Below are 72,089 nucleotides of genomic sequence, written 5' to 3'. Positions count from 1 at the left end.
TACAGGCTCGGTTACACTCAAAGTGGTCTTCGGATCCCTGGATAATTTCCGAAGCGAAGAGTTAATCTTCGACATAGTCCCATTCCACAGTGGCTATCACGCCCTGCTCGAACGAACCGCACTCGCAAAATTCAATGCGGTGCCGCACTACGCATATCTCAAGCTCAAGATGCCAGGCCCTCGTGGAGTCATCACGGTAAATGGAAACACCGAACGCTCTCTCCGAATGGAGGAGCACACAGTGGCCCTGGCGGCGGAAGTACAAAGCAGCCTCTCAAGGCAACTCTCCAATCCGGGTGTTAAACGTCCGGACAACGTCAAGCGCGCCTGAAGCAATCTACAACAGAGCTGGCTGGCACGATCCGAGCAAGCATAGCAGTGCGGCCCCAACCCCAGCCCTCGCCAGATGGTGCTATCGGTACCACGCGTACATAATTACGCTTTGCAAATACCATGGGCATAAGGGGAGGGGCACAACTACGGCACGCCCAGAATGCGGCTCAACCGCACTTAGGGGCTCCCTATTCCGCCGTTTTCTTTTTTTATTTTTATACTTTCAGGACCCAACTATTCGGAAGGCCTGTCCGGCAATACACTCGCCGAACACACGATGCAACAGCCAGGGCGAGAACAAGCCGCGTCGAATGTCCAGGTGGCCTCTATAACGAGTTAAATACCTGCTTTTACTTAAAGACCCGCAGCTTGCCCCTGGAGGGGGACATGTCAAATAATCCCATCTCTTGCTTATCGCACTATTTGTATCGTTCTGCTTTCATAGCAGCCCTTTTTTAATAAACAATACATAGCTCTTATCTATCATTGTATTCCTTTTATATATATATGTTCAGTCATGACATTATGCAACCGTACACTTTGGTACGACCAATACACCAGGGGCTTAAGCACCCCATAACATGGTGTGAGAAGACCGAACACTCTCACGAGTGCGGCACCCCGAACTTATAGCACTATATGCATCGGCTCCGAATCATGTCTTGGGTCAATAGTTGGGTTTGCCCGGCTCCCATGTTTTGGTACCTTACGTTCCGCAATGTTGGCTAAGGTAGCGCTGGGAGAACTACTGCAATTGTGCCCCAGTTGAGCTAGGTTAACACCTCAGTAGAGAAAGCTAAAACTGACCGTCATGATAGTGCGAGAGACCGGTCGCTGTTCGCGAGGTTTTCCGAGTCCTTAAAGACTTATGCCGCTTAGAGCGAGGAGCCGGACTTACCCGGCCTAGGCGTGGATAGCGCCCTGAACTCGGTCTTCCGAATACTAGGGGCTTCGTCGAAATTTAAAATTATAGAATTCTATGGCTAAGTGAGAGTGATAAAGCATTATAAGTCCGATGGCCTGGTTCGTTGTGCTGAGCGCCTCCCTAGATGGACCCAAGAATGGGAACAAGAGCGCTCAGGTATATCCCGAACACCCCAGCAATCGTGGCATGGGGGTAGAAGCCGACGACTTGCATCTCTCAGATTTGATAAACGGCCGCACAGAAGGTAATATTTTAAATTTACAAAGCGTTGCTTAACGCATATGAACTAAGTTTTCAGCGTACAGGATAACAAATGCGAGTCTACTCAAAATTTACATCTTTGGAGCATTCACCTGCTATACGGCGGGCACCCTTCAGGACGCTCTTATAATACATCTCGGGCGTGCGATGCTCCTTGCCCGGCGGTGGCGCGTCCGTCAAAAGCTTCTCCGCGTCCAGCTTGCCCCAGTGCATTTTAGCACGGGCGAGGGCCCGACGGGCACCTTCAATGGAGATGGAGCGCTTGATGACCTCAATCCACGGACATGCGTCCACCAGCCGCCGCACCAGACCGAAGTAGCTCCCATACATGGCTTCCCTAGGCCATAGCCGAACTATGAGGCCCTTCATGGCCTGTTCGGCCACCTTGTGGAGCTCGACCAGCTCCTTCAGCTGGTCGCTCAAGGGCACCGGATGTTCGGCTTCAGCATACTGAGACCAGAACACCTTTTCCGTTGAGCTCTCCTCCTCGGCTCGGTAGAACGCAGCAGCATCAGACACACTACGGGGCAGATCGGCGTACGCTCCTGGAGAGCTCTGGATCCGGGTAAGTAACAGATAATTTACTTTTATATTCTTCCTTTGCATAAAGAATGCCTTACCCGCCGCTATCTTCTTCATCGCCTCGATCTCCTGGAGGGCCTTCTGGGCTTCGGCCTTAGCGGTTTTGGCACTCTCAAGAGCCAAGGTGAGCTCGGACTCTCGAGTCTTCGAGTCACGCTCCAAACTCTCGTGTTTTTCCATGAGAGCCTGGAGCTCTTGCTGCACCTCCGCCACCCGCGCCTCCTGCTTCTCTCGCTCGGTGTGCTCCAAGGCCGCACTATTTTTGGCCTTGGAGACCGCCTCCTTCAGGGTCGCCACCTCAGCCGTGGCCCCTGCAACATTCACGTTGGTCCTGTCATTATTTGCAACCAAGTATTTCTATATACATTTACATGCGGTACTACGTACCCTCTTTGTCCTCGAGCTGCTTCTTGGCACGGCCGAGCTCGCTCTCGGACCGCTCGAGGCTTTCCTTCAATGCATTGACCTCCGCAGTCAGTGTGGCAGAGGTCAGCAGCGCAGTGTGCATTCCCATATTGACATATTTTAGTTAGACTCCTGCGTATATCTTTTTAGATCCTCAGCTCGGCTTTTCTTTCCGAATGCCGAACTGAGCATCAGGGGCTACTGTCTATGCGGTAACATTTTTATATGTTTCGAATACATACCTCAAAGCCTGTTAACAGACTTGTACAGGCTTCTGTCAGCCCGCTCTTGGCAGACTGAACCTTCTGAATCACCACACTCATAACAGTGCGGTGTTCCTCGTTGATGGAGGCGCCGTTAAGCACCTCCAGCAAATTGTCCGACGCCTCTGGATGGACGGAGGTCACTGGCGTCGTAGGCTTGCCCTTCTTATGAAGGCGCCGCCTGTCGGGATCTGGAACCGTTGATGGTTCTGGAGCAGTGTCCAGCCCGGGGCCGGACTTAGATCCCTCTGGGGCTTTACCCCCTTTGGGCCTGGAGTCTGGGAGGTCGCTTTGAGGCGCCTCCAGTACCACCTCCTCCTGGTTCGGTCCCTTTTGGGACTCCACCTCGGCGTCGTCCGCGGGGAGCGGGGAGGAGGCCGTCGGAAGTGAAGCGCTATTCACATCCGACGAATTCAGGGAGCCGCTCGACGAATTGCCGAGCTGAGCTCTGGGCGGACTGCATAATTAAGTTCGGCGTCAGAAGCAATCGAATAATAGAGGACGCCATTAGTCATTCGGGTAGCCGGACACTTACGATTTTGCCAGGGGCTTGACCCTGGATGGCCATTCCTCCCCGCCGTCTTCGGCATCGGAGGCGTAGTCCGGCAGAAGGGTCTTCCCCTTCTTGGACCCTCCAGCCTCCCCAGTTGGGGCGGCCTTTCTTTTCTTTCCTCCCCCCGTTGGAGGGGGAGAGGCTTCTTCTTCTTCCTCCTCCTCGTCTTCAGAGGCGGAGGGTGCGTCGGGGTTGTCGGGCGATGAATCCGACACCACCAGGCGCCGAGAGCTCTTTCGAGTCCCCATGGCCTTCTTCTTGGCCTTCTTCTCCGGCACCACATGAGGTGCCGAAACTAGCAACCCCGTCAATCGGGCGTCCGCTGGGTCTTCTGGTAGGGGATCCGGACAGATAACCTGCCCGGACTTCTTCAGCCAGTCCTGTCAAAGGTAGGGGACTTTAGATCCCGCATAGAGTCAGACTATGAAAGACAAGAGTCCCATAAAGGGTAGAATAGCTTACCTCGTTGGCCTGGCGCCGCGAGCTGAATCCGCGATCCTCGGTAGCAGATGCGGGGGCCTCGGCGCCCTTGAACAACACCTTCCAGGCATCTTCGTACGTGGTGTCGAAGAGCCCGCTCAAGGTTGGGTGCTGTGCCGGATCAAACTCCCACAATTTGAAGGCCCATTGTTGGCATGGGAGGACCCGGTGGATAAGCATAACCTGGACTACGTTGACGAGCTTGAGATTCTTGCTCACCAGCTTTTTGACGCAGGTTTGGAGTCCGGTCAGCTCTTCCAAATCTCCCCACGTTAGGCCCATCTCTTTCCAGGAGGTGAGTCGTGTGGGAAAGCCAGATCGAAATTCGGGGCCCGCTTCCCATTTGGGGTCGCGCGGCTCGGTGATGTAGAACCACCCCAATTGCCACCCTTTTATTGTCTCCACAAAGGAGCCCTCGAGCCATAGGACGTTGGCCATCCGACCCACCATGGCACCTCCGCACTCCGCTTGGCGGCCGCCCACTACTTTCGGCTTGACATTAAAAGTCTTCAGCCATAAGCCGAAGTGGGGCTGGATGCAGAGGAAGGCCTCGCACACGACGATGAACACCGAGATGTTGAGGATGAACTTCGGGGCTAGATCATGGAAGTCCAGGCCATAGTAGAACATGAGCCCCCGGACGATCGGGTGAAGAGGAAAACCCAGTCCGCGGAGGAAATGGGGAAGAAAAACAACCCTCTCATGGGGCCTGGGGGTGGGGATGAGTTGCCCCACCTTTGGAAGCCGGTGCACGATGTCGTCAGACAGGTATCCGGCCGTCCTCAGCTTTTTGATTTGCCCCTCCTCAGACAGGTATCTACCTCCCGCTCTGGACATGATTGGAGAAGGTTGAGGTGGGAAGTGCGGGCTTGGGCGTTGGAGCTCGAGCGCGCAGGGACGGATAAGCAAAGGAGGAAGAAGGCACGATGTCGTCAGACAGGTATCCGGCCGTCCTCAGCTTTTTGATTTACCCCTCCTCAGACAGGTATCTACCTCCCGCTCTGGACATGATTGGAGAAGGTTGAGGTGGGAAGTGCGGGCTTGGGCGTTGGAGCTCGAGCGCGCAGGGACGGATAAGCAAAGGAGGAAGAAGGCATGAATGGAAAGGGTAGATCCTTATCCCCTTATATGGGCGGCCGAAATTATGAGCCCCCACCAGCCTAATAAAACTCGCTTATCTCCTAAGCGCCGCGGTTAATGGCGCGGTTGGGTTACCCACGCACGTATTGATGAGAATCCCGGAATAAGGGGACACGATCTCTGCTTTGACAAGACGTGCCAAGGAAACCGCCTCGCTAAACACGCTGAGGTGGAATAGTGAAATGATTCGAATAAAGGCTTGGCCGTGGCGTGATGTCACGCTGCGAAATACGTCAGCAGATTAGATTTGTGTAGAAATTATTCTCTCTACGGCGGTATGTGGAACTTATTTTTGCAGAGCAGGACACTATCCTTGTGTTCAACATCTTCTATGAAGTATTCGGAGGAGGAACCCACCCTGCAATGCCGAAGACAACTTGCGCGCCGGACTCGTCGTCATTAAAGCCTGGTTCAGGGGCTACTGAGGGAGTCCTGGATTAGGGGGTGTCCGGATGGCCAGACTATGACCTTTGGCCGGACTCCCGGACTATGAAGATACAAGATTGAAGACTTCGTCCCGTGTCCGGATGGGACTTTCCTTGGCGTGGAAGGCAAGCTTGGCGATACGATATGAAGATCTCCTCCCATTGTAACCGACTCTGTGTAACCCTAGCCCTCTCCGGTGTCTATATAAACCGGAGAGTTTTAGTCCATAGGACGAACAACAATCATACCATAGGCTAGCTTCTAGGGTTTAGCCTCTCTGATCTCGTGGTAGATCAACTCTTGTACTACCTATACCGTCAATATTAATCAAGCAGGAGTAGGGTTTTACCTCCACCGAGAGGGTCCGAACCTGGGTAAAAACATCGTGTCCCTTGTCTCCTGTTACCATCCGCCTAGACGCACAGTTCGGGACCCCCTACCTGAGATCCGCCGGATTTGACACCGACATGCCCACTCTTAACCTTTCCTCTTGACACAGTACAGAAAAATTGACTTATCTCATGAAAGTGAGGTATGTAATCTATAAGCATTAACAGTGCAAAAAACTGAAGGTAGTAACAAGATTCATCGTTGGTATACTGGCTGTGTAACAACATTAGAATGCCTTAGCTGACAAATCTTTAATACATCCACAATCAACAGCTAACCCTAAAATAATCCAGTGACATTAAATGGCATTGCTTAAATTTATCGGTGGCATTAGACTGAGTGCGGCATTAGTTAAATGTGGCATCACTTTAGCAGTAGCATTGCTTGACTTGATTGCTGGCGTTATACTAACAGCAAAAAAGTGGCAATAAGAGCATGGGAGGCCCATTCGGACAGTGGGCGCACCAGTATGATGTACCTCCATGGACGCATAGAGTGGTGAGGGAGGTATGGTTTCCCAGAGCAAAAAATATCCAGGCAGCATATGTGGATTACGTCCCATTTTTTTTCTCTTTAGCCACCTTTTTCCTATGTAAGGACAACAAACATATCGACCTGGTCATTCTCTATTGCGTTGTCATGCCTTTCTACCCTTGTTCAACCAAGAGACACGAGACTCGTTCCTTAGCTACTGATTTTCCCCTTCTCAACCTAGATGCGGGTTCGATGCCTACTCTCTTCGACAGTATAGTCTCCCTTACTTTCCTTATTCAACACAGACATGGATTAGTCTATATGAAGTAGGGTTTCCTTTAATAGTGCAAATTAAGGTTTTTGTCTGCGTGACCAGCAGAGCAGAGGATAGCAAATTGGGAAGATGGTGGTGGAAAAAGATCCACATGCAGCAACGTGGCAGATGGGGCAATAGAACACATGTATGGTTCAAAAAGAGGTAGCATACCTGAGGTTCGGCCAGAAGTGGCTTCGCTCGTGGTCGTCGTCCTCCGCACACACTACGGCAACGAGCTTGGGGACGGAGGCCATCCCGCGTGGGCGCTAGGTTTGAGAGGACGGGCTTGTCGTCAGTGTGTGACCTCGCTCGCCGACGACGAGTGCGTCAACACTGCATGTCCTTTTTCTTCCCCGATGGATCTGTGACCACCGGCGAGGAGGGAGAGAGAGGCCGTCTTTTTTAGATCTGGAGAGAGGGTGATAGTGTGAGAAGCAAGTGGGCAGCCCTTAGCAAGAAAGCGCTGAAGCTCCAGCCTATATTTTTTTATACTACTAGTACTAGAGGTGGAGTAGTGGTAGAGTAGTTTATATTTTCTCTGCATACAATACCAGTTAGTCGTGCTTCAAAACTGAACGGCACACCGTTAAAAAAATAAAGTCAAGAAATAATGCGACACTTCGAGCCAACGCGGCCAGATCACATTTTGCACGAGAAATTACACACCATGTTTCGTTGACATGTGGTCCCATTCCAACATGTCAGTGAGACGACGGCGAGTCCTTTTGTATATTTCCGAACGGACCTGTAGGCCGGGGCGCCTCTTCGTGTACCGTGGCAAACTGGCAACCGTCCACCGACTCTTCGCCTTTCCCTCTCGATTTGGAACTGCTGTCGCACACTCTTCCTCCCTCCTCCATTTGCCTTCACCCTTCCTTCTGCCACTGTTTGATCGTCTTCTCCATGGAGGGAACAAACCATAAACGACCCTATTATTCTTGCCCCGATCTGAAAGATGACGTGGTGGAGGAACTCATTGATCGGTGCGACGTCATCACCTCGGCTAGCATGGAAGGTTCGTTCAAGACCATTCTCGACTCAGCTAATAACATCATTACAAGGAACCCAAGGGTCCAGGAGCGGTTTGATCTCCCTTATCTTCTTTGCTATAAGCTTGTTCGCATGGGCGCGGACGACGGAGGCCTCGCCTTGTGCAAGTTGATGTCGTTTGATAATGATACGTGTGATGTCAAGATGCCATCGCTTAAGCGTAAGACCTGGGCTGGCGCAAATGGAGATTGGGTTGTTTATATTGGGTACAATTGCGAGTGGGAACTTGTGAATGTGTACACTCGTCAGCGGATTCCACTTCCAAAAATCTCAGAGTGCCCTGAGGTTGAGCACATAGATGATCTATGTATGTTCAAATACGATCATGGTGGCTGTCGTCTACGGAAGATAGCAATTTGTCGAGTTCCCAACCGCTCTTGGAATTACGAGAACTATGAAGTTGTTGCTATCTTCGACAAGCTTGTTGCCATCGTTACTGATTCCATGGTTCGTCCACGGATATTGCTAAAAAATCAGTTTTTGTACACGGATGATGAGTACTGTGATGCAATTGAATACGAGGATCTTGTGTTTGCTGCCACCACTCGTGGCACTGTTTTTGCATGGGATCCTTGTAGTTTCGGTACGTTTATCTTCCACCGTAATTATAATAGTTTCATCCACATGCATGCGGGTTAGCAAGTTTCCCTTTACAAATTAACCTTATTGTGTTTCCAAGGTCATGTGAACATTCCACCGCCTATACTTGAAAATTTTTATAACCAAGGGGGAGATGACGATGGTGATGATCACAAGCATGAGGACGAGAAGAACTTATATACTCAGTGGCGCCTGGCAACTAATTCCTATGGATCACCTCTTCTTGTCTGTATATAGTGCACTGAGATTGTTACTATTGAGGGAGCACATGTTGTCTCCCATGGTCACCCTCTCCGGACCTATTCCAACACCCGTTGCAGGGTATTTGGGATGGATACTAGTGTGCTAGCGCCAACACCTTCACCCTGGTTCAGTGGTAGTCTTGGAGAAAACTCGCTCTTCCTTGGACCAAACTATCCAATGATGGTTAAAGGCAATCCAACTGCTGTTGACACAACGTTACTACCATTTATGAGAAGCAACTATATCTATACCTCGAACATTGCGGTGGTTCCCTACCCCGCTCCTGATATATGCCGCTTCAGCCTGGATGATCAGTCCTGCGTTGCTCTCGATATTGACAATAGCTGGCCCTTCCCAGAGCACCTATGGTTCAAAGCAAGCATTTCCAACGCCGAGGATTGGTTGAGTTGAAGTTCATTTCATTGCTTGTTATTTGTTATGTGATGAAAACTTCAGTATTTACAAGAATGGTTTGTTGGAAATAATCTATAATCCAACATGCACTACAAAAAAATACACTTCCGTGATGATACGTGTTTGTCACAATAGGTCGCGGTTTTTGTCATGCATGTACATCCATGACAAATTTATGACAGAATCAAGATAGTCATACCTGTGATGTCGTAGAAGTGTTCCATGACATTACCAAAATTATCATCATGGAAGTGTCCACTTCCATGACGATAAATCGTGCGTCACAGAAGTGCTTTCGTCAAGGGTGACCGACACATGGCATCCACCGTAATGGAACGCCGTTAAGCTATCGAGTCGGGCTTTGGATCCGATAACCCATTAACAGCCCTGACCAATGGGGATTTTCCATGTGTAAAATCATCATTGGCTGGAGGAAACAGGTGTCGGCTCACCGTTGGGACAGATGTCATCCACTCATTGGACAGAAGGCGCCTATGATACGTCGACATGTGGCACGGCCCAACAGAGGCCCATTCCTCTGAAAAGGCCGGCCCGTTTGACTTGGTCAAAAGGTGGCGGGCCGGCCCATGTAAAGCCTGTTAATGGCCTGTTTGCATATAGCCCATTTACAGCCCGCTAACCCAAGGCCCGTTACGCCCTATCCGAATTAGGCCCAGTAGCGTCATCTGGGCCACCCAATATGATTCCAGCCCGTTTTCACTTCTGGCCCATGTATGGCCCATGACGTCTTTCGGCCCATATGAGGCCCTATGTAACTCTTGGCCTAATAACGGCCCGTGGTGAAACTGGCCCATAATGAATAGTGTATTACTTTACACCCATTAACGGCCCGTGGTGAAACTGGCCCATAATGAACAGTGTATCACTTTATACCCATTAAGGGCCCGTTATTCCGTTGGGCCGTTTCCAGCCCATGTTATCTTTCGGCCTTCTCAGAGCCCATTTATTCTTGGGCTCATTTCCAGCATTCGTTTACTTACGGCCCGTTACTGTCATTTTCTGCTTATGGGCCAAATTCAGCCCGTGGTTACAGTCGGCCCGTTTGTGGTCCGTTAACACGTTGGGCCGTTTTCATAGCGTCATGAAATACGACCTATTAACGATGGCTCGTTATGGTCGGCCCATGAACAGACGATTCCAACTCTAGCTCATTTACGGCCATAATGTGGCCTGTTATTGGCCCATGTTTGGCCAATCGATCATACTGCCCGTATAAGGCCCATTGATGATACAACCCGTAGAAGGCCCATTGTTTCTGTGTCCCGTAGAAGGCCCATTTTTTCTTCGGCCCGTAGAAGGCCCACTGTTTATACGGCCCGTAGAAGGCCCACTGTTTCTATGGCCCGTAGGTCCAGTGTCACTATAGTAAATATTAGCCCATGGTTTTGTGGCCTAGTTTTAAAAAATAGGTTATTGCAGCCACTAGCAAACCGCAGAAAAAGAACTACACTGACTACAAGCAAACAAATAAACAAGACAACAAGGAAATAAATAAGCAAGCAACTTACACTAGGCTATCACGGCTATTACACATATTACATCCACTGGGCATCAAAGTTCGCCACCAGTGCAAATATAGGGAACACAGCAGCATATAAACGCCGCAGCAAAACAAGTCCAGAACTGAAACCACTTCAGAAGAGCTCAAGAAACAATATCCTGGGTACCCATAATGCTGGCAAGATGCTTAGCAAGCTTATTAACTTTCTTTTGTTTGGCGCTTAAGTCCTCCAGCGCTTGCTGTTGCACCAGAAAGTATGCATCTGAATTCTATAGGGACTTCCTCAGTCCTTCGGCTTCCTGTCGCATAACATCTGATCGATGTCTTTCAACTTGAAGTTGAGACTCAAGAAGCCGAACTGATTCAGGCAACGAGTTCGAAGAGCTGGTGCCAGCAGTGGTAGCCAGTAACTCGAACACTACATCAAGACAGGACTTTGGGGTTGTCTCAGTGTCCTCAATATAGTTTTTATCAGCTTTCTTGGAGACCAACAGGGATGTCTCACTATCTTGAACCTTATCTGCATTACTTCCTTTACCATTGCATAACAGGGTACTCTTCTCCAATATTTTATCCGCGTTCTAAAAGAGAAACAAACAAACACATCTCAGGTTTACAATGTAGTATATGAAACTCATTTTGGTAAACCAGTTCAGTAGTAAGGTGGACAGGATAACAACATGAAACAAACATATATCTATGTAGTATGGTCACTGTATGGTCTATATCATTCTAGTTTATGTTGCCAAATCAAGATAGATACAGTTCGAATCATATCTATTTAAGACAAAGCAGCATAGACAGAATATAAGTGTGGGAAACTACACAGCAATAACAACACTTGTAATGTGCATGGCATGAGAACATAACTGTTTATTCAATTGAAACTGAAATCAACATAGAGCAAGTTACAACAGCAAACAGCCAAACACGTTGAAGAAACAGGTTTAAAACATACCTGTTGCGCCATTGGAGTTTCAATTGCATCCTTCAAATTTGAAATTGGTTGGTATCAGTAAATACAGTGATGCAAGAGCAAAGTAGTATGAACCATAGCTACGGAACCTGACCTGAGAACAATTCTTCTTCTGCTTTAAGCGTTGACTTCGGGTTCGGAGTGGTGGTCCTCGTGATTTGGGCACTGCAGTTGCCTTACTAACTGCTCGTGTTTGGGTGCTCTGTGGTGGAGACGGTGCTGTGTCAACGGGAACTGGGTGTCTATCTGCTGGGGTTGGGGTTAGAAGGGGTGTAGCTGGTTCTCTGTCCAACTGGGTAGGGGTACAATCTGCATGAGTGTGGGTTATGTGTGGTGGGGCTGATTCTTGGGCAAGTACAACCGTGGTTCTATCTGCATCGACAGGTAGCACGATCTTTTCTGAAGACCGTGTTTTTACTCCCACAGATACTGCCATCACTCCCTCCAATTGAAATGGCTGATAAACAAGAAAAGTAATTGAATGTACAGACATTGTAAGATAGACAGGTGCAATGGATAGTAGGGAAGAAAACAGGGCATGAAATAATTCACATTTATGTTGTCTAAGCAAACAGAATAGCAGGACATAATTTCACATATATGATGGCTAATTAAACAGGATAGCATGACACAATTTCACATGTATGATGGCTAACTAAACAGGATAGAATGACATACTTCAAAATATGATGACTATGTAAACAGGATGACATGATATAACTATACGATGTGTCTATTAAAGTGGTTGGCATGCCATAAATCACAAACATGCCGTCGATGGAAACATGATGGCATGATATAATTCACGGATAGAATGACATAATTTAAAATATGATGACTATGTAAACAGGATGAGATGATATAACTATATTATGTCTTTAGAAAATGGGTTGGCATGCCATAATTCAGATACATGCTGTCTATGTAAACATCATGGCATGACATAATTCAAATATATGATTTATATACTAAGGAAGTGAGCAGAGGGCAATTGCATATATGATGTGTCAACTAAGGAGATGGCATTCAATATTGTGTATATGATGTAAAAACTAAGCATTGCAATACAACATATGCATTATATGAGTAATATAACCCTGCCAAGTTTGAGCATACACCTCAGGGGGATAATAGGACTGGTCATCTGCCTCTGAATCCTCCTCTGAAGAGCTATCTGTAACCAGCAAGATATCTGCTTCAGCAGGTAGCATTGTCTGCTCTGAAGACCTTGTTTTCACTCCAGATTTCTCCATCACCAATTCAAATGGCTGATGCACAGGAAGAGCAGTTGAATATACAAACATTGTCGACAAAAGCAATGAGAAATACAAAAAAAGGACGGCATGATATAATTCACATATATGACGCTTGCCTAAACAGCATGGCATTGCATAATTCACATACATAATGCCTTGCAACAAGATAACATTGCATAATTCACATATATAATGTCTTGCAACAAGATGGCATTGCATAATTCACATATATGGTAATTAGACACTAAACAGGTGGCATTCACACAAAGCATGTCTAAACTAAGCAAATGACATAGCAATGCAAGATACCATACGCACGATATGAGTAACATAACCCTGCCAAGTTAGGGCATGCACCTCAGGGGGGAAATATGACTGGTCATCTGTCTCTGAATCCTCCTCTGAGGAGCTATCGGTAACCAGCAAGACATGCGCTTCGTCAGATAGCATTGTCTGCTCTGAAGACCTTGTTTCCACTCCAGATTTTTCCATGACCGTGCCGAATGGCTGATGCACAGGAAGAGTAATTGAATGTACTAAAATTGTTGACAAATTTAACACATAATAAAAAAATGATGGCATGATATAATTCACATATAAGATGACTGGCTAACCAGGGTGGCATTGCAAAATTCACATATATGATGCCTGGCTAGACAAGATGGCATTGCATGATTCACATATACGATAAAGAAACTAAACAGATGGCATTGACACAAAGCATGTCTAAACTAAGCAGATGACATCTTTAATGTATACAGTAAGCAATGCAAGGCACCATATGCATGATATTACCAACATCAGCATGCCAAGTTAGAGCGAAGACCTCATGGGGTAAATAGGAGTGGTCTTCTCCTTCTGAATCCCCCTCAGAACAGTTATCTTCCTCTTGATTACGATCCGAAATGGGTGGAGGGGGGGCTGCCTTTGCGCCCACCATGGAACGACGTCTGCATGAAATTTTATTGCCACGCAAGGCTCGTCTCTTTTGCTCTACATGATCAGTTCCATTGTGTACAATAACTGGCATGCATAGGAATAAAACATAGTGAGATTATGTAAGGAGTGCATGCACAAATCCAGAGTGATGGTAGCAAACTGTGGATAGACCCAAAACCAATGATAGCAGGCAGATAATAGCTTTAGTTAAAAAATACAGATAATGGCTCCTTTAATGTTTGTTTGCACCCAACATGAAACTCATAGTAGACACCGGAGATTAACCAGATAGTAGACAGATAGTACTGATTGCTGCCCCAATATGTACCCCACAACCATTTAAAAACTCAAGTTTCAGCATTAGTTTGGACCTGACTCGGAGTCTAATAGGTGAACACGACGATAATGTAGCATGTCATCATATTAAGCGACGCATAACGTAAGCAGACACGGAAGAGTGCGACCTCTCTTGCGGACCCGTGTAGTCCTCAAGGTCATCTGCTCAGTTGATGATGGTAATGCAGTTGTCGTGGCTGCCGGCGGCGGGGAAGAAGATCTGAGGCGGCGAAAGACAGTCTGGAGAGCGGATCCCTGCTGTGGTGAACCCTTCCGTCGTTGGAGCAGCTGAGCTGGGGTGGAACACAGCGCCGCAGGAGCAGGACAAACCACACAAGGTTTTCTTTGACACATATCTGTAACAGAAGTAATTGAGTAAGGGCTTGTTTGAATTTGAGGATTCTAACAATGCAGGGATAGGAAATAGACAGGAATAGGATAGGAATGCACGTGCAAAACAGAGAATTTAAAAACACAGGATTTCTGCCAATCTGGGTGTTTGATTCACAACAATTGGAAGATCACAGGATGCAAAAAAGCATGGTGAGATTAAGTCAAACCACAAGAAAATGTACGGTTATAATGCTATTATGCTACTATCTCTTAGTCTTGTGCTTGATGAATAGGAATATGAAAAGGAGGAGAAGTGGAAATTAGAATTCCTACGGTTTTTCTTTCAAGGAGACACTAAAGGAACAAATCCTACAGTTTTCCTTTGCTCCATTCCTTTGCACCAAATTCATGAAAAGTAGTACCATAGGAAACTTTCCAATTCCTATGTTTTTCATTCACTTTTCCTTTCAAGCACTGGCGATTCTAGTAGGCAGGCTTGAGCAAGGAAAATCCTACACTAAAAAAATGTTTTTGTGCTACTTCTATTACTTTGGACCCAGGCCACTGCCATACTAGCTCAACTCCCAGGCCCATCGACAAATGCACAGCTCAAACGCGCAGAGATAAATAATGATGGTGTTCAAGAGAGTCCATCACGGATAGCTAAGTTGCCTAGTACCTCACTGCTTGTCATATAGTAGGATAAAATAATCGTATTTCCCGTTACTACGAGTGCTTAGTGGACAATATATATAACATGTAGAGTAAAAAAGAGATGCAACAAGTGTACAACCTCTTTGGCGAAGCCATGTCGATCTCAGCGTGATTGGGTTGGCCGGTGAGGATGCTCTGGCTGACTTTACTATTGAAGGAGGGGAAGAAGATCTTAGGCGTTTGGAGATGGAGCCCGAGGTACTGCTCTGCTGTGATGGAGGGTTTCGTCATTGGAGCAGCTCTGGTGAGTTGTACGACGCCGAGGCTGAAGCAGGACAAGAGAGACAACGAACAACGTTAACCTGAGTGGAATTCTAATAGCATCTCCAATACATGACGTAAAATACATAACCACAAAGTGCTAGATGTAAAATACATCAGTCGCTCATCTCTGTACTTAACTGTCAAAACTGAACTTAACTGTCGAAACTGAACTCAACTGTCGAAACTGAATTTTGCTATCGAAACTGAATTTTGCTGTCGAAACTGAACGCACTAGCAAGGTGATGCTACACGTCGGTCGACTGACTTTTTCATCTCTGGTTAGTCAATTTTGCATCTGTTGGATACGAAATCAAGGGCATGCGGTTCATCTTCAACCTCCACCCCCCTGAGCTGCCAGCCACCACCGGCCAAACAGCAACCCCCGCCGCCCGCGGCCGGCGGTGTGCCGCCCGGCCTGCCCCGAAAACACTCCCCAACGCCAGTCCGCCGCCGCCCCGGCCATCCCTCTAGCCCCCCCCCCCGTGCCGAGCTTTTTCTTTGGCGATCCCCATGCCACCGCCCCGCCAACACCCCGCCATAGCCGGCGACCACTGCCCCCATCCTGAACCCTAAGATAGATAGTGCGGTACCTCTCCGATGAGCCCCCCTCCCTGCTGCGGCTGATTCTTCCTTCACCCCGGCGAGCCCACCCCTTGAAAATCGACTGACCCAAAAGTTGATTCAGTCGACTGAAGTGTAGCCAAATCAGAGCAGCATCGCAAGCAAGAGCAAGAGCGAGAGCAGCAGCGCGAGCAAGAGCAATAGCAAGAGCAGACTAGGCAGGGGACCGAGAGCAATAGCAGAGCAGCAGCGCGAGCGAGAGCTAAAGCAGCAGCAGCTCCTACTGATGTGGATGTCGCCGCCGAGGGAGCGACACCGTGGAGAAAGTGGCCGGCGATGCCGCTGTGGATGGAGCCGCGCCGTGTCGGCTCGGGACCAAGCGCTGACAACACCGTGAGATCGAATGAAGATGAAAATGCGGCGATTAGTGTACAACCTCTTTGGTGGCGCCGATTAGGCCGTAGCTTCATCCAAGGAAACGGTGATGATGATGCTCTTCCGGTGGTGCAGGTGAAGACGGCGGTGTGGGAATGGAGGTGGCGCGAAAGACGAGGGGAACATCGGGGCAGCTCCTTGGAGGTGGAGGACGGGGTGGCTGAACCGGCGGGACGATGAGATCGACGACGGATCCTCATCCGGTACGGTGGATGAGGGACGTCGAGGTGTTGCTGTGGAACAGGCTCCAGCTGGGTGGCGGACGGAGCAGGGTGTGGGGTTTCATCGCGGGTTTTCGCGGCCTTGGTGTACGAATGGGTGGGCGGATGGGATGGCAGTGGGGAACCATGGCTTAGAGACGCGCTTGTCCGAAATGTGGGGTAAGTTACGAAAGTACCCCCCACCGATTTGAGGCGGTTCTTTCGGTTCAGGGGTACCACGGGCATTTCACGTGTCGGGATTTCACAGGAGGTGGGAGTTTTCGCGCGCATTGTAATTTCGGAATAGCAAGGTGAGGGTTGAGATGGAGGGAGTTGTCGGAGCACAACGAGACAAAGATATATCTTAAATATTTCGGGCTAACAAGGCGCGGGTTGAAGAGGCGGGAGTTTCGCAGCACGATAGACAGAGACGCTAGCTTCAATTTTCGGCATAACAAGGCGCGGCTTGAAATTTCGGAAGAACAAGCTTAACGTGTACCCAAAAAAAGACAATTTGCACCTCAACACGCACAACACACACACAAACACCATTTAGACTAGAGTAAGGTACACGTGCATTGCACGCATGAGATTTGGCAACCAAATTATGAATAAATACCACATTATAGCATGCAAGCTTTGAGTCATATATGCATGATGTAGATGTTCGTTTAATTCTTATAGTTCATTTCATTCAAAATCATCTAGTTTTTATAAGAAAGCTAATCTATTTTAAGATTCATGGAATTGTGCGTTGTAAGACATAAAGTAAAAACAAATAATGGCAAATCATGTAGAAAAACATTTGGGCAATTCTGATACGGAAGATTCTAGAACAAATAAGAAGTGCTTGTGTTTTGATGTTTGTGCATTATGCTTAAGTTCAACCATGGAGTCTTCTAGATTATACATGTGGCGAAATCTGGTGGAATCTAGATGATATCCAACGACAAATAGTGCTCAAATTTGCCATCTTTGGACCATCGGATTCGCCTCATCCAACGACCATCTTTCAAAGTTAAAGTTACCCGCACACAATATAAAAATATATATAATATATATAATATATATATAGGGGTATAGATATAGATATGTGATGCGAAAGCCGCCCATCATATCCAATTAGGGGTATAGATATAGATATGTGATGCGAAAGCCGCCCATCATCTCCAATTAGAATAGTGTGTCCATGCACGGATGCGACATGGGCAAATTATGTCTGCCATCGGTATCTCAAATTCAAATCAGTCTGACCTTGTTCAATGTGTATACATTACAACATGCTCGTTTCCAAACCACACAACGCAGATCTCCGTTATATTCATGCATGCATGGGTTTCAAACATCCGGATCTCTTATTCAAATATTTGAATTCAACTTTACGTTGATTATGACCTCACCTATTCTTTTACACCCACACAGTAGTCTTCTCTTTATAATTGTACCACTAACTTTCTCTCATGCATGCATGCACATACACTACCAGTCGGCATTATCTATCGCACGCATGCAATCTTTTTCTTCAGGTCGGTCTCCCATGAAGGCACACACCCACACACACACCCCTCTCCATCATACCGGGCATTCTTTATCTCTCACACGTGCATGCGCAACGATCGATGTTCCTCTATGTATGTGTGTATATAGCTAGGTCTTTCATAGTTTTCCACACAAACCGATCAATTGATATATCCAGTGAGGTCTCACCCTCTTTCCCACGTCCACATCGATCAATCTATACCTCTCTATATAGGATTAACATAAATAGCTAATACACCCACATTAATTATATATCCAACGTCCCCCTCTCATCATCCATGCCTTCCGCTTCATCTCTCAGACGCGTGCACAATGGCGAAGACAGGGGGCAGTAAGGGCCCTGCCCCCCCTAACATCACTATATATCGAGGCTAATATGAATGTGATCATTAGACAATTGCTGCTAAAAAAGGTTTAATTTCATGAATTGACCCTCCTCGTAAAGGATTAGCAATGCTTGGCCCCCTAGCTCATTTATTTTTCATGGCTCCGCCACTGCGTGCAACAGCGCACGTGTTCGCCCCCTCTCTCTAAATATCGATCTCGCACTTGTGCATTCCTTCATAGTCTCCCTCCACTCGGCCCCTCGCACCATCTTCTAGCCCCCCACCGGATTTTGCCACATGTACAATCTAGCAGACTCCATGGTTGAACTTAAGCATAATGCACAAACCTCAAAACAACAGTGGTTCTCTTTTGTTCTAGAATCTTCCGTATCATAACTGCCCAAACTTTTTTTCTAGTTGAATTGCCATTATTTGTTTTTACTTTATGCTTTACAACGCACAATTCCATGAATCATAAAATAGATTAAGGGCTTCTTTGATTCAAAGGATTCTCAAAGGAATTTTGGAGGATTCTAATCATTAGGAATTTTTCCTATCTTGGTTGTTTGATTCGTAGGATTGTAAACCATAGGAATTTTTCCATATGATTCATTTGCACTAGATTTCATAGGAAACATCCCATCCACTCAAACCTCTTTGAAAGAATTCTGCGTTTTTTCTATGCACAATCAAACACTCGTACAATCCTGTAGGATTCAAGACGACATTCCACTATAATCCCATGTTTTTCCTATTCACGCGTTCTTAGCTTTTTTATAAAAACTAATTGATTTTGAATGAGATGAACTATAAGAATTAAACGAAGGGCTACATCACGCATATATGACTCAGAGCTTACATGCTATAGTGTGGTATTTATTCATAATTTGGTTGCAAAATCTGATGCGTGCAATGCACGTGTACCTTACTAGTACTTCGAGTATGTGCAAAACACGTAAATTAGAATACCAATGGCACGCTACACAGTGTCTCTCTTACAGTTCATGAAGCCACGTGGCACATGTGGAGGCGTTGTCGCGACCTCCTTGCGTGGATTGATCACAGTGACGTGCTGCTGGTTCCAGAAGAATGTACTCGTCCTCCCTGAGCCATACTGGCGGTACATGCACGAAGCGAAGATGTGCACGCACGCCACGCACGCACTCATTCCCTCGCACGCACACGCGGGTACACGGGCGGACGCAATTTTGTACCAAGATCCACCCCATGTGATAATTTGACGCGTGTAAAGTCGTTCACTTCATTGATGGTCAATTAATACAGCGCATGCAAATTGAGTGGACGTGAGGGCGGAAGAAAGACATTATTACTCCACTGCGCGCATGCGAGTAGTTAAATCGTGGGTTGCTAGTAGTACTTCCATTGGTCTCCTTCGTATTTTGTGCCAATTTTTGACAGTAACATAATATTTACGCATTTGAGCAGTGTAGTACTTGAAATTTATGTTCCGCTAAACTCATCGGGAGCCGTTTCGGGCCTCGAAACCAAAACCATCAATTAATCTTTACCTTGTTCCCATCACATTCGAAAGCCTGCTCACACCTACTAGTACGTACCAAACCTGAACGTGTTCCCACTATGCAGGTATTAGTACTACTAGTGCTAGTACTTAGGTTATAAAAAGGGGAACTACCTAACCGAAAATTACTCTACCTTTCCTCCTCATAAGTGCTTCTTCTTCGTCCGTCGTTGCCATGGCCGGTGAGCAGAGCTCTAGGTCGAGAACTACTCGTAACAAGGGAGCGGCAACCAAGGCTGCGGAAAAAAAGAGAGGGCTCGCCGCCACGCAGAGACCTCGAAAGATCTCTCACGGGCAGGCGATGGCTCCCAGGAGCGCCCTAGCCGCGGAGGCGAACATGCCGAGCCGGCGGAGCTGGAGTCGTTATCCCTCGACGGCATGCCCGATCAGCTCAATAAGCACCTCAATAAGCAGAAGGAGTTCATCCAAGGCTTGACGGAGTTGCTGAAGGAGAGCCTCGACGACATGCCCGCTGAGCTCAATCAGCAGGGGGAGTTGACCGCCGGCTTGGTGATGCTGCTGAAGAAGAGCATTGCCTCGGAGAAGAAGGCGACCGGCGAAATCCTGCGACTTCAGGAGGACAAGGCGAAGCTCTGCCACGAGATCGACCTGTTGAAGGAGAAGAACGCCGGCTGGAAGAAGCTGCATGAGAATAGTAGTTCCTCGATGAAGATGCTGCAGGCCCTCGTCATGGAACAGAAGGAGGAGTTGGCGAAGCTCCGCATCGAGCACCCGGCTGCTGTCAAGGTACGTAATGCGGCCGTGGAACAGATGATGAAGGCTCGCGTCGAGAAATCCCGCGTCATGGACAGAATGAAGAAGATGGCGGAGGAGACGCGCAAGGAGATGGAGGTCGTGGAGGCGATGAAGAAGCAGTTACGACTCCGCGGCGAATTAGATCATTTGGGGTGATAATCTTCCTTCTTCTTTTGCTGCTGTGTTTCATCTTTTGCTTCGGGTGTTTCGCCGCACGTGTCACGTTCTCTGCGAGGCATGAATAGAACAATGGTTTTTGTTTTTTGAGGGAATGAATAGAACAATGCTAACAATGAGATGACTAGCAAATTAGATCATTTTTTATCGCCATATGGCACTGGGCTGCCGTGTTTCGTGCTCCTCCGTCGCAGTACTACTCCAGTGGAAAACTTGAGTATACCGCACGGTTCTTTGCTCCTCCTCGATCAGGTCGTCGGCGCATTTATACGAGCAGTCAAATCACAAGGCCCCGCCTTCCAGCAGTAATGAGCCGTCAAATCACAAAGGCCCTCGCCTCTCGTGAAACCGACCAAGCTAGACTGCCCCGCCCTCTAGCCTTTTAAAAAATGTATACTTTTGTACAACAGTAGTATCGATGGATTGCGCCATGGAGCAAAACTTGAAATTAAAAAAAAGGTGGTACATATAGAGAGCGCTCGTCGCCAAATTATGCATATAGTACTATTAAAAAGGCTAGTCACAATAATGGTGTCCAGCACAACCCACCCCTCAAATAAAACTAAGCACCCTGGAATTCTTTGACAAAACTAAGCACCCTGAAATTCTTTGACAACTAAACTGCTGGCTATATGATGTTGGCCATATATATTGTACGTATATAATGTGAAGAAACGAGTGGTAGTACTATACCAACTAAAAGATGAAATGTAAGAAATACTAGTATGTACTTACTGAAGAGTTAAAGTAACAAGAAGAAACATAACATAGTTCTGCTGGGGGCTCAGCACAACACACCCCTCAAATTAAATTAAGCACACCTGAAATTAAACTTTGCAACTATTCCGGTAGACACTGCATTAGAACCACCATGAGCAACGACACTGCCACCTTACTCGGAGTCCTCGTCCACGTCCTCGACTTCGTCCTTGTCCCTCTTCCTCTTGGCCGATACTTCTTTGCTTGAACCGCCAACTTGGCTGTTGCTCTTCATCCAACCCTTGTAGATATTGAAACAAAGGTAGCCATCCATTGCAGCGTACTGGATGTGGTCTATATCTAGTACATTCCGCTGCCATGCATGACGATGAAACGTGTATGGAGGTTTCTCCAGTTTACCGTACGAAGGATGAACCATGGCTCCTGCCAGGGTCAGCATTGAAGGCTGACGAGAGGACACCAGCCGATTCTTTTGGAGGTCGAAGGTGTTGCCTACAACGAGGCCTATCCGACGCAGGACTTCTTTGTCGTTACCAAAGTCTACAGTAACGAATTTGACTAGGTTGCTCTCGAGGAAGTCCTTAAAATCCTGGCACTCAACGTCGGCATGGCATATGTGGTAGACCAAGCATAAGTCATGCACGCAAACCTGGATCACGGCGGGCTTCTTCCTCTCTTCGTCCTTTAGATCCTTCTCTCGTCCCACGACTGTGGTGTACTCAACATCTAGCCCAGCGACCCACTCATCATCTGAGTCTTCGAACATGCGTCTGAAGCGAGAAAGGCATCCTTTCACCGTCGCGGAAGAACGGGTGTAGATGACGTCGAACTCATCGCCGGTGATGGTTCTAACCTTGTACTCACCGCCGATCGGGGAGATTTGGGACGCCATGGATTTGGGAGGAGGGTTAGGATTAGTGGAACTGCCGTAATGTGAATGGACGGGACGACTAGGAGCGAACCGCCGTAGTATTAAAGGACGTGCGGGGACGAGTAGGAGCGAACTGCCAGCGTGCGAACGGCAGGGTAGTGGCTTTCCATTCTCCCATGATACGGGCTTCCGAGAGCCCTTGGATCGGAGATCGAACGGTTGCATGGCGTGATTCTAGACCTATGGGTGAATATCCTATCCTGGAGGGTTATTCTGCAAATTTTCAGCAACTTAGCATGCGACCGTTTGATCTCAGATCCAAGGGCTGCCAGCAGCCCGTATCATGGTCGCGCCTACCACGACCGTCGCGTCGCTCGCGCGGTCGCGCCCTTGGAGATTTAACACGGTGCGTTAGGCTATCTGATGTTGGCATGTCATACATAGTCATCACTTAGTCACTCATACTACAACAAGGTTGGCTATAAGGTTGGCTATAAGTGTATTTTTTACTCCTCTCTATCTCTTTCTTCGTACTCCCTCCGTCCCATAATATAAGAACGTTTTTGACACTAGTGTAGTGCCAAAAACGTTCTTATATTATGGGACACAGGGAGTACTAGTATTTATTGCATTTGCCAAGGAGTGACCTCTTCCAATGAAATGGTGTTGCTAAGTTTGCTTCATTTAATTAGCTATAGACTCAAAATTGTCTTTTCACCTAGGTACACGCGCTTAGCACCGTTTCTTCCTTGGGTCACCAAACTAGTCTCTCTCTTCTTGATTAACTTGCCACATCAGACTTTATGCCTATGTGGCAAGCTTAAGCACCTGTAGGAGCAAGTAAGGTGCCCGTCCGTTGCACGGAAGAGTGAAATGCATTGATCGGGGTGTTGTTTATTTTGACAAAGGATGTGGGGGTCATCTCATGTGTAACAGGTATCGATAGGTTTCTTCGGATATTATTTCATCTCTAGAGCTCAGAAACATCCGGGTGAAATAGATAAAAAAGTATCTTTTGCAAACAAAAGCGTTCAACTGTTCAACCTGCATCCAAAACTTGTGAAGAAATAACTCTTATTGTGCTTTGCAGGAAATGGTTCATCATAAGTCTTTCACCGGTACTGTAGTAAAAATTCATACATGGAAGATTCTAGACTAAACCATAAATGGATACACTTTTATTCATGCGCGATACTCCAATAGAGCAAGATCATGCATGGAAGTCTCCACATGCTTAGACAGCGGATTACATTGAGCGAAGACTAATGATCAACATTTAACTTAGTAATGCATATGTCCAGGTGAACCTCCTTGGAGTCCCCATGCACATTGTTGGGGGTCAAATAATACCATGCGTCTTCCATGTCCACATCGGCGGGAAGGTCCCAGCTCGGCAGAGTCCAAGTCAGCTTGACGTAGCCAGTGTCGCCGCCCACGGACCTCCGAGGGGTAGTAATAGTGAGCACGCACCCGTACATCGGCCTCGTGTCAGTGTCAGCGTTAGCGGCGTCGCCCCTGACGCACACTACAGAGATGTGGCGGCGGCCTGCGCGGGCCTCGCCGGTGGCCACGATCAAGAGGAAGACGCTGCCGTCCTCCTCCGAGACTAGCAGGCGGCGCTGATCCTCCAGTGACTCCGGCACGGTGAACGGGTAGCACGTCTCGTACTTGATGTTCTTCGCCAAGGGCCAGTAGTGATCGCCGCACGCCTGCGTCAGGTGATGCACGATGTCCGCCGGCGAGCCCCAAAACGGCACCGGGCACTCATAGCAGTAGACGAAGGGCTCCTTGGAGGCATCGACCAGGCCGTCCATGAAACGGGAGTGGCTGTAGGGGACGTTCCGCCAGTTGAATATATGAGCAAGTTACTACGAGATTTACTACAAAATAAATCATGACGGCTATAACAGAGATTAAACTAATCATGCGGACTAGCATAGTAGATGAACAGATCGAGTCTAGGACACAGACTAGAAACATGAATTCTACCACGATTTCAAACAGGAAGGACAGAAACACATACGGTGCAACGGGAGCAGCACCATTGGCGTTGAGGTTGTCGCCCATGTCGTTGAGGAAGAGGTTGCCGAGGTCGGGGAAGAAGTCGTCGTCGGTGAAGTCGTGGCTGCTAGCAGTCGCGAGAGTGCGCTCCCCAAATGTCAACAGCGCCCGCCGAATGGAGCGCAGGAGGGAGTGGCTGTAGGGGACGTTGCGGCCGCCGAATGGAGCGCAGGAGTAGCCCACGAAGCAGTAGACGGTGCTCCTCCCTAGTCTCTATTCTTATCTCTATCTCTACTACTCTTCTTTGTTTTTATAATATACTAGTTGTAGTTGTCAAATCGAATAGTACTGCATCGTCCACTGCACGCCCGGCTGAACACGCCTCCTCGCCTCCATTAAACCCGCATGCAAACCGAGAAACCTACTCCGGCCCGCGGGAGGAAATTTGCCGGTTGCCGCGGGAGGGTTATTCTGCAAATTTTCAGCAACTTAGCATGCGACCGTTTGATCTCAGATCCAAGGGCTGCCAGCACCCCGTATCATGGTCGCACCTACCACGACCGTCGCGTCGCACGCGCGGTCGCGCCCTTGGAGATTTAACATGGTGCGTTAGGCTATCTGATGTTGGCATGTCATACATAGTCATCACTTAGTCACTCATACTACAACAAGGTTAGCTATAAGGTTAGTCATCACTTAGGAGAAAATTTTACTACTCCCTCCGTTTACTCCTCGTCCCTACTACGTACGTACTTTGGTTAGTACTCCCTCCATTTACTTATACAAGGCCACTATAAAAAATACATTTTGCATCTATACAAGGCCACAAATAGTAATCGAGCCTTTCCAGTTTATGGCTCAATTTCAAAATCTCTCCAACCAAGGTAGACGGTGAGTGGTCGAATTAATTTCGTAGTTTGCACAGTACGCTCGTTTTTCTCAAGAAGTTATGTTTACCGAGGCATTAATTAGAACGAATGCATGAATGACCACTAAATTTCCATGAACTTGTACATGCATTGGTTAGTTTCCTCTTGACACTGCTTGCGTCGGGTGATCTAACGCACCTCGAAATCCAACATGTAATGGTACTACTACTAGTATAGTAGAATTGAGACTTATCAAACGGAAAAACGAATGTTTTTTAGATGAGCCCTATAAACCCTAGTGGGTACGTACTCCGTAAAAACAGATTTTTCCAAAACTAAGTCGCTCCCTTTCATGAATTCTGTAGTATACTCCTCCGTCGACGCTCCCTTTCATGAATTCTGTACTTCCTGTCGCCGACATGTGGGACATATAGCAACCGGGTCGACGTGTCAAGCACCAAATAACAGTGCAGAACAGCAGGGGGACGCACCCCACTCGTACCGGCCCAGTAGTAGTAATGAGCAATGAGACGTCAAATCACAATGCCGCACCTTCCCAGACGGACGAAGCAACCATTATTTCACACTTCGGTTCGACATCATCTCAAACCACGTACTAGTATTGCTTCTGCCTCAAGAGGGACACGCGCATCGCCTTGGTACATCATGACACGTGGGACCGCATGACAGGCCATGCTCCCCCGCCGATCGCTTGGTAAAATCACCTCATTTTTACTATACTTCCTCCGGATCGGTTTACTACATGGCATGCACGTCGTTCTAGGTTGAGAATTTAACTGGCTATATATATATGTGATGAACAGTACGCTAGCCTTTTAAAAAATGTATACTTTTGTATAGTAGTACTATCGATGGATTGCGCCATGGAGCAAAAATTGAAATTTTTAAAAAAGGTGGTACATATAGAGAGCGCTCGTCGCCAAATATGCATATAGTACTATTAAAAAAGCTAGTACGTGCTTAATTGGGGTGCTAAATTCTATTAAAGAAATACTAGTACTAGTATGTACATACTGAAGAGTTAAAGTAACGAGAAGAAACATAACATAGTTCTGCTGGGGGCTCAGCACAACACACCCCTCAAATTAAACTAAGCACACCTGAAATTAAACTATGCAACTAATCCGGTAGACACTGCATTAGAAGTTTAGAACCGCCATGAGCAACGACACTGCCACCTTACTCGGAGTCCTCGTCCACGTCCTCGACTTCGTCCTTGTCCCTCTTCCTCTTGGCCGATACTTCTTTGCTTGAACCGCCAACTTGGCTGTTGCTCTTCATCCAACCCTTGTAGATATTGAAACAAAGGTAGCCATCCATTGCAGCGTAGTGGATGTGGTCTATATCTAGTACATTCCGCTGCCATGCATGACGATGAAACGTGTAATGAGGTTTCTCCAGTTTACGGTACGAAGGATGAACCATGGCTCCTGCCAGGGTCAGCATTGAGGGCTGACGAGAGGGCACCAGCCGATTCTTCTGGAGGTCGAAGGGGTTGCCTACAACGAGGCCTATCCGACGCAGGACTTCTTTGTCGTTCTTAAAGTCTACAGTAACGAATTTGACTGTTTTGTCCTCGAGGAAGTTCTTAAAATCCTGGCACTCAACGTCGGCATGGCATATGTGGTAGACCAAGCAAACGTTATGTACGCAAACCTGGATCACGGCGGGCTTCTTCCTCTCTTCGTCCTTTAGATCCTTCTCTCGTCCCACGACTGTGGTGTACTCAACATCTAGCCCAGCGACCCACTCATCATGTGAGTTTTCGAACATGCGTCTGAAGCGAGAAAGGCATCCTTTCACCGTCGCGGAAGTACGGGTGTAGATGACGTCGAACTCATCGCCGGTGATGGTTCTAACCTTGTACTCACCGCCGATCGGGGAGATTTGGGACGCCATGGATTTGGGAGGAGGGTTAGGATTAGTGGAACTGTCGTACTGTGAATGGACGGGACGACTAGGAGCGAACCGCCGTAGTATTAAAGGACGTGCGGGGACGAGTAGGAGCGAACTGCCAGCGTGCGAACGGCAGGGTAGTGGCTTTCCATTCTCCCATGATACGGGCTTCCGAGAGCCCTTGGATCTGAGATCGAACGGTTGCATGGCGTGATTCTAGACCTATGGGTGAATATCCTATCCCGGAGGGTTATTCTTAACATTTTCAGCAACTTAGCATGCGACCGTTTGATCTCAGATCCAAGGGCTACTAGCAGCCCGTATCATGGTCGCGCCTACCACGACCGTCGCGTCGCTCGCGCGGTCGCGCCCTTGGAGATTTAACACGGTGCGTTAGGCTATCTGATGTTGGCATGTCATACATAGTCATCACTTAATACTCATACTACAACAAGGTTGGCTATAAGGTTGGCTATAAGTGTATTTTTTTACTCCTCTCTATCGCTTTCTTCGTACCCCCTCCGTCCCATAATATAATAACGTTTTTGACACTAGCTAGTGTAGTGTCAAAAACGTTCTTATATAATGGGACACATGGAGTACTAGTATTTATTGCATTTGCCAAGGAGTGACCTCTTTCAATGAAATGGTGTTGCTAAGTTTGCTTCATTTAATTAGCTATAGACTCAAAATTGTCTTTTCACCTAGGTACACGCGCTTAGCACCGTTTCTTCCTTGGGTCACCAAACTAGTCTCTCTCTTCTTGATTAACTTGCCACATCAGACTTTATGCCTATGTGGCAAGCTTAAGCACCTGTAGGAGCAAGTAAGTACAATAGTGCGCTTTACATGGCATTTTTGCATATGTGGAGGAAAGAGAGGCAAGGAAAAAGTGGAGAAGTGGGCTCTCATGCAAGAGCCAGCCTAACTACTACATGGTGGAGCATTGGGAGAGGCACCTGTATGTAGGTGGTCAGGAATCGGGAGACTCACGCCGGTCGTAGCGCCGCAGTTAAAATGATAATGGCAAGTCAAATCACGGGGCCCCACCTGTCCAGCAGTAACTCGCTGTCAAATCACACAGCCCTACGTTTGCAGCAGCCTACTCCCTCGTCTTCTCACAACTTTGTCAAACCGACTAGGCGGAACTGTCCCGCCGCCTACCGGGCAGGAAAAGCCCCGTCCTCGACTTTTAAATAGTACACAATATACTAATTTTGTATCCATGGATTGCGCCCGCGCCATGGAGCAAAGCGTCTAGAAAACGGCGGTACACATGTACGGAGTATACAGCACGCCCGTCGCGTTCGCGTCGCACCCCAGACGGTCGGTCGGTCTGGCACGCTGCTCTCCGAATGGAACGCGCGTCATATTGCGTTCGCACACACATGTGGGACGGCAATTGAGAACCGACCATAGGCACACTCCCCGGCCCCGCAAGTCGGGTGACTTAATAGAAGAGGGAGACGAGCGATAGTACTAGAGAAGTGTTGTACTACGTTGGTGCCTGGACGATCCCTGCAAGACACGGAAGATCAGTTCGTCCATGCATGTGACCAGACTCCAGCAGACACGCCTGGATTGGCTATCGTCTACATATCGTGCAGGCTGTGTTGTACATGGCTGTAGTTGTGGTGAGAAATCTAAAAAAAGGTTTCTTGTCATCTCGCAAAATTATGTGTCATGTGCTTCGGATCACTGCGAGGGTTAAACAGCGACAACTGAGTTGGGCTAGTCATTGGGGGCACATGCACGAACAGTGACTACTCGGCTGCCATCTAGGTCAAGCCGGCTATGTTAATTAGGACATCTATCGACGGACCCCTTTTCTACGAGTTTATCTTTAATTTGAGCTTTGTTCCTCGTCTAGTTTGTCCGTCGGGATTCATGTTGTCTCCTTTGGGCAGTGAGGTTATGATTTCTTGTCATGTGGCATTTTTTCGTGTTATATGTTATAATCCGGCGCTTCAGATCAAAATGACGACAACTGCGCCTCCGGGCCACGTGCATGAAGACTTCTCGACAGTCATTGACGAGGTCAAGCCGGCTCCGGTAGACAAAAGAAAACTAAGTACTACTCCACTATATAGGCAGGAGCCTCCGCGCTTGCTTGCTAGTGTTGCTCTCTTCACACTGTCTCGGCCTCTCCAGATCTAAACACGACAGCGGTGGCCACTCTCTCTCTCTCTCTGCTCACCGCTGGTCACAGATCCAGCCGGATCCTCTCCGCCGGGGAAGGTGAGAAGGTGCAACGTTCACGCGGTCGTCCTCGGCGACGGCTCTTACCCACTGCTGGGCGCGTCCCGATCAGCCTGCCTTGCCGTTCTCTCCCAAGCACCGCTGGCGAGGGAGGGCCTCCGACCCCTTCTTCCTCGCTGCCGTAGTGTGGGCAGATCCGGCCTCCCGCCGCCCACCTAGCGACATCCCGGCGACCATCAGGTATAACTTCCTTCGAAACCGGCCTTGCTCTACTTCCCGAGCTCCTAACATCGCTGCATTTGTAACTTTTACTATTTCTCAGGCCCCCTCGTAGATAGGATCGATCGGCTGTTCGAAAACCACCTAATTTTTTTACGTTTAAGAGGTAAAACTAGTTCATGCACTCGAATCTAGTACTACTTGGTTCAAACAAGGAAGAAAGGGGGTGGGGGTGGGGGAGGATTTGTTACCTGAATCTAGGACTTGGTCGAAAGAGGAAATAATGGGGGCGAAAAGTAGCAGAGACTGGCTATCCAACTGGTCTCTAGGTCTAATAGGGAAATAAAGGGAAACGCAGTACAAACTCAATATAAACCCGATCTATTGGTTGAAAAAGGAAAGAAAGTGGGGACTGGGGGACAAGTCAACAGAGTAAGTCCAGCACTAGATTTGCTAGCCTCACACAGTATAAGGTGGCTATACCGAACAAAAATGGGACCAACCCAGATATCCTGTTCTGATGTTTGTTGCCCCGAGCCACTCTTATGTAATGCCACTGGTAAAATGTAGCAGTCACACTGTTAAAAGTAAGGACACGTTAAACCAATGTTGTTTTCAATGTAATGCCTCCAGTAATATGAATCAATGGCACTTCTTTACATGTCCTGCTAAAATTTCCCATTAAGATAAGTTGGTTCTTTTCATTAGAAATGCAACTGTCCTGGTCCGCCTACTCTCCCGTGCCCAAAGTAATGTCGTATTTAACGGTTGTCATAGTTAATCCTAATGCCCACACTAATATCTAGCAATGCCACTGCTTTAGAAATTGCTACTGTCCTTGTAGGATTGCCATTCAGATAAGGAACATGCTTCTTTTCATTTGATGCATGTGTCATCACTTGTTAGTCACCCTCCTTTCCACCTTTTTTGTGCAAACAGAGATATACATTTCACGCTCGATCTTAAATGAACTGCACAAATGATATCCAAATTGTAGTTGAGCATTCCAGGAGCTTCACAACCAACCTTGATGTTGCTCAATTTTATTGCAACTAATGAAGAAGAAGCTCTGTGGGTTTCGTTTTCTTATGGAAATGGAACCGGGTCTGGAGCCCTTTTCTTAAATTTTTTTGAAGAAGAAGCTACTAGCTCACGGGACATTGCTTCATTTTAGGTGAAATGCACCAAAAGGTCCCATGAATTGAATCATCCATGTTGGTGACTGAAAGAGCTAGCTTCAGCATCCCAGTCTAAGCACCCCCGGCCGCCATCCTTGCGACGCACGGTACACCTCATTTGCCACCTGCTCGACCCTAGTGTCACTGATAAAATGAAGTAATAATACAGTTAAAATAGAGCGAGTGTCATCTCTATCATTTCATTTCCAATGTAGATAAAGAAAGTGCTTCTCTTTGTTAAAGTATGTTTCATCAACTAGTACCATTGTTAATGTTTAAGCGTTTGTGCAAACTGGGGTGCTTAATTTTAGTTGATATGTACAAAAATAGAGATTTGAATGTCTCAAGGCGCCTCCTTGTACTACTGCTGTACACTGATGTTCATCACCGGCAGAAGGTGTATCTGGGAGACTTGGGACGATGTCCAGTACGAGGCGTACCGTATGAGGCGTCTTAGGGCCCATCTCGCCCTCGCAGCATGCCATACTACGATACTATCGCAATATTTTCTTCTATTTATTTTGTGTGTTTCATCAACTAGTTCCACTATAATGTAATCACGCTTTTTCATTATCTGTGCCAACAGGGTTATTCAGCTGCATTTTGGTGGAACTGCACAAATGTACGTATGGAACCGGCATATATGCAGAGTGCGAGGTGTGCCAAGTAAAAATTACCGACACCAACCATGCTGCATGCACGCATTGGCATCCACCCCCACCAATGGGATGTGTGGCGCTCTCTGTGGACGGATCTTTCTCGGCAGCAAATCCTCTAACCAAATACTAGTAGCTTATATTGGCAGTTTTCTAGGGAGTACTCTTTTCTGAAAGAAGCACCAATCTATTTTTCTTTATTTGTACACTGTGTCACAACCCAAAGGTCCAGAGCTATTTTAGGGTGATTGGCGTAGTACTCGGAGACTGATTGTAAGCATGATTTTCATTAGCTGTCACACTGATTGTAAGCATGAGCAGGTGGAAGATTAGGTTAGTGCGAAGCTTACCTTAAACCCTACTGCCGCCGTTGAAACGAGGCGAGCGTCGAGGGAACCGTGGAGAACGGCAGGGAAGCGACGTCGCGCCATTCGGCCTCCTCTTGCGGTGGGAGAACGAATACTCCTGTGGCTCCGGCTGGCTCTGCACCCTCACGAACGGCACACCATACTCGATCGATTCATTATCCTCTGGGTGCTCGACCTTCGACCTGTACGCCCACCACCTCCACCTGACTGTCGCCTCGGGCGAATCTGTCTGCTCCATCGCCCATAGGAGATACTTGATGAACTCGGAGGACTGCGGCGTGACTGCCGCCGAGGAGTACATGTACATCGCCGCCCTCATCGCTGCCGTCTCGCTCTTCCGCATACATTGCCACATGGCCCGCACCGTCCTCGAAATCTCCCACTCATTGTCAAACCAACTAAGGATCTCCTTCAACCTGGCTAACTTTGCCTGGTCGCCGCCGGCGATCTGCCTGATTCGCTGCTGCATCCTCTCCATAGATGTCGTTCTGAGTGGTCCGGTGCTAGCTTTGGAAGATGGGAGGAGAGACAGTGGTCTTGCAATAGAGAAGAGGGAGAGGAGAGGAGGTGGTTTTGGAATGGAGATGATGGAGAGGAGAGGAGGTGGTTTTGGTGACATGCATTCACATTTTGCTTGTCACATACAGTATGTGGTCAAAATTTGACCCAAAATACGTAAAACAACAAAAAAATACTTCCAAGACCAGCGCCGCTCTTCCGCTCTTCTCCTCTTAAACCACCGCCGCTCCTCTCCTGTTCCAATCTAAATCCAGCGCCGCTCCTCTCCTCTTCCATTTCAAAACCACCGCCCCTCCTCTCCTGTTCCAGTCCAAAACCAGCGTCGCTCCTCTCCCGTTCTAATCCAAAACCAGCGCTGCTCCTCTACTCTTCCATTCAAAAACCACCGCCGGCGAGTGAAGGTGCTGTGGAGAAGTAGATCGATGGAGGAGTACAATCGATATGTGAGGATCGCAGACGGCGACCCTGTGAAGCTAGCTAGGATGTTGGAGATACAGTCTTGGTTTGACAAGAAGGACCAACTAGCGGCGACGGCAACATCCATGGCCAAATATCTGCAACAGAGCGAAAAGGCGGCGATACTCCCGGAGGGAGTCGCGCCAGAGTACATAGAGCTGCTCCTTTGGGCCATGGAGCAAACAGATTCACCGAATCCGATCGTGAGGGAGCGGTGGTGGGAGTATCGATCCCAGATGGAGCATCCACCAGAGATTGAAGGATCGAGCATCTACAGGGTGTCGTTTGTGAGGCTGTCCTGCCAGAGCGAGCCGGTGGAGTCTTCGTCGATCGAACCCAACTGCAAGAGGAGAAAAGCAGTTGGCCCGACGACGCTTCCCCGCCATTGTCTCCCTCGCCATTCACATCATTGCTACCTCTTGAGCACAGCGTTGGATTTCCCCGAAGAGGAGAGGATGATGCAGCAAAGTAGCGTAAGTATTCCCCTCAGTTTTTTGAGAACCAAGGTATCAATCCAGTAGGAGACCACACACAAGTCCCTTGTACCTACACAAAACGATAGCAACTCGCAACCAACGCGATTAGGGGTTGTCAATCCTTCTCGGTCACTTACGAAAGTGAGATCTGATAGAGATGATAAATAATATTTTTGGTATTTTTGATAGATAGATGCAAAGTGAAAAGTAAAAGGCAAAGTAAAAGAAAAGCAAGTAAATAAAGTGATAGAGATTGATATGATGAGAATAGATCCGGGGGCCATAGGTTTCACTAGTGGCTTCTCTCAAGAGCATAAGTATTCTACGGTGGGTGAACAAATTACTGTTGAGCAATTGACAGAATTGAGCATAGTTATGAGCATATCTAGGCAATGATCATGTTTATAGGCATCACGTCCAAGACAAGTAGATCGAAACGATTCTGCATCTACTATTATTACTCCACTCATCGACCGCTATCCAGCATGCATCTAGAGTATTAAGTAAAAACAGAGTAACGCCTTAAGCAAGATGACATGATGTAGAGGGATAAATTCATGCAATATGATAAAAAACCATCTTGTTATCCTCGATGGCAACAATACAATACGTGCCTTGCAACCCTTTCTGTCACTGGGTAAGGACACCGCAAGATTGAACCCAAAGCTAAGCATTTCTCCCATTGTAAGAACTACCAATCTAGTTGGCCAAACCAAAAAGGATAATTCGGAGAGACTTGCAAAGATAACGCAATCATACATAAAAGAATTCATAGAAGAATCAAATATTTTCCATAGATAATACTGGATCATAAACCCACAATTCGTCGGTCTCATCAAACACACCGCAAAAAGGAGATTAGATCAAATAGATCTCCACAAGAGAGGGGGAGAACATTGTATTGAGATCCAAAAAGAGAGAAGAAGCCATCTAGCTACTAGCTATGGACCCGAAGGTCTGAAGTAAACTACTCACACTTCATCGGAGGGGCTATGGTGTTGATGTAGAAGCCCTCTGTGGTGGATGCCCCCTCCGACGGAGCTCCGAAACAGGCCCCAAGATGGGATCTCGTGGATACAGAAGGTTGCGGCGGTGGAATTAGGTTTTGGCTCCTGTTCTGATCGTTCGGGGATACGTAGGTATATATAGGAGGAAGGAGTACGTCGGTGGAGCTTCGAGGGGCCCACGAGGTAGGGGGCGCGCTCAGGGGGGGGGCTCCACCCTCGTGACCGCCTCGTGGCTTTCTTGACGGAGGATCCAAGTCTCATGGGTCTTATCTGATGAGAAAATCATGTTCCCGAAGGTTTCATTCCATTTGGACTCCGTTTGATATTTTGTTTCTTCGAAATACCGAAAAAGGCAAAAAACAACAATTCTAGGTTGGGCCTCCGGTTAATAGGTTAGTCCCAAAAATAATATAAAAGTGGAAAATAAAGCCGAATATAGTCCAAAACAGTAGATAAAGTAGCATGGAGCAATCAAAAATTATAGATACGTTGGAGACGTATCAATCATCTCACGGGGCGGTTGTCTGCCGCCGAGGAATAGGAGGGGGCTGCCCCCCCCCCCCAGTCCAATAGTCGGGCAGGTTGTGAATTGTCAGGAGGAGCTTAGGGTTGTCAGTATATGCAGGTTGTGAATTGTGTTTTGTGTTGTGTATTTTGAGAGTACTTTCAGATATGAATGTCTTTTGAATTTCAGATTTGCAGTATTGAGCATATGAAGAATTTTATGCATTCTAGAGATCTATTTTTAGCACTTAAAAAAATGTAGTTTCATAGGAGTATAAAAGTGCAGACGAGAAGAAACTGCAAGTTTCAGTTTCAGATAAGAAACTGCAAGTTCAGTTTCAGATAAGAAACTGCAACTTTCAGAAGAAGAGCATTTATATTAACACGGCCTTTTCAAACAGGGTTAACATCATGTTGGAAGTTTTATTCATGGTCGAAAATGGAACTACCAGCCAGTTAACATCATCCTGATCAACATTCATGCATAGCACATCTTCATATGATGCACAGTCAAAATGCCCACACAATGTCGAGTGTGCGAAACACAGAGAAAACGAGGGACGAAGTTTTGGCAAGTGTTGGACGTGGTTTTGGGCTGCCCCGTCTATGCTTTCATTTTTAACATGCGTAGCCCACGACCTCGGATGGGAGGGCCTATTTGTATTTTCTTAGGGCCGTCATGTATCGACCGGCCTATGGACCTCCCATCCGAGGTTTTATTTTTGGCAGCCCAATTTATGTATTTTTTTTGAAGAAAACGCAGAGGTCTGTTCTATTTTTCTATATAAGAATAGGAACGCCAGGTACAACTTATGTTTCCCTTCTAACTATATTATATATATTTAAATTATTTTATATGTTATTATATATTATTTTTATTGTCATCATATATTTAATAGATACTTACATATGTAAGAAAACAATATCCCACATCTTATTAACTTATAAAAATAATTTCTTAACAAATAAAATCCTGGATTGTTTTGACACAAAAATCCTAGTGATTGTGTACAAAAGCTTGGTAAGATTTAAGTACGAATGTAATAATATCACTTATTATTTAAATATATTTATAACAAAATGCTCAACCCTTTTTTATTTTTTGATAACATTGCTGGCCCAACCCAACATTATAATTAGAATCAGCCCAGCAAAATCGTGTATCTAGATAAAGTGCAAATGGCATGTAATTTTTTAGGAAATAAAATAAATGGGCCGCATGGATGCTACATTAATTGTTCACCCAGCCCAGCTAATGGATGTAATTCAAAAAAAAGATCAAATTGACTGTAAATTCTACCGCGCAAAAAAAGACTGTAAATTCTGAAAAAATGGGTTGAATACGTGCCACATTTTTGGAGGCTGAAATGTGGGCCAATAGGTCGAAGCCAATGCAAGTCGTTGTCAATTTAGTCAACAAATGATTCTGACATGTTAGCCGTTGGATTTACATCCAACGACCGACATCCATCTTCAATCTCTCATCTTCTTCCTCCAGCGCCGCCGGGACCACCTCCCGCCTCCTGGTGCTAGCAGCTCTGCTAAGCATGCTTCGCTATGAAGCGCTACTCCACCGTTGGCCAGGCCATCCCTCCACCCCTCCACACCTCCTATTCTTCTCCACCGACTGCCGAACCACACCGCACTAGAACCAGTTAACCCTCGTACACCTCTCCGTTTGCGACTCTACTCCCGCGTCTTCCCATCTCCGGCTCGTTGCTGTCCGGGGCCTCGCCGTCGTCCACCACCTTGGATGCGCTCGGCGCGGCGTGGTCAACATGGTCGACGAACGACACCATCGGAAGTAGACTGTGCGTGGAGAGGCTGACAGCTGGGTCCACGGCCGCACACAAGGAAATGCCTCCTTATTACGCGCAAAATAATGATTCCTCCACCTGACATCTAGGACCCATCGGAAGGGCCTCTGTATTTCGTGAAAAAACATGCCCCCCGCTGACTTGTTGGACCCACCAGCTATCTTCGCACGCAAGGAAGTGCCTCCTTATTACGCACAAAAAAATGAATACTCCCCCTGCCAGCTGGAACCCAGCATATTGGGAGGCTGACTTGTGGGCCTACCAAGTTGACGGGGACGAAGGGCTTTGTCAACTTAGTCAATATGAATGATTCTAGCTCCTGTTACCATACGATGTTCATCCAACGGTTGTAGCGCTTCTTCAACCTCTGGTCTTCTTGCTCCAGCCGCCCAAACCAGCACCGGTCGTGCCGCGTGCTCCTGCCTCCCGTGGCCGGCTGTGATGCCGCGGAGGCCTCACCACCCCCTACTACTCCCACCGCTGGCCAGGCCATCCCTCTACTCACCCACACCCCCTGTTATTCTGCAACGACAGCAGCCTCACACCACAGCCGAACCAGTGAACCCTCGTACTCCTCTTCGCGTGGGCATCCACTGCTACATCTTCCCTGGCTCCCAGTCGTCCCCTTCCTAGGCCTCGCCGTCGTCCACCGCCGTGGTGCTCTCGGCGCGGCGTGGTCGACGTGGTCAAGGAATGACTTCCATCGCACGTGGACTGTACGTGGAGAGGCTGACAGCTGGGTCCACAGTCGCAGCAAGGAAGTGCCTCCTTATTACGCGGAAAATAATGATTCCTCCACCGGACAGCGGGGACCCACCGGACGGGCCATCGTATTTCGCGAAAAAAAGTTTCCCCTTGACTGCTGGGACCCACCAGCTACATCTTCGCCCGCAAGGAAGTGCATCCGGGCAAAAAAACGATTCGCCCCCTAACTGCTTGGACCCACCAGCTACATCTTCACACGCAAGGAAGTGCGTCCGGGCAAAAAAACGATTCGCCCCCTGACTGCTGGGACCCACCAGCTACATCTTCGCACGCAAAGGAAGTGCGTTCGGGCAAAAAAAATGATTCGCCCCTCTGACTGCTGGGACCCACCAGCTACATTTTTGCATGCAAGGAACTGCCTGACAGTCGGGACCCACCTGGTCGAGGCGTACGTAGCGTTGTCATTCTGGTCGCGAACGTGTACGTACATATATACTGGTCGATGTAGAGGCGCGCACGTGTCGTAGTAGAGGCGCGTACATGTCGTAGTAGAGGCGCACACGTAGCATGTACATGTACGTACAGCGGCCAGGGTGCAAGAAAGAAAATACGGCCACGTACGTACATACGGGCGGGGTCTCGAACGCCTACTCACGCATACGTACATGGCTAGGTCGGACGGAGAAACAGAGTCGTCGTCGTGTTCATGGGGAGGCAACGGAATGCATCGTGTTCATTGGGAGGCAACAGAATGCGTCGTGTTCATCGGGAGGCAACGGAACGCGTGGGAGCCAACCGGCCTTGATGGAACAGGTGATGGAAACGAGGCCTGGCATACTGCAGAACGGAGGAAACGACCTTGTGTTCGACCGGCCACGTTCAGAACGGGGTCCTGTTGATCGGGAGGGGTGTGGCGTACAGCAAAATGGAGGAAACGGACCTCCTACGGTCGAAACGGGGGTCCTGTTGATCGGGAGGGGTGTGGCGTACCGCAAAACGGAGGAAACGGACTTGTGTTGGAGCGCTACGGTCGAAACGGGGGTCCTATTCATCGGGAGGGGTGTGGTGTACCGCAAAACGGGACTCCACGGGATACTGTTCATCTCCACCGTCGACCTCCTCCAGCCTCCACGGGCTACCGTCGACCTCCTTCAGCCTCCACGGGCTCCTGTTCATCCAGCCTCCACCGCGCGCTACTCCATCGGCTACTGTTCAACCACCCCTCCACCATCTACTGTTCATCCAGCCGTCCACCATCTACTGTTCCTCCAGCCCTCCACACCATGGGGTCCTGTTAAACCACCCCTCCACGGCCACCCCTCCACCGTCTACTATTCATCTAGCCCTCCACACCACGAGGTCCTGTTCATCCAGAGGCAACGCCACCGCTCACTGTTCATCCAACCCCCCCCCCCCACAACACTCACTGTTCATCCAATGGATCGGCTTCAGTTAGCAGCAGTAGTGAAGGAATCACTCCATTGGGTTCAGTTAACAGCCATCGATCGATCGCTCGGATTCAGTAACGCGTAGCCTACAGTGCAATCGCTCGGGTTCAGTTAGAGCCCAACGCCTCGCTCGGGTTCAGTTAGAGCCAACGCCTCGCACGTGTACGAGAGAAACGCGCATCGCTCGGCCCCCGACCTCCCACCGTAACCGGCAACTCCCTGAAATTTTCCTCCCCCTCTCTTTTACCATGGTTTTTTCCGTCATGGATGGCCCAAAGAATGTCATGCAGCTGCATCTCCGGCCCGCCCAGGACGAAAAGCCCATTTTCTATCATGATTTTTTGTCATAGAAGTAGGGGCCCACCACATCTATGATGATACCGGGTTTTCTCACAATTATCGTCATAGAAGTGTCATATGTATGACAGAATTTTTTTTCGTTCAACCCAAAATGTCATGGATGTGTCTTTTTTTTGTAGTGATGTATCCTCATCGTCATCGTGTGTTGATGACTTGTTGTATGCAACGAATGGTACATTTGCAAATGCATGACATAGATTCAATTTATGAATGGTTTTCGAGTCACTTCTTGGAGTGTGAGTACTGTAGGAGTATAGCCAACATCCGGTTAGTATATGAAGTTGCCACATCACATAGAGCCAACCTTGGAGTATGCTAGTCCTCCACCAGCGTGCCGCTTCAAATGGAGGACGAAGTGAGAGGTCGCATCACTTTGTGTCCAGATCTGAGATGCCACGCATACCAGATGAATGACTCCAAGTTCGACCACCGTGATGCTAGGTGCGAGCCGAGGAACACTGTTGGAGAGACGCCCCCTCATAATTTTCCTACATTGGTCGTTTGATTCATAGGATAAAAAGCTATAGGATTTTTCCCTATGTAATCATGTTTTAATTGGCAATCTAGCATCCACTCCAACTTTTGTTTCACTTCCTTTGTTCCTACGAAGAGAGTACTTGGTCTAAACGATGTGCTGCTACAAGAGCCGCCTATATTAATTAACCATGCTCTAAAAATGTGGACCATCTTTGGCTATAGTAGTACTGTACTAGGTTAGTAGGTGACCTTGCGCTTGGATCTTCTCCTCTTCCGGAAGTCAAACAATAATGATGGTACTACAGTAGTACTTCTAGCAATCTCACACCAAATGAATTGCTGCACGTCCACCGCTTGTAAGCCAAAGTTTCTCCTCGTGCTGCGAGCCACCACGCACGCGTTGGCGAGGGAGAAGGCGTAGTAAGCAAGCTTCTCGTCGAGTTGACGGGACACATCAAAGTTATTTATTAGTACTCTCTTCAAAAAGAGCCGACCATGTCCATCGCTACCATCCCGTGCTCTGTCATTGAGTACATGCACTATTCACGTGCCATCAAGGAGAAAAAATATTGCATAGTACTAGGTGCCATCGAAGTGCACGACTCACTTATGCACTGCATATCTCCATTTTCTTGCATGACATGCTACCTTGATGCTAGATGTCCCGTGTGTCATTGAGGCATATAGATGTCCCGCGTGTCGGCAAAAGAATGGACAAACCTCATGTCTTAAAGGAAAGAGTGGAAGAACATAGACTCCCGACGACCGAGAAGGATCAACAAACCTCACGGTGGAGCATCTGCACTCATAATATTTTATATTCTTCAGCGATATAAAATCAACCAAATCTTTCCACATTCCTATACCATTCTATAGTATGAGAATAACTTTGAACGTAAGCCATTGATTCACTCTACCCAATGGTCATAGTTGGAAAATCCAAACAAAACCAAGCATTGGATAACCTCTTTTAGCACCCCGATTGTTGCCACCTGCCCACCTAGCCCACCTATATATCCGCTCACGTGTGATGACCACAGGAGCTATCTGCTACGTCTTGAGCTTGCATTGGTTTTCCTTGAAGAGGAAAGGGTGATGCAGCAATAGTAGCGTAAGTATTTCCCTCAGTTTTTGAGAACCAAGGTATCAACCCAGTAGGAGGCTCCTCAAAAGTCCCACGCACCTACACAAACTAACATAGAACTCACAACCAACGCAATAAAGGGGCTATCAATCCCTTCACGGCCACTTGCGAAAGTGAGATCTGATAGAGATAGTATGATAAGATAAATATATTTTTGGTATTTTATAATATAGATGCAACAAGTAAAGATGCAAATAAAAGTAAATTGGAAGCAAATATGATAAGAGATAGACCCGGGGGCCATAGGTTTCACTAGTGGCTTCTCTCAAGATAGCATAAGTATTACGGTGGGTGAACAAATTACTGTCGAGCAATTCATAGAAAAGCGAATAATTATGAGATTATCTAGGCATGATCATGTATATAGGCATCATGTCCGCAACAAGTAGACCGACTCCTGCCTGCATCTACTACTATTACTCCACACATCGACCAACTCCTGCCTCATCTAGAGTATTAAGTTCATAAGAACAGAGTAAGGCCTTAAGCAAGATGACATGATGTAGAGGGATACACTCATGCAATATGATATAAACCCCATATTTTTATCCTCGATGGCAACATTACAATACGTGCCTTGCAACCCCTGCTGTCACTTGGTAAGGACACCACAAGATTGAACCCAAAGCTAAGCACTTCTCCCATGGCAAGAAAGATCAATCTAGTAGGCCAAACCAAACTGATAATTTGAAGAGACTTGCAAAGATAACTCAATCATACATAAAATAATTCAGAGGAGATTCAAATATTTCTCATAGATAAACTTGATCATAAACCCACAATTCATCGGATCTCGACAAACACACCGCAAAAAGAGTTTACATCGAATAGATCTCCACAAGAGAGGGGGAGAACATTGTATTGAGATCCAAAAAGAGAGAAGAAGCCATCTAGCTAATAACTATGGACCCGAAGGTCTGTGGTAAACTACTCACAACTCATTGGAGGGGCAAGGATGTTGATGTAGAAGTCTTCCGTGGTTGATTCCCCCTCCGGCAGAGCGCCGGCGAAGGCTCCAAGATGGGATCTCGCGGATACAGAAGATTACGGCGGTGGAAATTGTGTTTCGTTGGCTCCCTGGATGTTTTCGGGGTACGAAGGCTTATATAGGAGGAAGAAGTACGTCGGTGGTCGCCCGAGGGGCCCACGAGACAGGGGGGCGCCCTCCTATCTCGTGGAGGCCTCGGCTGCTTCTTGACTTGCACTCCAAGTCCTCTGGATCATGTTCGTTCCAAAAATCATGCTCCCTAAGGTTTCATTCCGTTTGATATTCCTTTTCTTCGAAATACTGAAATATGCAAAAAACTGCAATACGGGCTGGGCCTCCGGTTAGTAGGTTAGTCCCAAAAATGATATAAATGTGTAAAATAAAGCCCATAAACATCCAAAAGGGGTAATATAATAGCATGGAACAATAAAAAATTATAGATACGTTGGAGACGTATCACTATCCACTCAGATTATATGTTAAAAAAAAAGATCGATAACTAATGCGTCACCTCGGGCCAACGCGGCCAGATCACATTTTTCACGAGAAATTACACACCATGTTTCGTTGACATGTGGTCCCATTCCAACATGTCAGTGAGATGATGGCGAGTCCTTTTGTACTATGTCTGAACGGACGTGTAGGCTAGGACGCCTCTTCGTGTACCATGGCAAACTGGCAACCGTCCACCGACTCTTCGCCTTTCCCTCTCGATTTGGAGCTGCTGTCGCACACTCTTCCTCCCTCCTCCATTTTCCTTTACCCTTCCTTCTGCCATTGTTCGATCGTCTTCTCCTTGGAGGGAACAACCCGGAAACGACCCCGTTATTCTTGCCCCGATCTAAAAGATGATGTGGTGGAGGAACTCATTGATCGGTGCAACATCATCACCTCGGCTAGCATGGCAGGTTTGTTCAAGACCATTCTCGACTCAACTAATAACATCATTACAAGGAACCCAAGGGTCCAGGAGCGGTTTGATCTCCCCTATCTTCTTCGCCGTGACCCTGCTGACTAGCGCGGGGACGAGGGAAGCCTCGCCTTGTGCAAGTTGATGCCGCTTGATAATGATACGTATGATGTTAAGGTGCCATCGCTTGAGGGCAAGGTTTGGGCAGGCGCAAATGGAGATTGGGTTGTTTATATTGGGTACAACTGTGAGTGGGAACTTGTGAATGTGTACACTCGTCACCGGGTTCCACTTCCAAAAATCTCAGACTGCCCAGAGGTTGAGCACACCAGTATTCTACGCACGTTCAAATATGATCATGGTGACTGTCTTCTACGGAAGATAGCAATTTGTCGAGTTCCCAACCACTCTTGGCATTACAGGAACTATGTGATACGTCCATTTTGCGTCATGCTTTTATATCGATATTTATTGCATTATGGGGTGTTATTACACCTTATATCTCAATACTTATGGCTATTCTCTCTTATTTTACAAGGTTTACCATGAAGAGGGCGAATGCCGACAACTGGAATTCTCGCTGGAAAAGGAGCAAATATTGGAAACCTATTCTGCACAGCTCAAAAATCCTGAAACTCCACGGAAGTCAGTTTTGGAATTAATAAGAATTATGGAGCGAAAGAAACACCAGAGGGGGCCCACACCCTGGCCAGGAGGGTGGGGGCACGCCCACCCCTACTGGGCGCGCCCCTGTCTCCTGGGCCCCCTGGTGGCCCTCCGGTGTCCATCTTCTGCTATATGTAGGCTTTTACCCTGGAAAAAAAATCAGAGGCAAGCTTACGGGACAAAACTCCGCCGCCACGAGGCAGAACCTTGGCGGAACCAATCTAGAACTCCGGCAGAGCTGTTCTGCCGAGGAAACTCCCCCTGGGAGGGGGAAATCATCACCATCGTCATCACCAACGATCCTCTCATTGGGAGGGGGTCAATCTCCATCAACATCTTCACCAGCACCATCTCCTCTCAAAACCCTAGTTCATCTCTTGTATCCAATCTTGTATCGAGACCACAAATTGGTACCCGTGGGTTGCTAGTAGTGTTGATTACTCCTTGTAGTTGATGCTAATTGGTTTGCTTGGTGGAAGATCATATGTTCAGATCCTTAATGCATATTATTACTCCTCTGATTATGAAGATGATTATGCTTTGTGAGTAGTTACGTTTGTTCCAGAGGACAGGGGTGAAGTCTTGCTATTAGTAGTCATGTGAATTTGGTATTCGTTCGATATTTTGATGAGATGTATGTTGTCTCTCCTCTAGTGGTGTTATGTGAACGTCAACTACATGACACTTCACCATTATTTGGGCCTACAACAAGGCATTGGGAAGTAATAAGTAGATGATGGGTTGCTAGAGTGACAGAAGCTTAAACCCTAGTTTATGCGTTGCTTCGTAAGGGGCTGATTTGGATCCATATGTCTAATGCTGTGGTTAGGTTTACCTTAATACTTCTTTTGTAGTTGCGGATGCTTGCAATAGGGATTAATCATAAGTGGGATGCTTGTCCAAGTAAGGGCAGTACCCAAGCACCGGTCCACCCACATATCAAATTATCAAAGTACCGAACGCGAATCATATGAGCGTGATGAAAACTAGCTTGACGATAATTCCCATGTGTCCTCGGGATCTCTTTTCTCATTATAAGAAATTGTCCAGGCTTGTACTTTGCTACAAAAAGGATTGGGCCACCTTGCTGCACTTTATTTACTTTCATTGCTTGTTACCCATTACAATTTATCTTATCACAAAACTATCTGTTACCTACAATTTCAGTGCTTGCAGAGAAAACCTTACTGAAAACCGCTTATCATTTCCTTCTGCTCCTCGTTGGGTTCAACACTCTTACTTATCAAAAGGACTACGATAGATCCCTTACACTTGTGGGTCATCAAGACTCTTTTCTGGCACCGTTGTCGTGGACTGTAGCACTTTTGGTGAGTGGAACTTGGTAAGGAAACATTTATATAGTGTGCTGAAATTTTCTGTCACTTGTTACTATGGAAACTTATCCTTTGAGGGGCTTGTTCGGGGTATCTTCACCCCGACCAAAAGAGCAAAGAGTTGCTTCTCAACCTACTGAATCTACTAAAAATATTTTCTTTGAGATTCCTTCGGGTATGATAGAGAAACTGCTAGCTAATCCCTTTGCAGGAGATGGAACATTGCATCCCGATTTACACCTTATATTTGTGGATGAAGTTTGTGGATTATTTAAGTTTGCAGGTATTCCCGATGATGTTGTCAAAAGGAAGGTCTCCCCTTTATCTTTGAAGGGAGATTCATTGACATGGTATAGGCTATGTGATGATACGGGATCTTGGAATTATAAACGATTGAAGTTGGAATATCACCAGAAGTTCTATCCTATGCATCTTGTTCATCGTGATCGTAATTACATATATAATTTCTGGCCTTGCGAAGGAGAAAGCATCGCTCAATCTTGGGGAAGGCTTAAGTTAATGTTATATTCATGCCCCAATCATGAGCTCTGCAGAGAAATGATCATTCAAAAATTTTATGCTCGTCTTTCTCCCAATGATCGCAACTTGCTCGATACTTCCTGTGCTGGTTCTTATATGCTCAAGACTATTGAATTCAAATGGGACTTATTGGAAAGAATTAAACGCAACTCTGAAGATTGGGGCTCCGACGATGGTAAGGAGTTAGGTAGGACACCTAAGTTTGATTGTGTTAAATCTTTTATGGATACCGATGCTTTTCGTGGATTTAGCGCTAAATATGGACTTGACTTTGAGATAGTAGCTGCTTTATGTGAATCTTTTGCTACTCACGTTGATCTCCCTAAGGAGAAGTGGTTTAAATATAATCCTCCCGTTGAAGTAAAAGTAGTTGCACCTATTACAGTTTAAGAAAAGATTGTCACTTATAGTGATCCTATTGTTCCTACTACTTATGTTGAGAAACTTCCTTTTCCTGTTAGGATAAAGGATCATGCTAAAACTTCGACTGTTGTTCGTAAGAGTAATACTAGAACTTATACACCTCCTGAGCAAATTAAAGTTGAACCTAGTATTGCTATGGTTAAAGATCTCTTGGATGATGATTTAGATGGGCATGTTATTTATTTATGTGGTGAGACTGCTAATATTGTCAGACCAGATGCTAAGATACATAGACCTGTAGTAGGCATGCCTGTTATTTCTGTTAAAATAGGAGATCATTGTTATCATGGCTTATGTGATATGGGTGCTAGTGCTAGTGCGACACCCTATGACTTATATAAAGAAATTATGCATGATATTGCGCCCGTTGAATTGGAAGGTATTGATGTTACTATCAAGCTTGCGAATAGAGATACGATTTCACCAATTGGGATTGTTAGAGATGTTGAAGTCTTGTGTGGGAAGGTTAAATATCCTGCTGATTTTCTTGTTCTTAGTTCCTCACAAGATGATTTTTGTCCCATTATTTTTGGTAGACCCTTCTTGAATACTGTCAATGCTAAGATTGATTGTGAAAAGGATACTGCTACAATTGGCTTAGAGGATGTGTCTCATGAGTTTAATTTTGTGAAGTTTCATAGACAACCTCGTGATAGAGAATCACCTAGTAAGGATGAGATTATTGGTCTTGCTTCTATTGCCATGCCTCCTACTGATCCGTTAGAACAATATTTGCTAGACCATGAAAATGATATGTTTATGAAGGAACGAAGGGAAATAGATGAAGTGTCCCTTCAACAGGAACCTATTCTGAAACACAACCTATCCATTGAAATTCTTGGGGATCCCCCTCCACCCAAGGGTGATCCCGTGTTTGAACTCAAACCATTACCTGATAATCTTAAGTATGCTTATCTTGATGAAAAGAAAATATATCCTGTTATTATTAGTGCTAACCTTTCAGAGCAAGAAGAAGAAAGATTATTGAAAACTCTGAAGAAGCACCGTGCTGCTATTGGATATACTCTGGACGACCTCAAGGGCATTAGTCTCACGTTATGCCAACACAAAATTAATTTGGAGGACAATGCCAAACCAGTTAGAGATCCTCAACGACGATTGAATCCTAAGATGAAAGAAGTGGTAAGAAAGGAGATACTAAAGCTCCTTCAGGCATGTATAATTTATCCCGTTGCTGATAGTGATTGGGTAAGCCCTATCCATTGTGTTCCTAAAAAGGGAGGTATTATCGTTGTTCCTAATGATAAAGATGAATTGACCCCGCAAAGAATTATTACAGGTTATAGGATGGTAATTGATTTCCGTAAATTAAATAAAGCTACTAAGAAAGATCATTACCCTTTACCTTTTATTGATCAAATGCTAGAAAGACTATCCAAACACACACATTTCTGCTTTCTAGATGGTTATTCTAGTTTCTCTCAAATACCCGTGTCAGCAAAGGATCAATCAAAAACTACTTTTACTTGCCCTTTCAGTACTTTTGCGTATAGACGTATGCCTTTTGGTTTATGTAATGCACCTGCTACCTTTCAAAGATGCATGATGGCTATATTCTCTGATTTTGTGAAAAGATTTGTGAGGTATTCATGGATGATTTCTCCATTTATGGATCCTCTTTTGATGATTGCTTGAGCAACCTTGAGCGAGTTTTGCAGAGGTGCAAAGATACTAGTCTCATCTTGAATTGGGAAAAGTGCCACTTTATGGTTAATGAAGGCATTGTTTTGGGGCATAAGATTTCCGAGAGAGGTATTGAAGTTGATAAAGCTAAAGTTGATGCTATTGAAAAGATGCCATGTCCCAAGGACATAAAAGGTATAAGAAGTTTCCTTGGTCATGCCGGTTTTTATAGGAGGTTCATTAAGGACTTTTCTAAAATCTCTAGACCTCTGACTAATTTATTGCAAAAAGATATTCCTTTTGTCTTTGATGATGATTGTGTAGAAGCATTTGAAATAGTTAAGAAAGCTTTGATCACTGCACATATTGTTCAGCCACCTGATTGGAATTTACCCTTTGAAATTATGTGTGATGCTAGTGATTATGCTGTAGGTGTTGTTCTAGGGCAAAGAGTTGATAAAAAATGAGTGTTATCCAGCATGCTAGTAAGACTCTTGATACTGCCCAGAGAAATTATGCTACTACTGAAAAAGAGTTCTTAGCAGTTGTGTTTGCATGTGATAAGTTTAGACCTTACATTGTTGATTCCAAAGTTACTATTCACACTTATCTTGCTGCTATTAAATATCTTATGGAAAAGAAAGATGCTAAGCCTAGACTCATTAGATGGGTTCTCTTGCTCCAAGAATTTGATTTGCATATTATTGATATAAAGGGAGCTGAGAACCTGTTGCAGACAACTTGTCTAGGTTAGAGAATGTTCTTGATGACCCACTACCTATTGATGATAGCTTTCCTGATGAACAATTAGCGGTCGTTAATGCTTCTTGTACTGCTCCTTGGTATGCTGATCATGCTAATTACATTGTTGCGAAATTTATACCGCCTAGTTTCACATACCAGCAAAAGAAAAAGTTCTTTTATGATTTAAGACATTACTTCTGGGAAGACCCACACCTTTATAAAGAAGGAGTAGATGGTGTTATTAGATGTTGTGTACCTAAGCATGAATAGGAACATATCCTATGCAAGTGTCACTCTAAATCCTATGGAGGACACCACACTAGAGATAGAACTGCACATAAGGTATTGCAATCTGGTTTTTATTGGCCTACTCTCTTCAAAGATGCTCGTAAGTTTGTCTTATCTTGTGATGAATGTCAAAGAATTGGTAATATCAGTAGACGTCAAGAAATGCCTATGAATTATTCTCTTGTTATTGAACCATTTGATGTTTGGGGCTTTGATTATATGGGACCTTTTCCTGCCTTTAATGGTTACACACATATTTTAGTTGCTATTGATTACATTACTAAGTGGGTAGAAGCTATTCCAACTACTAGTGCTGATCATAACACTTCTATTAAGATGCTTAAAGAAGTTATTTTTCTGAGGTTTGGAGTCCCTAGATATCTTATGACTGATGGTGGTTCGTATTTTATTCATGGTGCTTTCCGTAAGATGCTTGCTAAGTATGATGTTAATCATAGAATCGCATCTCCTTATCACCCGTAGTCTAGTGGTCAAGTAGAGTTGAGCAATAGAGAGCTCAAATTAATTTTGCAAAAGACTGTGAATAGATCTAGAAATAATTGGTCCAAAAAACTTGATGATGCATTATGGGCCTATAGAACTGCATAAAAAAATCCTATGGGTATGTCTCCGTATAAGATGGTTTATGGAAAAGCATGTCACTTACCTCTAGAACTTGAACATAAAGCATATTGGGATATTAAAGAGCTCAACTATGACTTCAAACATGCCGGTGAGAAGAGGTTATTTGATATTAGCTCACTTGATGAATGGAGAACCCAAGCCAATGAGAATGCCAAGCTGTTCAAAGAAAAAGTTAAACGGTGGCATGATAAAAGGATACAAAAGCGTGAGTTTACGTAGGTGATTATGTGTTATTATTCAACTCTCGTTTAAGATTTTTTCAGGAAAACTTCTCTGTAAATGGGAAGGTCCTTATGTTATCGAGGAGGTCTATCGTTCCGGTGCCATAAAAATCAACAACTTCGAAGGCACAAGTCCGAGGGTGGTGAACGGTCAAAGAATTAAACATTATATCTCAGGTAATCCTATCAATGTTGAAACTAATACTATTGAGACCATAACCCCGGAGGAATATATAAGGGACTCTTTCTAGAACGTTTCAGACACCGAAAAGGAATAGGTACGTGGTACGGTAAGTAAACCGACTCCAAAACAATTCTAATGGCAATTTTTATCCGTTTTGGAATATTTAAGAATTTTAGGAAGAAAGAAGTAGTCCAGGAAGGACACGAATCCTCCACGAGGGTGGAGGGCGTGCCCACCCTTCCTGGGCGCCCCCTGTCTCGTGGCCACCTCATGTGCCTCCCGGACTCCGTTTTCTTGCACATTAAGTATTTTGGTCAGTAAAAATTCATTATATAATCTCCCGGAGGCTTTGACCACCGTATCACGCAAATATCCTCTGTTTTCGTTTCAAGCTATTTCTGTTACAGATCTAGAGCATCATGACATTTCCAAGCCCTCCCAAGGACAAGTTTTTCGACAGGGTTATAAACCCCTATCTCGCGGAGGTGCTGCAACACCATCAAACCATTGAGATGCGTGAGGGGGTGCTGCACATCCGTGACGTGGAGGGACAAAGGCATACCAGAAGCGTGGAGACAAAGCTCGAAGCCATGGAGCAACAAGTTTTCAAGTGCCAAGGGATGGTGGAGCATGGACTCAACTCCAACCAGATGATGATCACGGAGTTCACCAACAACCACAAGCTAGATGCCAAGGTCATTGGGGAGACCATCTTCAAGCTTCATGAGAAAATCGAGCACCTCCAAGCCCAGATCTATGACCTGCAAAACCAAAACTGTGAGTATGAATATAGATTCAAGAGGATGAGTTTGGCTGCAGATTTGAGGATCCCGGAGACTCGATCATCCTTCTATGATGGTGAGCCTATGCCTTGGAAGATGGACAACAAGCCTACGTCATCAACAACTCCTACTTCACCACCTCCGAGGACATAATTACATGGGTATGGGCACTCCCCTTGGCAACTGCCAAGCTTGGGGGAGGTGCCCCGGTATCGCATCAGCATCACACTACTATCTTTACCGTTTTATTTAGTTCGATCCTTTTAGTAGTATTTTGATCTAGTAGATTGAAGTTTTATTATCAAGTAGTTTTGAGTTTTGCTTTGTGATCTCTTTATGTAATCGAGTCCATGAGCTATCTATAATAAAAATTAGTGTTGAGTCAAGGGCTTTGCTATCTTGCTATGATCTTGAGGAAGTAGAAAGAATAAAAAGAATAAAAGAGTTCATATTGATCTTATGGATAGTAATAACTTCACACATAGAAAGTATGAGGCATAAAAGTTGTTGAGAGTTGACAAACATAGTTTTGGTCATCGTTGCAATTAATAGGAAGTAATAAGGAAAGAGAGGTTCACATACAAATATATTATCTTGGACATCTTTTATGATTGGGAGCACTCATTAAGTATGACATGCTAAAAGAGTTGATGTTGGACAAGGAAGACAACGTAATGGTTTATGTTTTCTCACATCTCAGTTAAAGTATATTGTCATAGACCTTCCCAACATGTTGAGCTTGCCTTTCCCCCTCATGCTAGCCAAATTCCTTGCACCAAGTAGAGATACTACTTGTGCTTCCAAATATCCTTAAACCCAGTTTGTGCCATGAGAGTCCACCATACCTACCTATGGATTGAGTAAGATCCTTCAAGTAAGTTGTCATGTTGCAAGCAATAAAAATTGTTCTTTAAATATGTATGACTTATTAGTGCAGAGAAAATAAGCTTTATACGAACTTGTTATGGAAGTAATAAAAGCGACGGACTGCATAATAAAGGTCCATATACAAGTGGCAATATAAAGTGACGTTCTTTTGCATTAAGATTTTGTGCATCCAACCCTAAAGGCACATGACAACCTCGACTTCCCTCTACGAAGGGCCTATCTTTTACTTTATGTTTTTACTTTATGCTTGAGTCAAGGTGATCTTCACCTTTCCCTTTTTCATTTTATCCTTTGGCAAGCTCCTCGTGTTTGAAAGATCTTGATATATATATATATATAGGAGAAGGATTTTCTATCATAGCTTGCTGTAGACATAGCTATTAGCACCGTTGGGGGAGCCTCGTGATTCGTACTAGCTGCTTGGTCTAGTTCTCATTCGAGCTTATTTGGTGAATTATTGGATGCGTGGTGGCAGGCCACTACTGACCGCTTTTTGCATGGTGGGCTGACAAAAGTCTGCTTGGCGTGGTCCTGGTCAGTGTGTTGCTCTAGATGGCCATCACATGCATGCATACAATGAGGTTCCATTGGGTGACTAAGCTCTTGTGCCGGTTCCTATATGTACGGCAGTCCGTTATGTCCTGTTTTATCGCATGTGATGCCCGTCGGCGAGACAGTGCAGGTTCGGTTCATCAACGCAACGGATCCATATGGAACTATGAGTCAAACCTACGGGAGCCTGTGTTGAACCTGCACACATATATACTATATTTCCTGACTCAGTGTTTAGCATCGGTCTTTGACACGTCGTCCAGCACATCCATCCGTGTACCGTATGTGTCATATACTCCGTTTTGGTCATATCGGTTTTGAAAACAATATGAAATGAGTTCTGCTTCTATACATGTCCTACGCATCTACGTAGCAGTCCATCGGATCCCCTCAGTTCCTTGCTTTCATTGCACCGGTTCTTCGGGTTTGCATCATGCGGATCCTCTCGATTCCTTGCTTCCGTTGCATCGGTTCTTCGGTTTGCACATTTCGGGCCGCTTCGGTTCCTTGCTTCCATTGCATCGGTTCTTCGGGTTTGCACCGTTCGGATCCCCTCGGTTCCTTGCTTCCGTTGCACCAGTTCTTCGGATTTGCGCCGTTCGGATCCCCTCGGTTCCTTGCTTCAGTTGCACCGGTTCTTCGGGTTTGCATCCTTCGGATCCCCTCGGTTCTGTTCTTCCATTGCACCGGTTCTTTGGGTTTGCATCCTTCGGATCCCCTCAGTTCGTGCGTCCGTTGCACCGGTTCTTCGGGTTTGCATCCTTCGGATCCCTTGGTTCCTTGCTTCCGTTGCACCGGTTCTTCGGGTTTGCATCCTTCGGATCCCCTCGGTTCCTTGCTTCCGTTGCACCGGTTCTTCGGTTTGCACCATTCGGAGCCCCTCGGTTCCTTGCTTCCGTTGCACCGGTTCTTCGGTTTGCACCATTCGGAGCCCCTCGGTTCCTTGCTTCAGTTTCATCGGTTCTTTGGGCTTTTTTCCGACCGTAGATAGAGTAGGCTTCGTGTGTGGGCGACATTGCTTTTGACGGTGATAGCAACGACGCATCCAAAAATAATGCCTCAATGACGGATCGGATGTTCGGCCTCGACGACGTTGACGTATGATCCCCAGTCGACTCACCATAGCGGCAAAGGCCTTGCCGACAGCGGGTTTCTAGAACATAAACCAAAACTCTAGCACATGCACTTACTTGCTGCTCCTCCGCCAAGGCTATAGAGATTAATTAGCACATCCAGGAGATAAAATAACACTAGCACGTGCACACGTACTAAACAAGAGCAAACGAACAGTTAGAAGAAGAAGAATGTGCCGATGGCATGCTAGCACCAAAACGATCACGGGTCGTGCTAGCATGGTGGGGTCAAAAGGTGGGGTCGTGGGGGAAAGACGGATTGATGGTGAGAGAGAGAGAGGAGCTGTACGGGGTGACGAGAGGAGAAATAAAAAAAGGATCGTTGCCCATGAGCTCGTGGTGGGACAAGCCAAAAACAAGCCTCATCTATTGACAATTATTTTAAGTTTCAAGGTGATTTGGAGTCGCTGTCCCGCAGGCCATGGCCTTGTGATGTGATCCGCTCCATAGTAAGGTCAGCGGGTCGGTGGCATCTATTCTCCGTTTTGTGCAGAGGTTCCATCAGGTTTGAATGTTGCTATCTCATGAGTGATTGTCCCTGGCTCGAAACTGCGGTCGTCAGATGGACCACCCGGATGCTGCCCCACACGCACAGTCTTTCACTGCCGAGCGAACTGCAGAAACTATTCAAAAGGCCACTCATTTCTCTCCCATGTCTGCCCCACACGAATCACGACGCGTGAGCGGATGGCTCTGATAGCTATTACTGCGGTAAGCTATGGTAGACACAATTTTGCCTATATATATATCCAATTGGATGTAAGTTAGAATGAACTATTATTGTTGACATCACCTAAAGGTGAATATGTTGGGAGGCAACACAATAAGCCCCTATCTTTCTCAGTGTCCAGCTGAAACTCCATAACCACAAGTATTGCCTGAGTGTTAGCAATTGTAGAATTCTACATGATAGTTGAGTATGTGGACTTGCTGAAAAGCTCTATTCTTGACTCTTTCTGATGTTATGATAAATTGCAATTGCTTCAATGACTGAGATTATAGTTTGTTAGTTCCCGATGAAGTTTCTGAACCATACTTGACATTGTGAATTTATTGTTACTAGAGCATAAGAAATCTTATGATAAAATCTATTTATGTTGCTATTATAAGAATGATCATGATGCCCTCATGTCCGTATTTTATTTTTATCGACACCTCTATCTCTAAACATATGGACATATTTTCCGATTTTGGCTTCCGCTTGAGGACAACCGAGGTCTAAGCTTGGGGGAGTTGATACGTCCATTTTGCATCATTCTTTTATATCAATATTTATTGCATTATGGGCTATTATTACAACTTATATATCAATACTTATGGCTATTCTCTCTTATTTTACAAGGTTTACCATGAAGAGGGGGAATGCCGGTAGCTGGAATTCTGGCTGGAAAAGGAGCAAATATTGGAAACCTATTCTGCACAGCTCCAAAAATCCTGAAACTCCACGGAAGTCAGTTTTGGAATTAATAAGAATTATTGAGCGAAAGAAACACTAGAGGGGGCCCACACCCTGGCTAGGAGGGTTGGGGGCGCGCCCACCCCTACTGGGCGCGCCCCCTGTCTCCTGGGCCCCTTGGTGGCCCTCCGGTGTCCATCTTCTGCTATATGAAGGCTTTTACCCTGGAAAAAAAATCAGAGGCAAGCTTACGGGAAGAAACTCCGCCGCCACGAGGTGGAACCTTGGCAGAACCAATCTAGAGCTCCGGCAGAGCTGTTCTGCCGGGGAAACTTCCCTCCGAGAGGGGGAAATCATCACCATCGTCATCACCAACGATGCTCTCATCGGGAGGGGGTCAATCTCCATCAACATCTTCACCAACACCATCTCCTCTCAAAACCCCAGTTCATCTCTTATATCCAATCTTGTATCAAAACCATAAATTGGTACCTGTGGGTTGCTAGTAGTGTTGATTACTCCTTGTAGTTGATGCTAATTGGTTTACTTGGTGGAAGATCATATGTTCAGATCCTTAATGCATATTATTACTCCTCTGATTATGAACATGAATATGCTTTGTGAGTAGTTACGTTTGTTCCTGAGGACATGGGTGAAGTCTTGCTATTAGTAGTCATGTGAATTTGGTATTCGTTCGATATTTTGATGAGATGTATATTGTCTCTCCTCTAGTGGTGTTATGTGAATGTCGACTACATGACACTTCACCATTATTTGGGCCTAGAGGAAGGCATTGGGAAGTAATAAGTAGATGATGCATTGCTAGAGTAACAGAAGCTTAAACCCTAGTTTATGCGTTGCTTCATAAGGGGCTGATTTGGATCCATATGTCTAATGTTGTGGTTAGGTTTACCTTAATACTTCTTTCGTAGTTGCGGATTCTTGCAATAGGTGTTAATCATAAGTGGGATGCTTGTCCAAGTAAGGGTAGTACCCAAGCACCGGTCCACCCACATATCAAATTATCAAAGTACCGAACGTGAATCATATGAGCGTGATGAAAACTAGCTTGACGATAATTCCCATGTGTCCTCGGGAGCTCTTTTCTCATTATAAGAAATTGTCCAGGCTTGTCCTTTGCTACAAAAAGGATTGGGCCACCTTCCTGCACTTTATTTACTTTCATTGCTTGTTACCCGTTACAATTTATCTTATCACAAAACTATCTGTTACCTACAATTTCAGTGCTTGCAGAGAAAACCTTACTGAAAACCGCTTATCATTTCCTTCTGCTCCTCATTGGGTTCGACACTCTTACTTATCGAAAGGACTATGATAGATCCCCTACACTTGTGGGTCATCACTATGTAGTTGTTGCTATCTTCGACAAGCTTGTTGCCGTCCTTCGTGGTTCGACTGGATGGATTTTGCTCAAAAATCAGTTTCTATACATGGATGTGTACTGTGATGCAATTCTATACGAGGGTCTTGTGTTTGCTTCCACCACTCGTGGCACTGTTTTTGCATGGGATCCTCGTAGTTTCGGTACGTTTGTCTTCCACCATAATTATAAGGCTGGTTCTAATGGGAGTATCATAGCTAGTATCATGCATGCCAACTAGGCAATTTTGATGAGGTGTCCTAGAATTAAATGAAGAAAGAGAGGGTTGAGTATCATATCATGATACTGTATCATAATAAATGCTATGCTACTATGTGTCATGCATGGCAATAAATAAAGTGCTACATGATACTAACACTATATAATCCTATGCATTAGGGAGGTAGTATCATACACTAGTATCATACGCATGATACCAGTACATGATACTCCCCATTACAACAAGCCTAATTGTTTCATCCACATGCATGCGGGTTAGCAAGTTTCCCTTTACTAATTAACCTTCTTCTTGTGTTTCCAAGGTCCTATGAACATTCCACCCACTATACTTGAAATTTTTTATAACCAAGGGGGATATGACGATGGTGATGATCACGAGCATGAGGACGAGGAGGGCCCATATACTTAGTGGCTCCTGGCAACTAGTTCCGATGGATCACCCCTTCTTGTCTGTATACAGCGCACTACTGATGTTACTACTAAGGAAGTGGGTGTTGTCTCCCATGGTCGCACTCTACAGACCTATTCCAACACCCGTTGCATGGTATTCGGGATGGATACTAGTGTGCTAGCGCCAACACCTTCTCCCTGGTACAATATTGATAGTCTTGGAGAAAACTCGCTCTTCCTTGGACAAAACTATCCAATGATGGTGAAAGGCGATCCAACTGCTGTTGACACAACGTTACTACCATTTATGAGAAGCAACTGTATCTATACCTCGGACATTTCGGTGGTTCCCTACCCTGGTAGTGATATAGTAGGCCGTTTCAGCTTGGATGATTAGTCCTGCATTGGTCTCGAGATTGACAGTACATGGCCCTTCCTAGAGAATCACTTCTGGTTCAAAGCAAGCGTTTCCAACGCCGAGGATTGGTTGAGTTGAGGTTCATTTCATTGCTTGTTATTTGTTGTGTGATGAAAACTTTTGTATTTATAATGTATCCTCGTTGTTGTTGTGGGTTGATGACCTGTTGTATGTAATAAAATGATATGCCTATGATAAACTTACTAATTTATGAATGGCTTTTGAGTTGCTTCTCTGAGTGGGTGCTGCGACGAGGCAAAAAATATATTTTCTGGATACATAATTGTACGTGCATTGCAACAGGTTGTCGGATGAGGCCATTCAACAATAGTACACTATCTGTACTAGCTTCACATGCTTCGTGCGTTGGGCGGGTGTTTTTACTGTAGCTGCAAATCCCATCATCCTAGGTCCTCGGATGAGTCCAGTAGAAATTGCATTATGATGTTTGGGTTCAAACTTCCAGAACTGCTGCACTATCTCTACGTCTACGTATACGTAATACAACAAGTTTTAAACTTGAGACCAGCCACCCACCCTCACAAAGAACACTTTTTAACCTAGCATAGACTCCAGGAAATTTGGCCACAGTGTGAGGCGGGCCATATGTTAATGTGTTCGTTGTATGTAACCAACACCTCGAATCCTCGATACTACTACTATATAGTAGTAGGGTGGCAAGGGCCAGAACAAGCATTCATGTCCAGGAGTAGGGCACACGCCACCAGCACGACTTCCATCTGGCACCATATTTCTCGGAGTCCGTGCTACAACTATCTCTTCAACCTCGTCGTTTCTCTAACTCAGCCATCGCGTGGCGGGCGAGGTGGGGGGTTGCCGATAGTCGGTTTCCTCAACTGCGGTCCTACTTGTAAGGCCAACTCCAATGCACGACCCCAAACGGACCTCCATTTTCCCGGATTCTGTCTGTTTGGGTAGGGCAATGGAGTCGTGTCTGGGCCATTTCTCAGATGCGGTGGCCATGCGCCCAACGCGAAGACGCATCCCGGCTGCGTACATTTTTCATTGCAAACACATATCTTTTTTTCATCATTGATTTTTGGTACATGGAAATACATCACCAAAATTTGACTAGAAAAGCAAGACCAAAGAAAACAAGAACCACAAGAATACATTTTAGAAGATATCCAACTTCCATAAATTCTCCTGTTAGTTGGATTAGTGCCTTCTCGATGCATTCATTGTTGATCTGCGGAGGCTCGATCTTGCGTGCTTCTTTCTTCTTCGAGTTTAAAGAAGTAGACGTTGCTTCCTCGCATCTAGTCTCATGTCTAGCCTCTATTCTATCAACAATTGCACTAGTCTCATCTCTAGCCTCTATGCTAGCTAAAACTGCTAGAACATCTACTAAATTGCGCTATATCAATATATCGATGTACTCTTCTTCCCAATACCAAAACTTGCATCCATTCTACACAACAAAATTTTAAGTTAGCACAACTAGTCTAATCCGAGAGCACAACAGAATATTTGGTCAATTTCTTGCTCCTTTTGCCGACACGTGGGACATCCAACATCCAGGTCGTGTCATGCAAGCAAATGGAGTGGTAGTTGAAGAAATGTGACGTGCATCTTGGGTTAAACTGCAAATAGAATCTTACTACTCTTGAGTAACTCAAAAAGCGGCCACCGAATATCTTTATTGGATTTGTTTTTCATCACCAACACGTCGAGGTGAAAGATGTGCAGGTTCAGTGGGTCCTCTTGCGGTTTCACTGACAAGTGGGACCGCATATGAGCAAACAGACGATGGGCTCCGCACGTCTGCTAGCTGGCTGAGAAGAGAGATAGAGGAGGGCTGAGCACAGACTCCAGGAAATTTGTTCTACGTAACCAGCACCTTGATATAGGCTCGATATAGTGGGGTGGCATGGGCCATAACTAGCATTCACATCTAGCAGTACGACACATGCCACCCACACGAGTCCCATCGGACACCAATTTTCTTGGAGTCCGTTCTACAACCATCTCTTCTCCCTCTTGTTTTCTTAGCCATCACGCGGTGGGAGGGGTGGGGGTTTGCCGATAGTCGGTTTGCTCAACTGCGGTCCCATTTGTAAGTGAAAATGCAACACAACACACATTCCCCCTTGATCGGCGTGCCGGACCAACCGTGTGGGGGTGCAACATGAACACGGAACGCTTTTCCTTTTGAACTTGTAACTTGTAAAATTTGGTTCTACTCCATGGCGCGACCGATAGATAGAAATAACAATTTTCCCTAGAGTAATGAGAAGTTTGGTTCTGGCGCGGTTCATGCATGGAGTACGTAGAAAAATTATGAATTTGATGCGAAAGGTAAGATAATTACTAGTAGTACCATATACTACTACATGGATTTGATGGAAAGACAAAAATACATACGGATCCATCAATGACATCCTCATGCCCTAGTGTGCCGGGTCACCAACCGACGTGTGAGGAGCAGCAGCGTTGGCGGAGAGCTCAACGTGCTTCTGAACAATGCCGTCCAAGGTTGCCCTGCGGTCTAAGAAGGCCAGCGTCCTATCGTCCTCCTCTTGCATGTAGTAATCCTTGTGGACGATTTGCGAGTAGATGTGGGTGATTATGTCGATGGTGTCTTGCTGCACCAGGCGCTGTGCAGCGAGCGCGACCTTGAGGTGGACATTCTCTGGCGCGACGGCGGGCAGTCGCAGGGCCACCAGTGCGTCGAAGAGGTTGTCACCATAGTGTCCATTGAGGGTGCCGGGCATCGTAGAGCCTAGGCGCGTGGGCTGGAGGCATACGTCAAGGTCGTCCGCGAGCTTCTTGACGACGGTGAACTTATCGAGGAAGCCGACGAGGACCTCATCGAACAAGAAGATGAAGCTGTCATCCAAGCGGCTCCTCGTCGTGGCGGCCTCAAGCACTACCTGGAGACGTTCCTCGGTGCTGGGCCGCAGACCGGCGTCATGGACCATCTGGCATAGCCGGCTGATGCTCGCTCTCATCGCCTCCATGGGTCTAGCTTAGCTTCTAGTCAACTGATCTTGCGATTGGAGTGATCACTCTTGCCCTTGGTTAGCGTGTGTAGGTGCGTAGGATTTCGTACTAGATTGGACTGGCGGGGAGCCTTTATATGAGAAGTGCAGACTGTGTTGAATTCACGTGCGTGTTGGCCATCTACTCCTCGGCCCTCTACTGCACATGCCTTTGGCTGTATGACAGGTGGGCCAGCCACCCGTTGGGCCCACCTGTCATGCACCCAAAGGCAGGTGCAATAAGTCAATGAAGTTGCGTCCCCCTCCGTGCCGGTGCAGTATAGTCATCTCACCGGACCTCTAGTTGGGGCCAAACGAGAGAACTTTGATGTTTACTGGTTTATTGGTCCCCTTTGCATTTTGCGCCAAGTTTTGACCTTTGATTTAACTAATAAAATGTTAATGCATGTAACCAAAAATGTTGTGTAAGTCACCTTACAAAAACTAAATAACCCCAAAACACTTAGGCAAGGTACATTAACTACCTCCTCGTTTCTTATTTCGTGACATATCAACCAATGAGAGATGTGGGCCGTGCATGCTTTCAATGACTTAAGACTACCAAACATGACATGCAGTGGTTAGTTCATTGCATGTAATCCTATTAATTAGCAAAAAGACATTAAGTTCTCTCGCTGATAGGAATAAAACAATACACCATGTATTTATTTACAGAGGGAGTAGTACATTTTTTGTGACATGCATTACTAGATATTGCTAGTCAAATACTAAAATCCAGATGGACGTGGTACTACTAGTAGTAGTACTACCAATGTAGTAGCACTGTACTACCCGTTGGTCAAATTATTACGTGCTGCTCCTCACAGTGAAGTGACAAGACCCTACGCCGGAGATGACACCTGAGTATAGGCGCCGTGTTCGGCATACCATAGTCAGCCTCACCGTATGCAGTCACTATCATCATGGCTGTAGAGCTAGCCTGCTTACAACTAGCCATGTTCGACCTAATTTCTCATGCGTAGATGCCCGTGCATTGCACGGAACAGCAAGATTGGGGGTGGACGGCGCCGGCAGCGGCCATCACGCCAGATTTTTCCATGGCCTTCTAGATGTGGTGGGGAGGAGATAAGGTTGATTGTGAGAGACAACGAGTTGTTTGTAAATAGGGAACAAGTGCGGGCATCTTTTTGCAAAACTGCAGAAGTTTGGTTTGTATGCGTCAGATCTAAATCCGACAGCTATTGGTGAAAGATGGAAGGCACAACATCATCACCAACTCAGGACCTATTTGATTCACGGGAATAGGACACGGCAACATTACAAGTTTCAAACTGATATTACAAATGTTACGAGTAATTGAGGGAGTCCTGGATTAGGGGGTGTCCGGATGGCCGGACTAAGACCTTTGGCCGGACTCCCGGACTATGAAGATACAAGATTGACTCTGTCCCGTGTCCGGATGGGACTTTCCTTGGCGTGGAAGGCAAGCTTGGCGATACGATATGAAGATCTCCTCCCGTTGTAACTGACTCTGTGTAACCCTAGCCCTCTCCGGTGTCTATATAAACCGGAGAGTTTTAGTCCATAGGAATAACAACAATCATACCATAGGCTAGCTTCTAGGGTTTAGCCACTCCGATCTCGTGGTAGATCTACTCTTGTACTACCCATATCATCAATATTAATCAAGCAGGAGTAGGGTTTTACCTCCATCGAGAGGGCCCAAACCTGGGTAAAAACATCGTGTCCCTTGTCTCCTGTTACCATCTGCCTAGACGCACAGTTCGGGACCCCCTACCCGAGATCCGCCGGTTTTGACACCGACATTGGTGCTTTCATTGAGAGTTCCTCTATGTCATCGCCTTTAGGCCCGATGGCTTCTTCGCTCGTCAATTGCGATGCGGTCCTGGATGAGACTTTCCTCCCCGGACAGATCTTCGTATTCGGCGGCTTCGCACTGCGGGCCAACTCGTTTGGCCATCTGGAGCAGATCTAAAGCTACGCCCCTGGCCATTAGGTCAGGTTTGGAAGCTTAAACTACACGGCCGACATCCGCGAGGACTTGATCTTCGACGGATTCGAGCCACAACCGGGCGCGCCGCACTGTCACGATGGGCATGATTTAGCTCTGCCATCGGACAATGCCCAGAGCATCGCTCAGGTGTCCGCTCCGACCATTAGCTCGGAGCCCACTGCGCTAGTCGGGGACAGATGGTTAGAGGCCACCCCAGAAGCTACAACCTCTACGGCGATAGAGCCGGATACCAGCCTAGTCCTTCGCAAGCCCCGTGACTCCAAGGTGTCGGACTCCGCTCCGGACTCCATAAATCCCGCACCTCTACCGATTAAGCCCGATTGGGCTCCGGGCATGGAGTTCACCGCCACGGACGTCTTTCAGCACTCGCCTTTTGGCAATATCCTGAATTCATTAAAGTCTCTCTCTTTGTCAGGAGAGCCCTGGCCGAACTATGGCCAACACGGTTGGGATGCGGACGACGAAGAAATTCGAAGCCCACCCACCACCCACTTCGTAGCCACTGTCGACGATTTAACCGACATGCTCGACTTTGACTCCGAAGACATCGACGGCATGGACGCCGATGAAGGAGACGATCAAGAACCAGCACCTATAGGGAACTGGAAAGCCACCTCGTCATATGACATATACATGGTGGACACCCCTAAAGCGGGGGATGGCGAGGAGAAAACGGAGGATGATCCCTCCAAGAAGCAGCCCAAGCGCCGACATCAGCGGCGCCGCTCTAAGTCCCGCCAAAGCAAAAACGGCGATTCCGGCACCGGAGATGACAACACGCCGGACAGTGCCGAAGACAACCCCCTCCAGCAGGATTCAGTGCAGGAGGACGAAGGAGCCAGCCCTCATGAGAGAGCGGCCGACAAAGAGGATGAGGACGACAATTATATGCCTCCCTCCGAAGACGAGGCAAGCCTCGACGACGACGAATTCGTCGTGCCAGAGGATCCCGTCGAACAAGAGCGTTTCAAACGCAGGCTCGTAGCCACGGCAAGCAGCCTCAAGAAGAAACAGCAGCAGCTTAGAGCTGACCAAGACTTGCTAGCCGACAGATGGACCGAAGTCCTGGCGGCCGAAGAGTATAAACTAGAACGCCCATCCAAGAGCTACCCAAAGCGCAGGCTGCTACCCCAACTTGAGGAGGAAGCAACTAAACCTACATCACCAGCGTACGATGCGCCCGATCGGCCACCCCGTGGCCGCGATAGAGAGGCCTTCAGGCCCTCGACCCAAGCCGCACCCCGGCACCGCTCAAAACATACCAGAGTACGGGGAGACGCAACAGACCTGCGAGACATCTTGGAGAATAAGGCAAGGCAAACAAGATCGATCTACGGATCGCATGGGCGCCCCGCTTCACGTGACGCTAGCCGTCACGCCGGACATAATAAGTATGGCCCGGCCGAATACAACAGACCAAGCTCGTCCGAGCTGCGTCGTGATATAGCCCAGTACAGGGGCGCCGCACACCCACTATGCTTCACAGACGAAGTAATGGATCATCAAATCCCCGAGGGCTTCAAACCCGTAAACATCGAATCATACGATGGCACAACAGATCCTGCGGTATGGATCGAGGATTATCTCCTTCATATCCACATGGCCCGTGGTGATGATCTACACGCCATCAAATACCTCCCGCTCAAGCTTAAAGGACCAGCTCGACATTGGCTTAACAGCCTGCCAGCAGAGTCAATTAGTTGTTGGGAGGACCTGGAATCCGCATTCCTTGACAACTTCCAGGGCACGTATGTGCGACCACCAGACGCCGATGACCTAAGCCACATAATCCAGCAGCCAGAGGAATCGGCCAGACAATTCTGGACACGGTTCCTAACCAAGAAAAACCAAATAGTCGACTGTCCGGACGCCGAGGCCCTTGCAGCCTTCAGGCACAACATCCGAGACGAATGGCTTGCCCGGCACCTAGGACAGGAAAAGCCGAAATCTATGGCAGCCCTCACGACACTCATGACCCGCTTTTGTGCGGGAGAAGACAACTGGCTAGCTCGTAGCAATAACATAACCAAGAGCCCCGGCAATTCGGATACCAAGGACAACAACGGCAGGTCACGTCGCAACAAGCATAAGCGCCGCATTAACGGTGACAATACTGAAGATACGGCAGTCAATGCCGGATTCAGAGGCTCTAAACCGGGTCAGCGGAAGAAGCCATTCAAAAGAAACCCTCAGGGCCCATCCAGCTTAGACCGGATACTCGATCGCTCGTGCCAGATACACGGCACCCCCGAACAGCCAGCCAATCACACCAACAGGGATTGTTGGGTGTTCAAGCAGGCAGGCAAGTTAAGTGCCGAAACCAGAGACAAGGGGCTACATAGCGATGACGAGGAGGGGCCCCGGCCGCCGAACAACAAAGGACAGAAGGGATTTCCCCCGCAAGTTCGGACGGTGAACATGATATACGCAACCCACATCCCCAAAAGGGAGCGGAAGCGTGCTCTCAAGGACGTCTATGCGTTGGAGCCAGTCGCCCCAAAGTTCAACCCATGGTCCTCCTGCCCGATCACCTTCGATCGAAGGGACCATCCCACCAGCATCCGTCACGGCGGATTCGCCGCACTGGTCCTAGACCCAATTATCGACGGATTTCACCTTACCAGAGTCCTAATGGACGGCGGCAGTAGCCTGAACCTGCTTTACCAGGACACAGTGCGAAAAATGGGCATCGATCCTTCAAGGATTAAACCCACAAAGACAACCTTCAAAGGTGTCATACCAGGTGTAGAGGCCAGCTGTACAGGCTCGGTTACACTCGAAGTGGTCTTCGGATCCCCGGATAACTTCCGGAGCGAGGAGTTAATCTTCGACATAGTCCCATTCCGCAGCGGCTATCACGCCCTGCTTGGACGAACCGCATTTGCAAAATTCAATGCGGTGCCGCACTACGCATATCTCAAGCTCAAGATGCCAGGACCTCGCGGAGTCATCACGGTAAACGGAAACACCGAACGCTCTCTCCGAACGGAGGAGCACACGGCGGCCCTGGCGGCGGAAGTACAGAGTAGCCTCTCAAGGCAGTTCTCCAATCCAGGCGTCAAACGTCCGGACAACGTCAAGCGAGCCCGAAGTAACCTACAACAAATCCGGCTGGCACGTTCCGAGCAAGCATAGCAGTGCGGCCCCAACCCCAGCCCCCGCCAAATGGCGATACTGGTACCACGCGTACATAATTACGCCTTAGAGATACCATGGGCATAAGGGGAGGGGCACAACAACGGCACGCCCAGAATGCGGCTCAACCGCACTAAGGGGCTCCCTATTTCGCCGTTTTCCTTTTTACACACTTTCAGGACCCAACTATTCGGAAGGCCTGTCCGGCAATACACTCGCCGAACCCACGATGCAACAGCCAGGGAGAGAGCAAGCCACGTCAAAAGTCCAGGTGGTCTCTATAACGAGTTTAATACCTGTTTTACTTACAATCCCGCAGCTTGCCCCTGGAGGGGAACATGTCAAATACTCCCATCTCTTGCTTACCGCACTTCTTGTATCGTTCTGCTTTCGCAGCAGCCCTTTTTTAATAAACAATATATAGCTCTTACCTATTATTGTACTTATCTATTTTTTATATACAAATATGTTCAGTCATGACATTCTGCAACCGTACACTTTGGTGCGGACAATACACCAGGGGCTTACAACACCCCATAACATGGTGTGAGAAGACCGAACACTCTCACGAGTGCGGCACCCCGAACTTATAGCACTATATGCATCGGCTCCGAATCATGTCTTTGGTCAATAGTTGGGTTTGCCCGGCTCCCATGTTTTGGTACCTTACGTTCCGCATTGTTGGCTAAGGTAGCGCTGGGAGAACTACTGCGATTGTGCCCCAGTTGAGCTGGGTTAACACCTCAGTAGAGAAAGCTAAAACTGACTGTCATGATAGTGCGAGAGACCGGTCGCTGTTCGCGAGGTTTCTTCGAGTCCTTAAAGACTTATGCCGCTTCGAGCGAGGAACCGGACTTATCCGGCCTAGGCGTGGATAGCGCCCCGAACTCGGTCTTCCGAATACTAGGGGCTTCGCCGAAATTTAAAATTATAGAATTCTATGGCTAAGTGAGAGTGATAAAGCATTATAAGTCCGACGGCCTGGTTCGTTGTGCTGAACGCCTCCCTAGATGGACCCAAGAATGGGAACAAGAGCGCTCAGGTTTATCCCGAACACCCCAGCACTCGTGGCATGGGGGTCGAAGCCGACGACTTGCATCTCTCAGATTTGATAAACGGCCGCACAGAAGGTAATATTTTAAATTAACAAGCGTTGCTTAACGCATATGAACAAAGCTTCAGCGTACAGGATAACAAATGCGAGTCTACTCAAAAATTACATCTTTGGAGCACTCATCCGCTATACGGCGGGCACCCTTCAGAACGCCATTATAATACATCTCGGGCGTACGATACTCCTTGCCCGGCGGTGGCGCGTCCGTCAACAGCTTCTCCGCGTCTAGCTTGCCCCAGTGCACCTTAGCACGGGCAAGGGCCCGACGGGCACCTTCAATACAAACGGAGCGCTTGACGACCTCAATCCACGGACACGCGTCCACCAGCCGCCGCACCAGACCGAAGTAGCTCCCAGGCATGACTTCTCCAGGCCACAGCCGAGCTATGAGGCCCTTCATGGCCTGTTCGGCCACCTTGTGGAGCTCGACCAGCTGCTTCAGCTGGTCGCTCAGGGGCACCGGATGTTCGGCCTCAGCATACTGAGACCAGAACACTTTTTCCGTCGAGCTCCCCTCTTCGGCTCGGTAGTATGCGGCGGCATCAGACACACTACGGGGCAGATCGGCGAACGCTCCTGGAGAGCTCCGGATTCGGGTAAGTAGCAGATAATTAACTTTTATATTTTTACTTTGCATAAAGAATGCCTTACCCGCCGCTATCTTCTTCATCGCCTCGATCTCCTGAAGGGCCTTCTGGGCTTCGGCCTTAGCGGTCTTGGCACTCTCAAGAGCCAAGGCAAGCTCGGACTCTCGAGTCTTCGAGTCACGCTCCAAACTCTCGTGTTTTTCCACGAGAGCCTGGAGCTCTTGCCGCACCTCCGCCACCCGCGCCTCCTACTTCTCTCGCTCGGTGCGCTCCAAGGCTGCACTCTTTTCGCCCTTGGAGACCGCCTCCTTCAGGGTCGCCACCTCGGTCATGGCTCCTGCAACATTAACGTTGGTCCTGTTATTATTTTGCAACCAAGTCTTTCTATATACATTTATAGGAGGTACTATGTACCCTCTTTATCCTCGAGCTGCTTCTTGGCACGGCCGAGCTCGCTCTCGGACCGCTCGAGGCTTTCCTTCAATGCATTGACCTCCGCAGTCAGTGCGGCAGAGGTCAGCAGCGCAGCCTGCATTCCCATATTGACATATTTCTATTAGACTCCTGCGTATATCTTTTTAGATCCTCAGCTCGGCTTTTCTTTCCGAACACCGAACTGAGCATCAGGGGCTACTGTCTATGCGGTAATATTTTTTATATGTTTTTGAACACATACCTCAAAGCCCGTTAACAGGCTTGTACAGGCTTCCGTCAGCCCGCTCTTGGCGGACTGAACCTTCTGAATCACCGCACTCATAACAGTGCGGTGTTCCTCGTCGATGGAGGCGCCGTTAAGCGCCTCCAGCAAATTGTCCGGCGCCTCCGGATGGACGGAAGTCGCCGGCGTCGCAGGCTTGCCCTTCTTATGAAGGCGCCGCCTGTCGGACCCTGGAACCGCTGATGGTTCCGGAGCAGTGTCCGGCCCGGGGCCGGTCTTAGATCCCTCCGGGGCTTTACCCCCTTCGGGCCTGGAGTCCGGGAGATCACCTTGTGGCGCCTCCAGGACCACCTCCTCCTGGTTTAGTCCCTTTCGGGACCCTACCTCGGCGTCGTCCACAAGGAGCGGGGAGGAGGCCGCTGGAAGTGAAGCGCTATTCACATCTGACGAATTTAGGGAGCCGCTCGACGAATCGCCGAGATGAGCTCTGGGCGGACTGCATAATTAAATTCGGCGTCGGAAGCTATCAAATAATAGAGGAGTGCAATAAGTCATTCGGGTAGCCGGACACTTACGATTTTGCCAGGGGCTTGACCCTGGATGGCCATTCCTCCCCGCCGTCTTTGGCATTGGAGGCGTAGTCCGGCAGAAGGGTTTTTCCCATCTTGGACCCTCCGGCTTCCCCAGTTGGGGCGGCCTTTCATTTCTTTCCTCCCCCCATTGGAGGGGGAGAGGTATCTTCTCCTTCTTCCTCCTCCTCGTCTTCGGAGGCGGAGGGTGCGTCGGGGTTGTCGGCCGAGTCCGACACCACTGGGCGCCGGGAACTCTTTTGGGTCCCTGTGGCCTTCTCCTTGGCCTTCTTCTCCGGCACCACGTGAGGTGCCGGAACCAGTAGCTTCGCCAAACGTGCGTCTTCTGGGCTTTCAGGCAAAGGGGCCGGACAGTCAAACTGTCCGGATGTCCTCTTCCAGTCCTGTCAAAGGAACGGGAGTTTAGATCCCACATAGAGTCACACTATGAAATTTGGGTATCCCATAAGGGACTAAATGTAAGCTTACTTCGGAGGCTTGACGTTTGGCGCAGAATCCGCGATCCTCGGTGACGGGAGGGGAGACCTCGGAACTCTTGAAAAGCACCTTCCAGGCGTCCTCGTGCTTCGTTTCGAAGAGCCGGGATAGAGTCTGGTGCTGGGCCGGGTCGAACTCCCACAAATTGAAGTCCCGTCGTTGACACGGGAGGATCCGGCGGAAGAGCATGACCTGGACTATGTTGACAAGCTTGACCTTCTTGGTCACCAGGTCTCGGACGCAGGTTTGGAGTCCGGTCACCTCTTCCGGATTGCCCCATGACAGGCCCGTCTCTTTCCAAGATGTGAGCCGGGTGGGGATGCCGGATCGAAATTCGGGGGCCGCTGCCCACTTAGGGTCACGCGGCTCGGTGATATAGAACCACCCCGATTGCCACCCTTTGATGGTTTCCACGAAGGCACCCTCGAGCCAAGTGACGTTGGCCATCTTGCCCACCATAGCACCTCCGCATTCTGCTTGTCGGCCTTTCACAACCTTCGGCTTGACGCTGAAGATCTTCAGCCATAGGCCAAAGTGAGGCTGGATGCGGAAGAAGGCCTCACACACGACGATAAACGCCGAGATATTGAGGATGAAGTTTGGGGCCAGATCGGTGGAAGTCCAGGCTGTAGTAGAACATGAGCCCCCGGACGAACGGGTGAAGAGGAAAACCCAGTCCGCGGAGGAAATGGGGAAGAAAAACAACCCTCTCATGGGGCCTGGGGGTGGGGATGAGTTGCCCCACATCTGGAAGCCGGTGCGCGATGTCGTCAGACAAGTATCCGGCCTTCCTCAGCTTTTTGATTTGCCCCTCCGTGACGGAGGAGGCCATCCATCTACCTCCCGCTCCGGACATGGTTGGAGAAGGTTGAGGTGGGAAGTGCGGGCTTGGGCGCTGGAGCTCGAGCGCGCAGGGACGGATAAGCAGAAGAGGAAGAAGGCGTGAATGGAAAGGGCGGATTCTTATCCCCTTATATGGGCGGCCAAAACTACGAGCCCCCACCGGCCTAATAAAACTCGCTTATCTCCCAAGCGCCGCGGTTAATGGCGCGGTTGGGTTACCCACGCCCGTATTGATGAGAATCCCGGAATAAGGGGACACGATCTCTGCTTTGACAAGACGTGCCAAGGAAACCGCCTCGCTAAACGCGCTGAGGTGGAACAGTAAAATGAATAAAAGCCTGGCCGTGGCATGATGTCACGCCGCGGAATACGTCAGCAGATCCGATTGATGCAAATATTATTCTCTCTACGGTGGAATGTGGAACTTATTTTGCAGAGCCGGACACTACCCTGGTGTTCAACATCTTCTATGGAATATTCGGAGGAGGAACCCGCCTTGCAATGCCGAAGACAACTTGCGCGCCGGACTCGTCGTCATTGAAGCCTGGTTCAGGGGCTACTGAGGGAGTCCTGGATTAGGGGGTGTCCGGATGGCCGGACTAAGACCTTTGGCCGGACTCCCGGACTATGAAGATACAAGATTGAAGACTCCGTCCTGTGTCCGGATGGGACTTTCCTTGGCGTGGAAGGCAAGCTTGGTGATATGATATGAAGATCTCCTCCCATTGTAACCGATTCTGTGTAACCCTAGCCCTCTCCGATGTCTATATAAACCGGAGAGTTTTAGTCCATAGGACGAACAACAATCATACCATAGGCTAGCTTCTAGGGTTTAGCCACTCCGATCTCATGGTAGATCTACTCTTGTACTACCCATATCATCAATATTAATCAAGCAGGAGTAGGGTTTTACCTCCATCGAGAGGGACCGAACCTGGGTAAAAACATCGTGTCCCTTGTCTCCTATTACCATCCACCTAGACGCACAGTTCGGGACCCCCTACCCGAGATCCGCCGGTTTTGACACCGATAGTAATGCTGCACCTACGAAGTGGGAATTACTAGGAAGTTTACGTAAGAACTTTCGGTACTTTAGGTGGATGTAGAATTATTGTACAAACTAAAATCCACCGTTCTGACAAGTCACTAATGGGCAAATAACTTTTTGAGTCTCTGGCAACTTGATGTTTCAAAAACAAATTCAGCTTCTGCGGAGAGGCTTAGACGCTTGCGGTGATCAGCACACCATTCATTGTTGCGCCAGAGAACGCCAAACCTCATTACCTTGAGCACACTTGCCTCGAGAAAGAACCTAGCCAATTTACTCTCAGATGTACTGCCTCGGTAGTCGATCAAATCAATTTTTGTAAGATGGAGATCAAGGCATTCGATGAGATTGTTATGGTGCAGCACATATTTCACTTTCGGTGTTTTTTATCTGCAAAAGAAGAGAACATATTAGAGCAGTTGGCTATATAAGATTGCCGTGTCATCAAGAGGTACCAATATCATTCGCTCATATGATAGGGTTGGCTGGCTAGTGATATTTTTTCACTCTCTCTCTCTCTCTCTTTCCTCTCATTTACCTAGGAGCACGTGAAGAGCTTGGGCATTTGTTGCCTTCCACTATATGACCGATGCCATATTTCTCAAAAGTATGCCACATAATACGCATCAATGTCAAATCAAAAGATTTTGGCACCGCCCTCGCGATGTGAGAGAGTTGGCACCGCTGTGCACACAAACCCACATGTATAAGCAAATCAATCAAACCAACCACACCAGCCTCTCACTCTCCCAAACAAGTGTTTTTAATTGCCTCGGTCCTCTCTCTCTCCCACGCAAGTGTTTTTTCATTGCGTGAGTTAATTTGGCACCGGAGCAAAGTAGGTGATCCAGAATGGGGCACCAGGTGAGCAATGGAGGGGCATCGATGCCAAATGCATCACAAGTGAATTGGGCACGTGTTTTGGCCTACATAGTGGAGGGCCGTTATAGCCCATTTTTGTACTACCTCATATTTAGTATAAAATTTTGACCATAGGTTTACCTAAGAAAATGCCAATGCACTAAAAATTATACCATTTGAAATTATGTTCAAATACGAATCCAACGATATAGTTCTTAGTGACATGCATTAACATTTTGTCAGTTAAATATATGGTCAAATTTTGATACTACAAAATAGGAAGAGTAAACCAGGACGGAGGTAGTAGTTGCTCTTAGGGTAACCATAGAGTTACTAGTCTAAGTTACTTTCCACTATGACTAGCCTAGGCTACTATAGTAGTACAACAAAAAAACATGCACGTGATCACATGAGAAAAAAATACTAAAAACATTTCTTTCGGTGCAGTGCGTAGATGCAGTTTTGAACACTACACTTGTCATCGTAATTTGGGAAAATTATGAAAAAATTGAGCTACGCTGTGATTACCGTTTACTAATAGGAGAGAAGTTTCACCTCGATGAGTAGCTTCTCCGTGCACGGAAAGCATTAAGGAATTCAACAACTTGATCCAGATTGGGGCCGATAGATTTTATTGCCAAGATCTTCACTATGCGCATAGACTGGGTCAAGCTTGTGGGAATCATTTTCTGGAAGACGGTCGTAAATACATCAAGAAGAAATTTAAAAATGTGAATTTCAAGAAGACGGAGAAGAAGATGAGGGTTGTACCTGAACGATTATGGATCCAATAAAGAGTTCAGAGAATTTAGCAGATGAGTACACCAACGATGTCAATTTTGCTGCGTCAATGACCATGACCCTGATTTTTGTTGGACCTTCTAGATCTGATACAAGCAATCTCTCAAGGAAAAGCGCATTCTCAATGACCATAACGTGGAACAGCTGGAGTGATCTCTTCCCAATTGATGTCTTGTTGCAGGGCCAGCAAGACACATAAATCCATCGAAGATTCGTCGAGGCAATGTGGAGGCTAATGAACCCGTGGATCTGCTCAAGACAAAGGTACTCGAGCACAGTACAGCTGCAGAGCAGGTGCTCCATAGCCTTCTTCGAGATGACAACGTCGAAGAGGTTGAGCTGCTTGAGTTGAGGGAGAAGAAGGGCGAGCGCGACATTAATCTAGGGAAGATAGCAGGAGCTGAAGTTGGCGCAGTGTAGCGTTGGCGTGAGGCGGATCGCGGACAGTGGCAGAGAGCGACATCGTCTAGCTTCAAAGCTGAGCTCCTCGAGATGATCTAGGGCAGGGGATAAGAACCACTCGTTGAACTTGGCTTGGACCTTGCAGTTGGTACTGAACATGCAGATGTC

This window comes from Triticum aestivum, chromosome 1B (genome assembly GCF_018294505.1).
Source record: "Triticum aestivum cultivar Chinese Spring chromosome 1B, IWGSC CS RefSeq v2.1, whole genome shotgun sequence".
Classification (NCBI taxonomy): domain Eukaryota; kingdom Viridiplantae; phylum Streptophyta; class Magnoliopsida; order Poales; family Poaceae; genus Triticum; species Triticum aestivum.
This window is presented reverse-complemented; position numbering follows the sequence as displayed.